At 54.6% G+C, this 68,302-nt stretch overlaps 4 protein-coding genes across 9 annotated transcripts; all 4 read right to left on the bottom strand.

The window, feature by feature from the left end:
- Positions 1-4,640: 4,640 nt before the first annotated feature.
- KRT14 (keratin 14) lies at positions 4,641-9,019 on the bottom strand. 2 transcript variants are annotated; one of them, XM_032396507.1, is made up of 8 exons: positions 8,429-9,019; positions 7,150-7,232; positions 6,452-6,608; positions 6,138-6,299; positions 5,928-6,053; positions 5,615-5,835; positions 5,470-5,516; positions 4,641-4,897 (listed from the first exon to the last, which is right to left on the bottom strand). In XM_032396507.1, exons 1-8 carry the CDS (start codon positions 8,969-8,971, stop codon positions 4,800-4,802), a joined length of 1,437 nt encoding a protein of 478 aa, XP_032252398.1. In that variant the 5' UTR covers positions 8,972-9,019; the 3' UTR covers positions 4,641-4,799. The 2 variants fall into 2 exon arrangements, with proteins under 2 accessions (XP_032252398.1, XP_032252399.1); XM_032396508.1 differs by lacking the exons at positions 4,641-4,897; positions 5,470-5,516 and having other exon boundaries at positions 5,611-5,835; positions 8,429-8,676; positions 8,713-9,019.
- A 20,152-nt stretch (positions 9,020-29,171) lies between these two features.
- Positions 29,172-31,562, bottom strand: KRT16 (keratin 16). Of its 4 annotated transcripts, none has more exons than XM_032396535.1 (7): positions 31,381-31,514; positions 31,005-31,296; positions 30,453-30,535; positions 30,172-30,328; positions 29,915-30,076; positions 29,698-29,823; positions 29,172-29,396 (listed from the first exon to the last, which is right to left on the bottom strand). In XM_032396535.1, the coding sequence occupies exons 1-7, from the start codon at positions 31,512-31,514 to the stop codon at positions 29,172-29,174; spliced, it is 1,179 nt and encodes a 392-aa protein (XP_032252426.1). The 4 variants fall into 4 exon arrangements, with proteins under 4 accessions (XP_032252426.1, XP_032252425.1, XP_032252424.1 ...); XM_032396534.1 differs by having other exon boundaries at positions 31,005-31,305; XM_032396533.1 differs by having other exon boundaries at positions 31,005-31,308.
- A 6,405-nt stretch (positions 31,563-37,967) lies between these two features.
- On the bottom strand, positions 37,968-42,936 carry KRT17 (keratin 17). Its single transcript, XM_032396512.1, has 8 exons — positions 42,505-42,936; positions 41,363-41,445; positions 40,799-40,955; positions 40,014-40,175; positions 39,269-39,394; positions 38,956-39,176; positions 38,820-38,845; positions 37,968-38,062 (listed from the first exon to the last, which is right to left on the bottom strand). Exons 1-8 carry the CDS (start codon positions 42,934-42,936, stop codon positions 37,968-37,970), a joined length of 1,302 nt encoding a protein of 433 aa, XP_032252403.1.
- A 2,186-nt stretch (positions 42,937-45,122) lies between these two features.
- LOC116626943 (keratin, type I cytoskeletal 42) lies at positions 45,123-52,782 on the bottom strand. 2 transcript variants are annotated; one of them, XM_032396537.1, is made up of 8 exons: positions 52,381-52,782; positions 49,262-49,344; positions 48,978-49,134; positions 47,662-47,823; positions 46,940-47,065; positions 46,458-46,678; positions 45,316-45,365; positions 45,123-45,187 (listed from the first exon to the last, which is right to left on the bottom strand). In XM_032396537.1, exons 1-8 carry the CDS (start codon positions 52,780-52,782, stop codon positions 45,123-45,125), a joined length of 1,266 nt encoding a protein of 421 aa, XP_032252428.1. The 2 variants fall into 2 exon arrangements, with proteins under 2 accessions (XP_032252428.1, XP_032252427.1); XM_032396536.1 differs by having other exon boundaries at positions 45,123-45,193.
- Positions 52,783-68,302: the final 15,520 nt, after the last annotated feature.

Raw genomic sequence — 68,302 nt, forward strand, 5'->3', positions numbered from 1 at the left:
AGTCCAAAGCCAAGTTCTTCCACTCATTTGGGGAAAGTTGCTTCCCCTCGCTGACTCTCGATTTCCTCACTGTACGTTGGGATTCATCTTTTCTTGAGTACTTACTACATTCCAGGCATTGTCCTGAGGACTTGGGATAAAGCGGTGAGCAAGCCAGACATTGGCCCCTACCTTCTTGGACACTTACGGGATAAAACAGACCCTCAAGAATAAATGTATAACTCAAAACAAGGGTGAGGGCTATTGGTGGGGAAATGGGGAGCACATAAGGAAGGTGTGGCCCCATCTGAGAGATCAGGCCCCCCCTGAGAAAGAGACACTTCAGTGAAGGGTGAGTAGGAGCGAGCCAGGAGAGGAGCATCCTCGGGAAAGCATAGACAGCATGTGCAAATGGCCTGAGGTGGGAAGGAGCATCAAGACTGCAAAGGCAGAAGACCAATGTGGCTAAAGGGTTGATGGTGAGGCTTAAAAGAGCTAATGTAAAGCTACTTGTGTGGGTCCAGCACCTAGTGAGACATTTTCCTGTCGGTGGCATTGTGCCTCCCCCCTAACTTCCCCTGGAACCCTGTGGACAACTTGGGTTCTCAGCCATCTCTCTTGTTATCAGTCTGCCCCTCTGGTCTATTGAGCCCCTAGTAAGATCAAGAACCTATGCTCAGTGGGGGCAGGGGAGGAGGGCACACAAAGGTTGGAGGACCATAATTTCTTCCATCAAGGAACCTCCAGGGCTCCAGACAAGACCCCCATTGCTTTGCCTGCCCTGTTGTATTTAATCATCACAATTGTTTAATGAGGTACATACCAATTCTTAGATCATTTTACCACTGACTAAATTGAGGCTCAGAGAGCCTAAGTGTCTTGGCCACAGCCTAGGAGCTAAATGAACAGAAGGTAGAACAGGGCTTGTCCTGCAGTGAGAAGGAGCTAAGACGGGCACAAGGCTCCAGGCTCCCTCTCTCCACTCCTAGCCTCACACACCTTCTGGGGTCCCCTCTGCCTTCCTCCTCACTTTGCCGCTCTCCTTGTTTCAGTCTGTCTCAATGTACCCCCATATTCCTCCACACATGAAAGAGCAAATTTCAACAAATATGTGTGAGTGAGTGAATGAATGAACGAATGAATGGTCCTCACTGCCTAGTCCTAGCCCAAGGCCTTCACTCTCATCTCCCTCTGACTCTGTTTCTGACCCTCTCTCTGTCTCTGACTCTGTCTATATGCATTTGTTTCTATCTCTGTGTCTCTTTTTACCCTTTCTCCCATGCCAAGATGCCCCAAAGTTTGTAAGGGTACCTCAAAGGAAAAAGCTTCCTTTCCCAGGCCTGGCCCTACAGCTCATGGTGCCCCACAGGGAAGCCCCAGCAGGAAAGTGCTGGCCCAGCAAAAGGCAAAGGAAGAACTGCTGGTGCATGTCCTGTCTGTCCGAGGCAAGGCCCTTGCCTGGGAAGTCCCTAGCATCCCCTTGTCCCCTCTGTGGCAGCATCCAAGCTCAATGAGGTGGGCCATGCCAGGACATCAGGACCTCCGGCCACCTGGGCCTCAGGCGTCCTTGGGGCTGCCCCCTCTGACACTCGGCTGTAGGACTAGTTGGCTACATTACCCAAACCAGATCATCTGTGGCCTTGAGGAAGAGCCTTTCACCAGATCAGGTAACCACAGGACGATATGCCACTTGGGCACATCAAGTTCCCTGGACACAGTTGAGTTCCTCTCACAATAAAAAGGGCCCCCAAAACTAAAGAGGACCCAGTATTTCAAGGCGGGCCCATCCATAAGACAAAAACCTTGGAGTCAGCTAGGAAAAAATTGATACTGGTCCCGTGGGGCTCTCAGCCTCATCCCATCCCTGAGAGAAAACCCAGCAGGAAGGAAGCACAAGCCTGGTCCAGGACCAGAGGCCTGAGCACCTGGTCCGCTTTCAGTCTGTATGACCCAGAAAAGGCCTCCGTCCCCCTAAGTTGACAAGGTTGGAGGAGCCGTCTCCCACTCCTCCGGCGCTGCCCTTCTATGCTCTGAGAGGGCGGGGAGAGAGGATCAATCCTACCAAAATGCATAGGCCAGAAAGGAGCCAGAGAGGCCCTGTGACCTGCCCCAGGCCTCCGAGAGGCAATTCCTTCTGCCTCCGCTAGACTGTGCTGTGGAGTCACTTTCCTGGTTTCCTATCATTCAGACCTGGGGTGGCGGTGGGGGAGGCAGTCTTGCCATGGTCAGAGAGTCTGGCCCGGGTCTTTAGGTGGGTTCTTGTGGTGCCAGGCCTTGTGAACAAGAGCACTGGTCAGCAGCAGGACCCAAAGTGTTGACTCTGCTCTTCCCAGGGGAGTATGGTGGTAGGGGACCCCAGAGAGGGGTGGACTCCAAGTGGGACTCTGGTATGGCAGCTCTGCCTGTTCTTTTCCTCTGGGGCCCAGACAAGGTGGAAGCCCCTCAAGGCCCACTGTTTGAGTTCCTTCCCTCCCCCCGCCCCCCCACTACTGAACCTGCTTTCAGCCAGGTGACCTCCAACCGCTATCTTTACCATGAAGCAAGCCCACTCCCCCTACATTCTCTCCAAACAGTAATGGAAGCCAGTCAAGAGGAGGGGAAGCTCACCACACCACACTCAAGTCTAAAATATCTCACATTCTATATTCTTCTAAGCAGATCTCTTTTGGAGGTAGAAGCTTTAATCTCCCACCACCTCCACAGCAGAGTGATGTCTGGGAATCCTTACAAAGTCTGGAACATTCTAGGCTTCAGTCCTCATGGGTGACTGCTGATAGGTTTGGCTCTTTTTCCAGGTCCATGTGGCCTCCCAAATGTGAGCCACTCCTCAGATTCCTGCCACACATGAGTTCATTGCCCAGCTGAGAACACTAGTCCCTACGGTCCAGTATCCTTAGGGATATCGTGTGGGTCCTATCACTCTTAGGGCCACAAAACCATCCCTTCCCAGGAGCTTCCAAGGAAACTCCTTCAAATGCCCTCCTCTCTGAGTTATCCCCTCATACCTCTGAAATTAATCATTCATCTCCAGAATGGAGCACCTTCCCCCAGACATCACCCCAGATAAACCCTTCTTAATGCCAAAACTCAGGTAAAAAGACATCCCAGAGTTTCAGGAACACAAAGCAGGCCTCTCTTCCCTGGGCTGAAGATGAGGTGAAGAGAAACCAACATCACTTCATTCCAATTCCTAATAACTCACCCTCTTACTCCACCATTTATAGAGCACCAACTACGTGCCAACCACAATGCTAAGCTCTTTGCCTGTATGAGATCATCCAATCTACCATTGGCCTTATGTGGTAAGGGTTTTCATTCCCTATTTTGTAAAATTTCCAAATTCTTCCAGGCTAGTCAGTGTGGGAGCCAGGACTCCAACGCAGAATGTCTAATTTCAAAGCCTAGGCTTTTAGATCCCTTGCTTTCAAGAACTAAGTCTTTCTTTAACCCCAGTCCCATCCTTGGTTCTGCCTAGAAGTTTCATTCACACAGCCAAATGAATGAGCTCTTGAAATTGACACAGTGACTAGTCAACTCTTTCCTACCTTGGGGCGATGAGCCCTACCCACCTCTGGAATCTTCACTACACACACAGGTGAGATCCTCCCCTTCCTCCTCCTTTTGAGCCCCCTACAGAAAGAAAAAGACATTTTTCCACCAGAAAGCTCTCCTACAACCTACAACCTGGTTCTTAATGTGCATTCACTTACTGGATTCCCATATTAACTCTAAGAAGCTGAGTTCACCATGCTTACTAGGTAAATGGGGAAACTGAGACTCTCCGAGATCACAGAGCTAATACAGAATAGAGCCAGGGTTAGAATCCAGTCAATTTGTTCCCAAAGCCTCTAAAACTGCCCTCATCATAGATGGAGAATCACCACATATGAGAGGTAGCTCACCCAGTATTGCTCACAGGCGTGCCCTGAACTTGCACAGTGCCAGGCCCTGTGCTGGTGGCCTTCATGCATTCTTCCAGCAAATCCTCACGAAAATCCCATGAGGTAGGTAGTGTCGTTGTACCCACTTTACTGACATGGAAACTGAGGCTTGGAGATGATAATCAACCTGTGCTATGTCAACTGAGAGCAGGCAGGTTCAGTCCCAGCTCTAGAGGCAAGAGCAGGTGGGATGGAGGGAGACAACTTCTCAGTAAAGCATGAGTTCTTACTGGGTTTGTGGACCTCCACTGATAAGCTTTAGGGGACCCATGAACCTCATGAGTTATGTGCAAATGTGTGTGTGCTTATTGGGCTGGGGGATGAGAGAAGATCTATAGCTTTCAATATATTCTCAAAGAAATCCCTCATGACAAATTGTTAAAAAAAAAAAAAATCTTTAACCTGCCACTGTGCCTGGCACACAAAAGGCATTCAGTAGTATTGGTATATGAATAAACTAATGAATAAATGAGTAAACGAATGAGTGAGTGAGTGAATGAATGTTTCTCCATGATAGGAGACACCACAAATGACCTAGGACACACTTCTATCTGTCTCTTTCGAGATGGTGAAAGCCATCCCAGGACCTGAGCTTAGTCCGCCCTCAGGCCCTTTCTCCCAGTCCCAGAGGCCACAGCCAGATGCTATAAGCTCCAAAAAGATGCTTCCCCCGCTTTCTCCCCACCTCCACTCCTGACAATGACCAGGCAGAGGCGGGAGTTGTGCAACTCAAATAATGAAGCTTTACTGATTGCCAGGAAGGGGCAAGGGTGAGGCAGGACTCAAGTGTGAAGTGCTTGGGGGGCAAGAGGGGTATCCCCCAGCGAGATCTGTGTCCACATGGGGGGGCCTCCTAGGCCTGAGCAATGCTGAGCAGCCTCAGTTCTTGGTGCGAAGAACCTGCTCGTGAGTGGACACCACCTTGCCATCGTGCACATCCATGACCTTGGTGCGGATCTGGCGACTGGAGGAGGTCACTGGGGAAGAGGGGACAGAGGGTGTTACAAGCAGTGGACAGGCAATGGAGAAATCAGGAGCAGGGAGACCAGGAAGTTGATGGGACTTAAATGAACTATCTCCCTGCTGCCCTCTGCCCTGATTATCACTTCGCTCACAGCTCTTATCCCAGCACTGATACCATCAACACATTTTTTTCAGACTAGAGCTCCCTAAGGTCAGGAGCAGAGTCTGTGTCCTCAGACTGGAGGTTCCTAAGAACTCAAACCGGACTGGTTCAGTCCAGATCAACCCAAGTGAACTGGTCTCGGCAGGAAGAGTCACATGGTGGGGAGGGGAGGCCTGTCCTTGGTGCTGACCACCAGAACCATGGGGTCTGCCACAGACACCATGTGACAGAAGTAAAAAGTGGAGGCCACTAGCTCCTAACTCTAAGGAAGATTTAGAAAATGCCTTCTTCTACCCAAGGAGATTTATAAGGGATCCTGGGTGAGAAAATTCTAGCTCAACCCCTCAAAAAGCCAACTCCCTAGACCTGCTGGGAGACAGGAAGTGGTGATGAGTCCAGGCTTGAGGAGGAGGAAGGTCTTACCATCTCTGGAGGACTGAGAGCCAGAGGAGAACTGGGAGGAGGAGAGGCTATGAAGACAGAAAAGGGCAAGATCATTAGACACATGGAGTAGAGCAGGTGAATAATTGTGGGGGGCAGGACTGGGATGGGGGTGCTGGGCACTCACTGGGCATCCTCGCCCTCCAGCAGGCGGCGGTAGGTGGCGATCTCCTGCTCCAGCCGTGTCTTCACGTCCAGCAGGATATTGTATTCGTGGTTCTGCTGCTCCATCTCGCAGCGCAGCTGGGACAGCTGCTCCTCCACGTTGCCAATCAGGTCCTGAATCTGGGCCAGCTGCATGCAATAGCGGCCTTTGGTCTCCTCCAGGCTGTTCTCCAAGGATGCTTTCTGTGAGGGAGGGAAAGATCAGCGATCAATGTGGGTAGTCATTCCCTTTCCTCCTAGTCCTGAGTCCAATCCACGCCTGGCAGCTCCCCTACCATGCTGAGCTGGGACTGCAGCTCGATCTCTAGGTTCTGCACAGAGCGCCGGAGCTCGGAGATCTCGCTCTTGCCACTCTGCACCAGTTCGCTGTTGGTGGCCACCTCACGGTTCAGCTCCTCTGTCTGCAGAAAAGAAAAAAATCATTCACACTAGAAGTTCCTAGAAAGCGGGTCTCCTGGGTCCCTTCCACCCAGGATGACACCCACCTTGCTGAAGAACCAGTCTTCGGCATCCTTGCGGTTCTTCTCCGCCATCTTCTCGTACTGGTCGCGCATCTCATTCAGGATGCGGCTCAGGTCCACACCAGGGGCGGCATCCATCTCCACGTTGACATCTCCGCCCACCTGGCCTCTCAGAGCGTTCATCTCCTGCACAACCAAAGCACAGTCCACAGTCAGGAGCCTCACTGTGGCAGCCAGTTGGGGTTCCCCGGTCAGAGGTGTTCCTGGCCTGAGCATTGCCCTCCCCTATCTCAATTCCATCCCTTCCCTCCCAGCTCATCTTCTAAGCTGGCCCTCACCTCCTCGTGGTTCTTCTTCAGGTAGGCCAGCTCCTCCTTCAGGCTCTCGATCTGCATCTCCAGATCAGCTCTGGACAGGGTCAGCTCGTCCAGCACCCGGCGCAGGCCGTTGGTGTCGGCCTCCACACTCATGCGCAGGTTCAGCTCTGTCTCATACCTGGAATGACCCGAGAGAAAAGGAATGAGACACCCATCCTGGCCACACTGAAGGCTTTGTTCTTTGCCCCCTGCAGCTTCTTCCCTTAGCCGGCACCCTGTGGGTGGTTTAGGGAGTCAGTCTTGAAAATGGCATGGTTGGACACAGCACCCATTGATGGCTCAGATCTGAACATTCCTGGGGGCAGGGAGTAAGGCCGTTCATCATTCTGTAGAATTCAGGGAGGGGAAATGCTTCTGGCCTCACAACCAATAGCACGCAGGCCTCCAAGTATGACTGCCTCCTGCACTTCAAGAGCAGGTGGGGAAGTAAGGAACACCTCTCCCTAAAGCAATGGCACCCAAACCTGGCTGTGGATCAGAATCACTCAGGTAGTCTGTTAAAAATAACTGAATGAGAACTCCAAGGGTAGGGCCCAAGAATCTTGTATTTTTACAAGCACCCCAAGGGGTTTTCACGTGGCCATCCTGGCAACTAGTCCGCTTTGTTTAGGGACCACCCTGGGGAGATTGCACATCCTAAGCCACCACTGCAAACTTACTTGGTACGGAAGTCGTCAGCAGCCAGACGGGCATTGTCAATCTGCAGGAGGACATTAGCATTGTCCACAGTGGCCGTGAGGATCTACAGGTGGAGAGGACAGAGGTCGTTGGTCAAACGGCCATCACTAGCCAGACGTCACTGAAGCCTGCATACATCAGGCCTTTGCTTTCCTGCTCTCACCGGAGTCTCCCCTTCTCCCAAAGCCTTTGCCACAGCAGCCTAAGGATAAGCTGCAGTGGTCCAGCTTTGACCCAGGACTTTGCTGACTCCTGATCAGAAGAATGGACAGAAACAGCCCTGGCCTTGGAACCAAAAGCCCTTGAGTTGTGGTCCTGGTTCTACCACTAATGGGTTGCAGGGCCTCAATTTCCCTATCTACGGAGGAGAGGAGTGACCTAAGGATTCTCCTCTTTCTGCATCAGCCAGCCCTGCCAGTCTTCCACATTCCTTTTCAAGCCTGCAAGAGCATGGGACCTCAGGTGGGGCTCTCCCCAAAGAGGAGACCCAGCTAGCACAGGGGATGAGAAAAGAAGAGGCAGAAGAACAAGAACAAAGATTGAACCCTGGATTGGATGGAGTTCCCTCCCTCATCATCTAATTTACCTAATCCACACAAGGCATCAGAGCCAGACGCCAAGAAGCAGGATCAGTGGAGAGGGCTCCCAGGGTGAGGTTGGAGCAGGGGGTAGGGGTGGGGCTGGAATCAGGTGACACAAGTCCCCCAGGCTCCCTCCTGTGCAGGGCATGTAAGGTGGGTCACCACTGATTGTCTCTGTGGGGTTTTTGTGTGCCCCCCCCAGCTGTGGGGAGGGGCCGGTGCCAGGGCTCATGGGCGGCAGCCGCCACAGCCCAGACTGATGAGCTAATGAGTGGTGTGGGTGTCTAGCCCGGTCCCGTTACAGCCTCGCTCTTCCCCTGTGCTGGGCAACAGGCAGCTGCCTCCTGTGCTACCAAGTGGGCACAAGGGTTCTAGCCTCAGCCCTGCCATTGATTTGCTGGGTGGCCTTGAGCAGGTCCCAGCACCTCTCAAAGCTTTGTCCTCTTCCTCTATAAAATGTAAGGGTAGGAATCCCCAGTCTCACATGGCCTGGGGTCTGGACCTGAGCTAGGCCAGAGAGACATGGACCCGCTCTGCCGGAGGTGTCTGGAGCCAGAAGAAGGGATCTGGGGTTGGAGCCTGCCCTGTCTTGGAATCTAAAGATTTCAGCAGCCTGAGGCATCTATTGCTCCAGAGTGAGGTCGCTGGGACGGCAAGTCCTGCTGCGCAATCCACACACCTTGCTCCGCAGCTCCTCGATGGTCTTGAAGTAGGGGCTGTAGTCCTTGGTCTCAGCTGGCCGCTGCCTCTGGTACCAGTCGCGGATCTTCACCTCCAGGTCGGTGTTGGCCTCCTCCAGGGCGCGCACCTTATCCAGGTAGGAGGCCAGGCGGTCGTTGAGGTTCTGCATGGTCACCTTCTCGCTGCCGGAGAGGAGGCTGCCATCGCCACCGCCGAAGCCCCCGCCGAAGCCCCCGCCGAAGCCACCTCCAAGGCCACCACCAAAGCCAGCCCCGAGGCCACCACCGTATCCTCCACCAAAGCAGCTACCCAGGCCCCCCCCGAAGCTGCTGCTGCTGAAGCCGCCGCCGTAGCCGCCCCCCAGGCCGCAGGCCCCCCCAGAGGAGTAGCGGGAGGTGGAGACCGACAGGCCCCCGTAGGCGCTGGGGGCCCGGCAGGAGCCTCCGGCCAGGACAGAGGACATGCGGCTGGAGCCACCGCCGATGCCACAGGAGCCCTTCATGGAGCTGGAGGAGGTGAACTGGCGGCTGCAGGTGGTCATGGTAGAGGAGGGAGGTGAGTGAGCGAGCGAGCGAGTCAGCAGAGGAGAGAAAGGTGCTCAGGTAAGTTGGAATAGGATGTGGGTGCTTTATACTCCTGAGTAGGGGGCGGGACTGGCATTTTCCATTCCCCTTGGCTTTCATCACCCACAGGCCAGTGCCAACTCCCAGTCAGATCCCTCCCCTCCCCCGCCTCATCACGTCTGTCATATTTTACTGGAAACTCATTGTTTGGGGTGTTTTTGGTTTCTTGTCCCGCCAGGCGTGATTCACACAGGAGGTGTGGGCCTGCAGGCTACACTTTCGCATCTGGCCCTGGGAACTGCGGCCCTCGGGAGCCCGCACGCCGGGCTCGGCCAGGTGGCAGGGAAGAGGGCCTCTGCACCATAAATGTGGTGACCTGTGAGTCTCCCATTAACCAGGTGGGCCTCTGACATCCACCAAGAGGAAGCCCATCACCCCAGGGGGTACCTGGCTGGAGAAGGGCCATCCTGGCAAGGTTGCGTGAGGCTCAGCGATGCCCTCTCAGCATCACCATCTATCAAAAGAGACAAGAAGTTCCTGGGGGTCTTCCCAGATCTGACCTGCTAGGCTGTGCTAAGAAGCCTGTCACATCCAGTCCGGTGGCTCAGGCTTCCACCCTGACACCCCCCTTGAAGGGAAATGCACGCAGCCTTCCCAGCCCTGGGCACAGGCTCCGAGATCCTCCACACACCTGTGGGTGGGCCCATGACATTGGCTGGCCCCGAGCAGGCAGCCAAGGGCAGGTGGCATCTCAGGCACAGCCAGAGCCGGGGTAAAAGAGCATGGAGTCAGACGGCGTCCTGGCTCTGTACCCCGGTGCCACCCAGGACCTGATATTTCTCTGAGCCTCAGTTTGCTCGTCTGTAAAGTGGGGGTAAATATCATCTGCCCTGCCTAATGCAGGGTAAGCCCTGAGAATCCAACGTGGTAGTGTACGCGAATGGGGTTTGGTAAGCCAAGCGTGGTGCAAAGTCTGGTGAGCATTGTTGTAGCCTAGTCTGGGCCCAGAGAGGGTGGAGCCACACCCCTGGAACAGGACAGGAAAGCCTCTTTCCTTCTAGCCCCAGGTGTCTCTCAGCCCCCAGGGCTGCTGCAGTGGGAGAGGCTGGCTCGGGCACCCTTATTGGAGCCCTTTGTGGGGCTGGCCCAAGGGATTTGGGGGTGGGAGGCAATGCAGACTCTGGGAGTGGACTTGAGGGACCCTAACTCCTTAAACCCCTGAGGCTCAGGGGACATTTCCAGGGGTCCATTTGGCTCTGCCTTGGAGGTTCGTAGATGGGGACCTCAGCTGCCCCGCATCTCCCAGACAACTTCCAAAGGCACCCCTCCAGCCACGCCCCGCCCTCCCGCCAGCCCCTCAGCTCCACGGACCCCAGCAGGCATGTTGGGAGGAATGCAGTCGTGTCTGGGGCTGCCTGACGCGTCCCATCTTCCCAGACAGGCCCCAACAGCCCCCGCTGGAGGCTCCAACTCTCTTCCTAGGATCAACTGCTCCCAGAAGGGAAGCAAAACCACCCTCTTCCCCCAATCCCGACTGCCATCAAAGCAGATGCCAGAGAGCACCCTCTCACTGGGGCAGACAATGCTGAGACAGACACTTGAAGCTGTGGGCTCCCCAAATCTGCTGCCCAAGGACTTGCAAGGATGTGAGTAAGTAAGGGCCCCACCTCGCCCCACCCACCCCTGACAGACACTCTAATCTCCTTCCAGGGAATGGTCCCCCACCCTGGCCCAGCCCTACAACTTCCCCAGTGAGAGGCAGCAGGGATTTTGGCTGAGGGACAGATGTATTCGTTAGGAGGCATACTGCTATTGGATGGGGAAGGGGGGCACTTACCAGAGAAAAATGCAGCATCCACAGGGACCTGAGGAGCGAGAGGGGGTGCAGAGCCCAACACCAGCTTTCTCTGTGCTGCCCACCACCCTGTCTCCCTCCACTGCAGGGAACCACAGATAAAATGCCTAGAGCACAGGACACAGGAAAAGCTCTCCTGCCCCACCCTTACACCTGATTCAGTGGAACCCAAAAGAGGCTCCTTCTTTTCCAAGGGAAATCTAAAAGTAAAGAGAGTAGGGAACCAATGACATATAAGCTCATGCACACAATCTAAGAAGAGAACTTTGCCAGCCCTTCTTGCCCCTGCGGACCCTAGAACCCCAGCATGGAGTGTAAGTCTGATCTCCCCTGCCCCCACCCTGCCAGCACCCAGGATGAGAACCTTGGCCCAGATCCTGAGACTAAGCCCTGCAGACATGGAACCAGGTACAAATGGTCTAGTCTGGTGCTCACGGCTTTTAGAGGAGAGGCAGCTTGCTGGAGCAGCAGGGATTCATGGGATGGGGGTTTTCTGCTGAGCCCTGGACTCCTGGACAGGCTTTGTGTGGACAACAGTACCTGACCCTCACTCCAGCTGCCCCAAAAAGGAGGGGGCAAAAGAGGAGCCTAGGGTGGTGTCTCTTGTGGTTGGTGAGTCTCCCTGCCAGCCTGCAGGGGGAACCAATGCCAATCCAAACAGGTGAGGCGGCAGAGCCAGGCAGCCCCCCACAGAGCCCGCATTGTGTACTCAGGATGGGCTGGGCACCTAGGGGATGGGTTCCTAAGGAAGGAGGGGACCTCATGACATCCCAGTCCGAGGAGAGAGGCACGGCCCCTGTCCTCAGAGCCCAGTCTAATGGAAGAGACTGTCCTTGTCATTAGGAAACCCTCAGCCTGCGAAGAAAAAGAGGATACACATCAAAATTACTTAAGATATGGACAAACATAAGAAAAGTGCAATCCGTATGTATTAGTTTCCTGGGACTGCCGTAACAAATCACCACAAATGTTGTGGGTTAAAACAACAGAGGTGTATTCTCTCACTGTTCTGGAGGCCAGAAGTCCAAAATCAAGGTGTCAGCTGGGCCACACTCCCTCTGCAGGAGGGAGTGCCCTTACTTACCTCTTCCAGCTTCTGGTGGCTCCTTGCATTCCTTGGTTTGTGGCAACAAAACCACAATCTCTGCCTCCCCATCTTCACATGACCCTTTATGTCTGTGCCTGTCTCTCTATGTCCTTTTCTGTCTCTTCTAAGGACAGTCACGCAGCTGGTGCCTGGGTGGCTCAGTCAGTTAAGCGTCTGCCTTCGGCTCAGGTCACGATCCCAGGGTCTTGGGATCGAGCTCCACATCGGCTCCCTGCTCGAGGGGAGCCTGCTTCTCTTTCTCCCGCTCCCCCTGCTTGTGCTCTCTGGCTCTCTCTGTCAAATAAATAAATAAAATCTTAAAAAAAAAAAAGGACGCTCATTGGGTTTGGCGTTCACCCTAACCCAGTATGATCTCACCTTAATTCTTACCATAATGACATCAGCAAGGACCCTATTTCTAAATAAGGTCACACATTCCAAGGTTCCGGTGGATGTGACTTTTCAGGGGACACTGTTCAAAGGACCCACTACATGTGTGACAGACCAGGAGCTCTCCATATTTCAGGGGCGGGGGTGAACACTTGGTGGAGGCATGACTGTAATGGGATGTAGGCAGGGCCAGTCTGGAAGGCTTCTGGGGGCAGCTGGGAGCTCAGCATAGAAGGGCACTAGGGAATGGGGCAGCAGAGAGACAGAATTCCCGGGTGTCTGGGCCACACTTCCCACCCCCCAATTTCTCTGGGCCCTTTACACATAGACAACTGCTCTGGGAGAGAGCAGAGGGAGGGACAGAGGACCTGAGCCGAAGGCAGATACTTAACCAACTGAGCCACCCAGGTGTCCCTGTTTCTAAATTTTTATTTTGAAATCATAAAAAGTTGCAAAAATAGTACAAAGAGTTCACGTGCACCCTTCACCCAGCTTCCCCAACAGGGTCATGTTACATAAACATTGCACAATTATCAAAACAAATAAACATCGACCCAATGTTGTTAATTAACTACAGACTTTATTCGAATTCCTGACTTTTCTACTAATGTCCCTTTTCTGTTGCAGGATGGCACATTCCATTGGTTGTCAGATCAGCTTGGTCTCTTCCGGTCTGTGACAGCTCCTCAGTCCATCCTTGTCTTTCATAACCCTGACAGTTTAGAAGAGGCCTAGGCAGTTATTTTGTAGAATATCCCTCAGTTTGGGTTTTCCTGATATTTTTCCCATCACCAGATTGAGGTTATGCGTTTTGGCAAGAAAACCACAGAAATGATGTGTCCTTGTCAGCGCATCACCTCAGGTATAGAAGACATGTATTAAATGGGTTTATTGCTGTCCATTGGCTAAGGTAGTGTTTGCTGGATTTCTCTGTTGTAGCATTACTATTTTTCCCACTGAAATTAATAAATACCTTGAAGAAGATACTTTGAGACTGTGCAACCATACTGTTTCTCCTTCAACTTTTTTTTTTCTCTAATTTTGCATCCATTAGCAGTGGGAAAGAGCTCTTGATACCCAGTGAGCTTGAGAGCCTCATTTGCCCTGGATTCCTTGAGGGACTGTGACTTTTAAGAAACACTTTGGGGGGGGCGCCTGGGTGGCTCAGTCGTTAAGCGTCTGCCTTCGGCTCAGGTCATGATCCCGGGGTCCTGGGATCGAGCCCCGCATCGGGCTCCCTGCTCCGCGGGAAGCCTGCTTCTCCCTCTCCCACTCCCCCTGCTTGTGTTCCCTCTCTCGCTGTGTCTCTCTCTGTCAAATAAATAAATAAAATCTTTAAAAAAAAAAAAAAAGAAACACTTTGGAGAAGGGGGTCCAGGCCCAAAAAAAGTTTCTTCCTCTCTTGTCTAGTCCCAAAGCCAGACTGGGCCTCCCCAAACCCTCTCTGTACCCTAAGACGCTCCCAGGCCACTACCCTTGAAGACATACCAGCTATTTCTGTAGTAATTGATGTCCAGAGTCTTTTCCTAGGTCCCCACCAGCCTGGAGGAAGAAGGGGACAGTCAGGGTCTTCCCGGTGTCACAGGTAGGAAGTATGAGGTCCAGAGAGGCTCATAGTCAAGTGACTAGTTGGAGCCCTCCTTGTGATTCTCAGACATCCGGGCTTCTCCTCTCCTCTTAGCAGAGGTCCATATCCCCTGCCCTTCTTTCCTGTCCACCCCTTTCACTTGGCCTATCCTTTTCCCCACCAAGTCCCAGCCATCTGTCTGCCTATAGCAAGGGTAAAGTCTCCTAGAGCCGAGGGCTGTCACTTCTAAGAATGACATACTGGGACCTGAGCTGACCTGAAGCTCAATTTCTGCCTCCAGAAAGGCTGGACTAGCATGGGGACAGGGAACAGGCTGGTAGGCAGGATCACAGGCACAGGAGGCAACTGGGAGCCTGGAGCATCTCCTCGAGGCCCTGTGTCCCTGTTCCCCTAGAAAGGTCTGCCACCCACTGATTTCCCAGGCCAGCCTGCCCATCTGGGCCTTGTCCTTGTGAGAGTCTGAGCTGACACAACAGATGGACCGAGCCAAGTTTCAGTGTCCATGGCCTTGTCTGTACCTGCCAGCCACTAAAGATGACAGGACAGAAATCGACTGCCCCACATTATAGATGCAGGAGGCTCAGAGATTGAGGTAATTCCCAAGGTCCACAGAGAGGAAGCCGCTCAGCCAAGATTCGGTCCCAGCTCTGCCTGGCTCTGAGCCTCACTTTTCAATGACAGGACCCCCTGATAAAGGGTCCCCGAAAGTCAGAGCCAAAACGGGCCTCAGGGGTCACATAAGCCAGCCTCCTAACTTTACAGATGGGAAAACTGAGGCCCCAAGAGGGAAAGGGTCATGTCCAAAGTCACACAGAGCCTCCTTTGCAAGTGCAAAATGTTTAACAAGGACCTCCCTGAGCTAGGTAGGTTGAGAATATGTGGGGTGAAAAGAGTTGTGTTTGCACCCCAGAATCACATTTAAGTTGTTAAGAATATGAAGGGTTAGGTAGCCAAAGCCCAGCAACAGATGGGCTCAACTAACCATCTATTAGCTACTTATTCAGGGAAAGTAAGACTTACCTTTTCTAGCCAATTACCCATAATGCTCACTGAGAACTAAGCTCCAGCCCCTACAGCCCAGTCCCCTCACCAACCCCTATATCCCTACCCATTTTCCAGCCTCTGCCTGAATTTCCACTTCTGTCCTCTCTTCCTGCCCAAATTCTTCATGATCTTTAAGGCCAAGCTTCAGTTAAACACACAGATTTAAGATATGGTTTCTGAAGATTGTGTGGCATAAAATAGATGAAAGATGAACAAAAGGGAGGGAGGAAAGGAGAGAGAGGGGAACAGGAAGATGGTAAGGGACTGTGAAAGAATGCATGGAATGGATGGATGGATAAATGGATGGGCAGAGAGATGGATGGATAAGTGGATGGATGGATGGATGGATGGATGGATAAGTGGATGGGCAGGTAGATGGGCGGATGGATGGGTGGATGGATGGATGGATGGATGGGCAGATGTATAGATGGATGGATGGGCAGGTAGATGGACAGATGGATGGATGGATGGATGGATGGATAGATGGATGGATGGATAAATAGATGAATTGGCAAGTGAGTGAGAAGATGGATGGATGGATGATTAAAAGGAAGGACAATGGATGGAAATAGAAGAATGGAAGGTGGATAGATAGTGGGTGGGTAGGTGAGTAAAGGATGGATGGAAAACAGAAAAAAGGCAGTCATCCCACCGATCCCAGGGTGGGCAAGCATCCTACAGGAGTTCTCCACTTAGCTGAACCTTGACGATGAATAGATGCTGAGCAAGAGAGAAAGTGAGAAAGGACATCCCATTCGCTCACCTGAGCAAAGACTCAGTGGCATGAAACACTGGTCTGAGGAAAGTGCAACACCTAAGCCTTGCCACAGAGCTGAACTGCCTGACGGAACTGAGAACAGAGGTCGGGGGATACACATGGAGCTGAGGATCGCAGACTTCATACTCACAACACTGGGGGGACCGAAGGTTCTACACACAGGAGTGACACTATCAGGTGTGTTTCACAAAGGCCCTTTCGGGGTCCACATGGAACATACTTTGGGAGAAGGGACAGAAAAGGGAAAACCAGGAGGATGTTGGCCTTGCCATCATCCAGGTAAGGGATGGGGTCGGCTCAGACCTCTCCTCTGGCAGGACGGCCCACACCATCACCTTGGACCACCAGGCTTTCCCCTTCTCAGCCTTCCCACTGCCTCTGGGAGGTGTGCCACCCCCCAGGAGAGCTTACTACAGTGCCTGAGGGGGCCGCGAAGTTTCTCTCACATAGTAGGTGCTTGGCATGTTAATTCACTGTAATTACTCCTGCCTGATGGGGGAGACACAGCCCTTGTCCTTGCGGGTGTCCAGTCTGATGGGGGAGGGCAAATGAGCGGAGAGCTTTCTCTACTCTCTGAGGGTAGCCCGGAGCCGAGGAACCACCAGGTGGGGTGGGTGGTTCATGGAAGACTTCTTGGAAAGGGTGCGTTTGACTTAGGTTTTGAAAGAAGGAAGAGCCCTGCATGGGTGGAGTGGGAAGAGGGCATTCCCAGGCAGGGGTGTGGCTGTGGGAACTCCAGTGCCCGGCGGTGAGTCGAGAGGAACGTCAGCACCTGAGCCGGAATGGCTGTGTCAGGAGTCCTGGGCTACGGGGCCAGCAGAACAAAGGGCAAGGGAGGGAAAGGACAGTGATTCCCCAGGAGTTCCAGCCTCATGAGTAGAAAGAATAGGCCCTCCACCAGACAGAGGCTGGGTAGCAATCTCAGTCTGCTGCTGCCCTCCCCCAGACGGAGCCATCCTGTGGGACTGGGGAAGGCCTGGGGCCTCCCAAATCAGTCAGACCAGGGTTCCAGGCAGGCCTCCCCCACTGACCAGCCATACGACCTTGGACCAGTCACTGCAGCCCTCCCAGCGAGTTTCTTATCCAATGAGCATAGCAGCTCCTACCTCGCAGGATTATTGAGAGGACTAGATTATTCATGGCGAGTGGCCAGCATGGTGCTTGGCACAGAGCAAACATTTGGCAGATAGTTCTCTTAAAGTCAACCCTAGAGTTTGACCAGTGGGGGGCAGGGGCTAAGCTCAAATGGAGAACAGGTGTCGAAACTCAGGCAAAGCCACAAAGAACAAAGAAGGGTCCAGGATAGTGCTGGGCAGTGGAGGGGCAAGAGGTGGGAGGCCTTGGGAGAGCTGCTGAGGCCAGCTGGCCCAGGTGATGAGCTGCTGAGTCTGTGAGGGCCCAGCCAGGGTGGAGTCTATGGGAATGGGCAAGCCCAGAAGCCCTGCCGGGGAAGAGTCAGCAGGACGGTTTAGGTGCGCGGGGAGAAGGTATGGGAGTTGCCGCGAGGCCCACTTCTGAGGATGGAGGCCCAGCACTGCCTCCCCTGCCTGGGAGACAAGGGGACAGAGAAGCAGCAGCTCAGGTGCTCCAATGAGGCCCCGAGGCCAAGGAAGCCCCACCGGCCACTCAACACCACCCAGAGCCTGCTTCTTTTCCTCCCAGCCCTGGCGATTGGTACAGCAGGGGCGCGCACGCGCGCACACACACACACACACACACATACCCCACACCATTTCTGTGTCACTCACTTCCAAAAGAGGGGGCTGGGTCAGCTTATGATAAAAGACACATGTATAATAAAACTGAAAATATCCAGCAAGGGTCGAAGGCAAATCAAAATTAGGTAATAGGGTACACTGATAAGCATGTTTTGGTTGCAAGCACAGGAACTTGAATTCGTTTCAAAAAGAGGCAATTCACGGACTCATTGTTCTCTCCCACTCTCCCCTCCTGCCCCAACACATGCATACAAACACACGCGTACACGCACACCCCCGGCCTTGATCTGCCTCCTGGCTTCCCTTCACAGGCCAGCCACCCCCATGAGGCTGCAACCACAGCTGAGGGGCCTTCAACTCACCCTTCAGCCTCACAGCCAGAGAGGCTCAGCTCAAATGTGACAAACCCCAGGGAGGGCCGGGAGGACTGATATAGCCAGTGGCCAGGATCTTATATGACCAACCCAGCAGGCGACCTGCCCTGTGTCCAGGCCCGAGAAAAAGGGATCTGGCATCAGAAGGAAGGCACACACTTGGCCCCAACTTTTACAAGCTAAGCAGGTACCCCAGTGTGTGTCCACCGCCAAACTGTATGGAAGAGACTGCTATCCCTGACACGTGTCTCTGCGTTTCCTGGCAGCCCAGACAAAAAGGGAAACATAACGGAATATGAAACTTCACTAAGAAGGAGGCATATCTGATTGTCCAGAGACACAAATGTCTTCTGAGTTCTGAGGTCTGAGAAGAATCTATCTTCAGAGATTCTAAGGGATGCGAAGAGGTTCTATTTACTGAGTCCCAATCTGTCAAGCACTATGCTAGACATTGCCACTGATACTTTCATTTAACCTTGCAAACCCCTTTGGGGAAGGTGTTACTGTGTCCATGTTGTAGACATAGAGAGGTAAAGGCAGGGAAGCTCCACTGGGCCTCAGTCCCCAATGTCCAAGCACCTCCCATGAATATGTAGGTGCCCCAAAGGTGCCAATGTGCTCCATAAAGCCAGGTACCCTGACCCTGGCAGCATGGCGACCTGCCTCCTGTAAGCACCAAGCTCTGGCCACTTCTCCTGGACACTTACTGGCCAGACTTTCAACTGTCAGCACCAGAGACCTCTGCCTGAGAGCCTTCTCTGGCCACCAGAGCCCATTCTGCCTGTGCACAGGGTAAGCTATAGTGCCGGAGAGTTAACACCACTCCCCTGCCTGAGAGCCCCCTCAACCTATCAGGACGGGAGGATAAATACCCCAGCTCCCTCGTCCTCTGGGAGGAATTCTGAGGTACTTATTCCTCACTGTCCCTAAGAATGACTCTACAGTGGCCCACAGGGTTCACTTGCTGGATCACACACCTCTTATTAGTTTCCTCTCCTTCCCTGTCCCACCCGCCCACTCCCTAATGGTGTTTCGTGAGACTCCACTCAAAAATACTTCCTGTACTTGAGTTCTTGTTTAAGGATCTGCTTCTGGAACCCAAACCAAGGCACCTGAGAAGGGAAATATATATATTATACAGAATATATTTTACTAATATATAAAATATATTATACACATTCTAATAACACAATAAATATTATAAATTGTACTGATATAAGGGATGTGTAGCACTTAACTTACAAATAAGAAGAAGAGTACTTTTTATTATAAATTCCACATAGTCCACTGATCTTTTTTTTTTTTTTTTTAAGATTTTATTTATTTATTTGAGACAGAGAGAATGAGAGAGAGAGAGCACATGAGAGGGGAGAGGGTCAGAGGGAGAAGCAGGCTCCTTGCTGAGCAGGGAGCCCGATGCGGGACTCGATCCAGGGACTCCAGGATCATGACCTGAGCCGAAGGCAGTCGCTTAACCAACTGAGCCACCCAGGCGCCCAGTCCATTGATCTTCATAGGATGCTTTCATTGATTTGATTTCAAGCTCTTGTGACCTGTAGTGGCAATCAACAAACAAGTAGAGTTCTGACATAAAGACTAGTTGAAATTTTTGTTTATGTTGAGGAGGAAGATCAAAGAGAAACAACATAGACATATGCCCTAACTTGAGCCATTCATCAATGACGTGAGTGACTTCTTTGCTGAACTGGATTGCAGACTTCAAATACAGAAAGCATATTTTCTTATAGTTTTTGCTATTAACAATGCAACAACTAGAGACATGACACACTTTTAAGATTAGTCTGCCTTATTTTTAACATTTTTCCTTAAAATATTTAAGTCTAGATTTTCTTAAGTCTAGACAATCAAGAAAACACAACAAATCTAGCCCTGGTTTGTAGCATTTACCATTTCCATGGTGTAAATACCCCAATGCCTCATCTAGGGGAGGAGAAGGAGAAGGAGGGGGAGGGGAGGGGCTGCAGTGGAAGAGCTTGGCCACCATAGGCGTAGGCACCACCCACCCTGAGCTCAGCACAAATCCTGACCCGGAGTAGCCCCTTGCAGCTGCAGACTGAGTTCACTTGGCTCCTGCAGGAACTCGCTCTCTCTGCAAACTTGATCAAGTCCAGCGAGGCCAGGGGTCTGCTCATCTGGAAGATCAACACAGAGGTGGCAGCCTCCCTGATAGCCTACCTACCAGTCATGCACCCTTAAACAGGTTGCTCAGCCTCCCTGAGCCTCAGTTTCCTCACCTGCAAAAGGGGATGAATATGGTGCAGGGACATAGCAAGGAGTCTTGGCAGAGAGCAGGCAGGAAGGAGACATTTGCTCCAACTCAGCCTTAGGAGGCAGGACACAACTGCCTGTCCCCAGCCTTGCTGCAAAAATCAAATGTAATAACGGGTCCTCTTCAGGTAGATACTAATACCCTAAATTCATAGAAGAAGGAACCGAAATTTAGAGGTGAAAGGATCAGCCAGGACACACTCCAGGTTCAACCCAAGGTTGAGCTCTTGCCTCCTTCCACTATTCCACATTACCTTCTGCGAGGGACTATAGTCTAACTTTAGGGTTTTTTTCCCTTCTGGTTATACTTTTGATTTGTGTAGTCATATTATTATCTAAATACAAAGCTAATTTAAAATATATTAGATGGTATCACAGGCTACAACACAGATGAACCCTAAGGACATTATGCTACGTGAAATAAGGAAAGGATTAATATTATATGATTCCACTCACAAAGTACCTAAACTAGTCAGAAGCATAGAAACAGAAAGTAGAAAGTTTGTTAGCAAAGGCTGGGACAAGGGAGAAAAGGGAATTGGGGTTTAATGAGTATAGAGCTTGGATCTGTTGTACAACATTGTGAATATATTTAACACTACTGAACTCTGTATTTAAAAATTATTAAAATTGTAAAAAAAATTTATTACATGGTAATATAAAATTGACAATCTAGGGTATTGGTCTGTGCAATCTGGTTTTTTTATTCTTTTTTTAAAAGTTATTTTAAGTAATCTCTACACCCAGTGTGGGGCCCAAATTCACAACCCTGAGATCAAGAGTTGCAGGCTCTCCCTACTGAGCCGGCCAGGCGCCCATGTTTTTAACTAGGAAGTTGATATGGTATTCAACAAATGAACTGATTTTATGGTTTTTAAATTTTTTATTTACTTTCTTTGTTCATATACACACAGACACAATTTTATGGATATGTATAAAAGTGAATGCACTCTTTTTTTTCTTTCCTATTTTCTTGGATCTCTTCTTTCCCTCTCCTATCCCCTACACCCACCTCAGCCTCGCACCCTACCCCCAAGGTAACCCATGTTAATAACATATGTACCCCTTAAGCGCTGTGAATTGTGCAAGACTGTTGAATCTCAGATCTGTACCTCTGAAACAAATAATGCAATATATGTTAAGAAAGAAAAAAAGAAGAAGAATGTAGCAGGAGGGGAAGAATGAAGTGGGGGAAATCAGAGGGGGAGAAGAACCATGAGAGACAATGGACTCTGAAAAACAAACTGAGGGTTCTAGAGGGGAGGGGGGTGGGAGGATGGGTTAGCCTGGTGATGGGTATTGAGGAGGGCACGTTCTGCATGGAGCACTGGGTGTTATGCACAAACAATGAATCATGGAACACTATATCTAAAACTAATGATGTAATGTATGGGGATTAACATAACAATAAAAAATTAAAAAAAAAAAGAAAAGAAAAGGCAAAAAGAAGAATATAAAATTTATCTACAAAAAAAAAATAAAAAAAAAAAAAACATATGTACCCTTTCATGTTTTTGATGCTCATATATACACACACACATATGCACTTACATAAATGGGGGGCTGGGTTTGTTTATTCACACAAGTGAGATCAATATACTACCTGTGTTTTTCTGCATCATGTGTTTATTTCCCTTTCCCCAATACCTTGAAGAATCTCTTCTTGCCACCCAACACAGCTCCAATTTATTGACTGTGGTGACTGCTTAATATTCCATAGTATGAGTAGACCCCTATTTCTCAGCTATACACTACTGATGGGTAGTCACTTGGTTTTCCTTTTTTGGTCACTGTAAATAATGCAGCAATAAATAGCCCTACACCTATGTCTTTTTGTTTCTATTTCTTTTTTCATTAAATAATGAAGCCCTTTGATCATTTGAAAATCATCTTGGATGTGTACTCACACATAATGAACCCAGAAAGGAGACTGAGAGAAGAAAAACTCTGGGGACAGAACAATAGATGAATGTGTTTGTTTTTTATATTTCTGTTTACGTTGTCACACTATTCATATGGCAGATAAAGGCTACCTGTTTTATGTGTAACGATCCTATAATCGTAGGACAGAAAGGGACATGGGGCCCCAGTGATGTGTCCACAGGGAGTCAAGCCAGAGATGGACTCTTTTACTAAACAGCTGACATCTTTGCTTTAACAACCCTGGACTGTTAGGGAAAGAGGGGTGCAGAGCTACATCCGCGCATGGCAGTGACCCCACAGCACATCAGGAGAAGGGCCACATAAAGGGCTCTACTGTCTTGGTGCATCAGCTCTTGCAAGACCGGGCTCCCACCCTCCCACAGCTCAGGAAGAAACTTGCTTTCTCTTCCATGCAGCTCATCAACCCCTACCATGGTGGCTGCCTTGTACCAACATGACAAGGGGCACGTGGAATCCAGAGAAGCCTGTCCTCAAGAAACTTGTTTCTGGGGCACCTGGGTGGCTCAGTCAGTTAAGCACCTGCCCTCTGCTCAAGTCATGATCTCAGAGTCCTGGGATCAAGCCCTACACCCCTGGCCCCTCCCCCTGCTCATGCGCATGCGCGCGCGCTCTCTCTAATAAATAAAATCTTAAAAAAAAAGAAAGAAAGAAACTTGTTTCTGATTCCATGGAAACCTGAAAGAGCAGAGGTCTGTAGCCCAAACCCAAGATCAGACTCCACAAATCCTTACTGAGTGTCCCAGAGGCGCTATGTGCTGAGAGTTGTGGGGACCAGCAAAACAAAAAGCTTCATTCGTGTTTATGTCTCAGGGAGCTGTCAGAAGGTCTTAAAACAACAACCCTCAGAGGTGGGAAGGCAAACACAAGAAATCAAATCTCAGACGCTAGGAGGGACACTGTGCTTTTTATAGCCCTCAGAAACAATGGGCCCAAAGAAGGCAAAACCTGACGAGCTTACCACTCATTTATTTACATCAGCAGATACAGTTTATGGGCTATCATTAATTCTCACTCCAGCCATTGTTTTAGTTCTTTATGCAATTATCTAAAACAATATTTCACAAACTTTGACACTAACTCAAGCATAAAGAATCTGAGGGTGTGTTCAAAATAAAGTTACAAGGAACATTCAGGAACACTCAACCTCCTCATCTCAGGTGCCGGGATCTTAGGAAATAGGAAAGGCCAGGCAAGAGCAAAATGCTGTCTGATTTGGGACTTGAATCTTAGCTTGGGGAATCCAAGCAACAAGACATTTCTGAATGGAAAAGCTAGTCCCCCTGATTGAAGGGGAAGCTCACATTTCTGCCTTGATATCATCTTTAAAAGGGGTTCATGTTTTGTTTCCACAGGATATGACAATGAAAGGGAGAAACATGCTTCCTGCTCTCAGGTAGTTTTACTAACTAGCTAGGAGACCCTAAAAAAGTTTTTTTTTTCCCTGAATTAGTTGAGCCCTCAGTTTCCCCATCAGTCAAGTGGAGACCTTTTTTTCCAGAAGATTCACCGATGGGCGATATGCACCTTGAAGATGTGGGCACGGACAGCTTTGTTAGGTAGAGGGCATTCTGCATCCTCTGCTCTGACCTCTTGTTAGTGAACAACTCATAAGCATGTGATCCAGCTCAGGAGTTTTTGCAACCCAGGCCAGGACTCTATCTCTGTGTGAGGGTCCTTCCATAAGGGCAGCTTTAGAAGTGACAGGTGAACTATCACCACTGCTATTCAACATAGTACTAGAAGTCCTAGCCACAGCAACCAGACAACAAAAAGAAATAAAAAGCATCCGAATCAGCAAAGAAGAAGTCAAACTCTCACTCTTTGCAGATGATATGATACTTTACATGGAAAACCCAAAAGACTCCACCCCAAAACTGCTAGAACTCATACAGGAATTCAGTAAAGTGGCAGGATATAAAATTAATGCACAGAAATCAGTTGCATTTCTATACACCAACAACAAGACAGAAGAAAGAGAAATTAAGGAGTCAATCCCATTTACAATTGCACCCAAAACTATAAGATACCTAGGAATAAATCTAACCAAAGAGGCAAAGAATCTGTACTCAGAAAACTATAAAATACTCATGAAAGAAATTGAGGAAGACACAAAGAAATGGAAAAACATTCCATGCTCGTGGATTGGAAGAACAAATATTGTGAAGATGTCAATGCTAACTAGAGCAATCTACACATTTAATGCAATCCCTATCAAAATACCATCAACTTTTTCCAAAGAAATGGAACAAATAATCCTAAAATTTCTATGGAACCAGAAAAGATCCCGAATAGACAGAGGAATGTTGAAAAAGAAGAGCAAAGCTGGTGGCATCACAATTCCGGACTTCAAGCTCTATTACAAAGCTGTAATCATCAAGACAGTATGGTACTGGCACAAAAACAGACACATAGATCAATGGAACAGAATAGAGAGCCCAGAAATGGACCCTCACTCTATGGTCAACTAATCTTCGACAAAGCAGGAAAGAATGTCCAATGGAAAAAAGACAGTCTCTTCAACAAATGGTTTTGGGAAAATAGGAGAGTCACATGCAGAAGAATGAAAGTGGACCATTTTCTTACACCACACACAAAAATAGACTCAAAATGGATGAAAGACCTAAATGTGAGACAGGAGTCCATCAAAATCCTAGAGAACACAGGCAGCAACTTCTTCGACCTCAGCCGCAGCAACTTCTTCCTAGAAACATCACCAAAGGCAAGGGAAGCAAGGGCAACAATGAACTATTGGGACTTCATCAAGATAAAAAGCTTTTGCACAGCAAAGGAAACAGTCAACAAAACCAAAAGACAACCGACAGAATGGGAGAAGATATTTGCAAATGACATATCAGATAAAGGGCTAGTATCCAAAATCTATAAAGAGCTTATCAAACTCAACACCCAAAGAACAAATAATCCAATCAAGAAATGGGCAGAAGACATGAACAGACATTTCTCCAAAGAAGACATCCAAATGGCCAACAGACATATGAAAAAATGCTCAACATCACTCAGCATCCGGGAAATACAAATCAAAACCACAATGAGGTATCACCTCACACCAGTCAGAATGGCTAAAATTAACAGGTCAGGAAACAACAGATGTTGGCAAGGATGTGGAGAAAGGGGAACCCTCCTACACTGTTGGTGGGAATGCAAGCTGGCGCAGCCACTCTGGGAAACAGTATGGAGTTTCCTCAGAAAGTTGAAAATAGAGCTACCATACAACCCAGCAATTGCACTACTGGGTATTTACCCCAAAGATACAAATGTAGTGATCCGAAGGGGTACGTGCACCGCAATGTTTATAGCACCAATGTCCACAATAGCAAAACTATGGAAAGAGCCCAGATGTCCATCAACAGATGAATGGATAAAGAAGATGTGGTATATATATACAATGGAATATTGTGCAGCCATCAAAAAAAACAAGATCTTGCCATTTGCAACGACGTGGATGGAACTAGAGGGTATTATGCTGAGCAAAATAAGTCAATCAGAGAAAGACATGTATCATATGATCTCACTGATATGAGGAATTCTTAATCTCAGGAAACAAACTGAGGGTTGCTGGAGTGGTGGGGGGTGGGAGGGATGGGGTAGCTGGGTGATAGACATTGGGGAGGGTATGTGCTATGGTGAGCGCTGTGAATTGTGTAAGACTGATGAATCACAGACCTGTACCTCTGAAACAAATAATATATTATATGTTAAAAAGAAAAGAAGATAGTAGGAAGGGAAAAATGAAGGGGGGGATATTGGAGGGGAAGATGAACCATGAAAGACTATGGACTCTGAAAAACAAACTGAGGGTTCTAGAGGGGAGGGGATGGGGGATGGGTTAGCCTGGTGTTGGGTATTGAAGAGGGCACATATTGAATGGAGCACTGGGTGTTATACGCAAACAATGAATCATGGAACACTACATCAAAAACTAATGATGTAATGTATGGTGATTAACATAACATAATAAAGTAAAATTTAAAAAATAAAAATAAAAGTGACAGGTGAATTAATTAACAACAGAGATTTTTAAAAGATAATACTCAAAGTTGGTGAGCAGGTTTTGAAATAGGCACTCTCGTTCCCTGCTGGTAAAATATGTAAATTGGTACCACTTCTCTTGAAATCAATTGGACAGTACAAGTCAAGACCCTTAAAACATTCATTATCTTCTCACCTAGTAATTATACTTCTGGGAATCAAGTCTAAGAAAATAATGCAAAATATTTATAAAAGCTTTATGCAGAACGATGTTATTGCTGTAATATTTTAATTGCAACAACAAAAAAAAACAGTGGAAACAGCATTGAAATGTATAACACTTTTAATAACACAAGGAAGTGTTTCTCTTAAAATATTAATAAAAACTGAATGCAAAATGATATAGTGTGATTGTAGATAGGTAGATAGATGATTAGATAGATAGATAGATAGATAGATAGATAGATAGATAGATATAGTTAGTTAGTTAGATAGATAGATGATAGACAGACCTGTAATATATATACATGAAAGAAACTCACCAAAATGTTATTAGTGGTTGCCTTTGGGTATTGGGATTTGGGGTTCAATCTGAATCATAACCTCACTTATGGCCCAGAAGACAGGATCGTTGACCATAAATAAGGAGACATGTTTGCTCAACAACCAAAAATAATCATGCATTACAGAGTGATGAATCAAGCTCAGCAGCCTTGAAAGATGAAAAATATTTTGCCATGTAAAGCAGGGACTTCGGAGGTTAAATGTGTCATTTATCACCACCCCTCTAAGCACCTCTAAAATTAGTGTTAATGGATAAAACCTGTATTGGATGAAGAGAACAGGAGAAGGGATTACAGTGACAAAATCTCGGAATCTAGAAAATAAATAAAAAAGTAATCTTGGTACTTTCCCAGGGAGAAGCCAAGAAGCAAGCAGATTCACACAGCAGGACCCTGGAAGCCTCTGGAATAGGAGCCACCAGGCACCTCTGAAGGTGGAGGGCAGGTGGGCTAGAAACAGGAGGATAAATGGGTCAAAAGTCTGTATAAAAAGCAGGGATACCTCCATAGCCCCTTTCTATCCCAACCTCACTTAATGCCAACCACTCCTCCTTTACCTCAGGAGAAACTGGAGGTGTACCCTGGAGAATTTACCAGAGGGACTAAACCCTGAGGGAGCAAGCACAGCTTGGGTAAGGGTGGGGTAATAAACTGACTTAAGTCAGATTAACAGACTGAAACACTCTCAGTCCCCTTCCTCCACATAGTTTCCTGAAAGTTGGTAGCTTTTCATAGGCCAGGCAGGAAATTAGAGGCATCCTTCCTGAGGAAGACCCTACCCAAGAGAAAAGCCTAAAGATACTGACATTTGAGGTCCCCCAATAAAAACAGCGTATTCACCAGATTATTCTATAGTGAGACTCAGCAGGGGAAAAACCCCCCTGCTGTACACATACACACTCACTTTCCAATCAGCTTCTTAGTGACTTACTCTTAAATATTAACCAAAGATCAAGAACCACAGACATTTGAGGGAAGCCTCTGGCATAAAGGACAGAGATAAGACAAACCAGGAAAAAGGCAGCTGAGAGGAAACAGAAATGATGATGGAAATGGAAGAATTGTTAAAGCCATGAAATATTGTGTCTTGAAACAAGAACAAGAGACTATTCTTTTAAAAAGTATCCAGAGTTACTAAAATGTATCCAATTTTTAAAAAACTAAATAATAAGATTGGATAGCAAAGTTTAGGAAAATCTCAGAAAGTCAAAAAAAAAAAAAGAGAGAGAGACAGAAGTCAGATGAAAAATAGAATGAAATACATAGGAAAAAGAAGAGTTCCAGAAAGAGAGAAAATGGAGGGGAGGAAATCATGAAATAAATAGAAAATTTCCTGGAAATTTTCTGAAGAACATGAATTTCTATGCTGAAAGATGCTGCCACGTGCCCAATCCAACAGATCCAACACAGCCACATGGAGGCAGAACATGTGATATTGTAGCCTGCTAGAGAGCAAGAGAAGAGCCTAAAAGCTCTGGGGGAAGGGGTAGGAATCGGATAGCATCCAATATCTAGAATCAAAACAGCATTAGACTTCTCAGTAGCAACACTGGAAACCAGGAAATAGTGACACAATACCTTCAAAGTGCTGAGGGAAAATTATTTGCAACCTGGAATTCCATACCCAGCCAAATTATCCATCAAGAATGGGAGTAGACTAATGATGTTTTCAGACATGAAAAGTCTACGCATCCTGTCTCAGGAAATTGCCAGAGGATGTGTTTCACTAAAATGAAGAGGGAAGAAAAGAAGAAGGGAGACAGACCCAGTGTGAACCACAGTCACACCTCTTACTATCTTGCATGACCTTTTCCAAGTTACTCAACCTCTGAATGGCAGGGTTGTCTCCATTCCAAAACAGGCCTGACCACACCCACAGGGTGGCTGTCAACACAGGGAAGCTCCTTCCCATCCTGTGTCCCACCTCCCACGCCCTTGCTAGTAGAGGGTTCTTCTAGGAAGACCCTACCAGGGCTTCTGAGCTTTGCTGTTTCCTGGACTCCTCGGCTGTGAGGTCCCAGGAGGTCCCTGGGAGACACCTTCAGCCCCCTCCCATTAGTTCAAGAACAGAGACCACACAGGTTTGCATCAACCAGAAAGTCAGCTTTATTAGCCCACCACCAGCGGAGGGGAAGGGGAGACAGATAGAAACCGCGCTGGGAGAACAGGGCCCTGGCCCAGGCCTTCAGGAGGTTGGGGCCGGCGGGTGGGCAGGAGGCTCTAGAAGAGGCAGCTCAGTGCTTGGAGCTCTGGCCCTGGTTGAAGCTGGATAAGCCCTGCTCCTTGAGGATGGGCCGGGTCTGGTGGCCAGAGGAGGAGGAGGAGGAGAAGACTGTGGGAGAGAGGGGAGGGAGTGAGAAGGGCATTGGGAGCTAAGAGGCCCCACACAGGGAGGGCTGGGGTCTCTGGGGCGCCCAGGACCCTCAGGAGCCTTACCATTGTGGGAAGAATAGGAATGGCTGGACGCTTGCTGGGAGGAAAGGCTGTGGGGAGAAAAGGCAAAGCGGTTAGATGTGCTGGGAGCGCAGAGGGGCTGGAGGGGGGTGGAGGGGGCTGGGCACTCACTGGGCGTCCTCGCCCTCCAGCAGGCGGCGGTAGGTGGCGATCTCCTGCTCCAGCCGTGTCTTCACGTCCAGCAGGATATTGTATTCGTGGTTCTGCTGCTCCATCTCGCAGCGCAGCTGGGACAGCTGCTCCTCCACGTTGCCGATCAGGTCCTGGATCTGGGCCAGCTGCATGCAGTAGCGGCCTTTGGTCTCCTCCAGGCTGCTCTCCAGGGATGCTTTCTGTGAGCGGGAGAAAGAAAGTCAACAGAGGTGGTCACTATTGTCCCCCCAGGCCTCTGGGCATGTTTCCTGAGAGGTATATGGATTGGGACTCCAACTGGGCTACTGGTGGGCCAGACAATGTGGAGGAAAGGTATTCCATTGTTCTGGGCCTTAATTTCTGTGTCTATATAATGGATATAATGATCCCTCCAGTCCCACTCCTGGAATAAGAGAGGCAGAACTGTCTTGTGGCAGTGTTAAGGGCCTGGTGGCCCTTACTGGGGACTTGGGGACTGGGGCTGGGCGGGGTCCTTCATACCATGCTGAGCTGGGACTGCAGGTCAATCTCCAGGCCCTGGAGCACCCTCCGGAGCTCGGTCACCTCACGGCGGCCGCTCTGCACCAGCTCGCTGTTAGAGGCCACTTCTTTGTTCAGTTCCTCGGTCTGCGAGAAGAATGAAGAGCAGGTGTGAGACGCTCCAGAGGTGCTCCCTGGCTGGGCAGTCCTGCAGGAGGGCTGAGGACCTGAGCCCCACCTTGCTCAGGAACCAGGCCTCCGCGTCTCTGCGGTTCTTCTCCGCCATCTGCTCGTACTGGTCGCGCATCTCGTTCAGGATGCGGCTCAGGTCCACGCCAGGGGCAGCGTCCATCTCCACACTGACGTCCCCGCCAGTCTGACCCCGCAGGGCAAGCATCTCCTAGGAAGGGATGGCGGGAGGTGGTCAGCTCAACCTGACCCCTTTCCTGGTTCCTGAACCAGCCTCTCGCAGCCAGGGGTCAGCAGCGGCCTCACCTCCTCGTGGTTCTTCTTCAGGTAGGCCAGCTCCTCCTTCAGGCCCTCGATCTGCATCTCCAGGTCGGTCCTGGCCAAGGTCAGCTCATCCAGCACCCGGCGCAGGCCGTTGATGTCGGCCTCCACGCTCTGGCGCAGGGTCAGCTCATGCTCATACCTGGCAGGACAGAGGTCGGGGCATCAGGCTCCACCTGGGAGGCTTCTGAGGCTCAAGACCAACGGTCCCACTGCTTGCCTCCTGCCCTCTGCCCTGCACGCAGCCCGCCACGGTGGTTGCTCACTTGGTCCTGAAGTCATCAGCTGCCAGCCTGGCATTGTCGATCTGCAGGATGGGCTGAGCGTTCTCGATGGTGGCAGCAATGATCTACAGAGAGGGTGGAAGGACAGGCCTGTTAGCCAAGACTCCACTGCTCAGGGGGGAAGAGCAGAGAGGGGAGAAAGGTAGCTCCCCAAACTTGAGGGTCTCCTAGCTGGCAGGTCAGGCCCTCCGGCCAGCCTGGGTGTCTTTTCCACCCAGCTCAGGGTGTGTGGAGGGATGCCCCCCAGTCTCCTGCTACCCCATCCTCCATCCCAGGCTGAGAGAAGTTGAGGGTACAATGCACACGGGCAGGGAATAAGAGAGTCAGGGCTCCAGTCCCAGCTCAGATACCTCAGTGCTGAAAAGGGACCCTCTGCCACCAATTCTGAGTGGCCTGTGTGGCCTCTCCCCCAAGGTGGGCTCAGTCTCCCTGTTTGTAAAATAAAGATGCTAGAAAGTGGTTTTCTAAGGGCCGCTGCAGCCATGACCTCTCTCAATGCTCTGCCCACCTGCGCCGCCCACCAGGCCCACACACCTTGCTCCGCAGCTCCTCGATGGTCTTGAAGTAGGGGCTGTAGTCCTTGGTCTCACTGGGCTGCTGCCTCTGGTACCAGTCGCGGATCTTCACCTCCAGGTCGGTGTTGGCCTCCTCCAGGGCGCGCACCTTGTCCAGGTAGGAGGCCAGGCGGTCGTTGAGGTTCTGCATGGTGAACTTCTCGTTGCCGGAGAGGAGGCTGCCATCGCCACCGCCGAAGCCCCCGCCGAAGCCAGCACCAAGGCCACCACCGTATCCTCCACCAAAGCAGCTACCCAGGCCCCCCCCGAAGCTGCTGCTGCTGCTGAAGCCGCCGCCATAGCCGCCCCCCAGGCCGCAGGCCCCCCCAGAGGAGTAGCGGGAGGTGGAGACCGACAGGCCCCCGTAGGCGCTGGGGGCCCGGCAGGAGCCTCCGGCCAGGACAGAGGACATGCGGCTGGAACCACCGCCGATGCCACAGGAGCCCTTCATGGAGCTGGAGGAGGTGAACTGGCGGCTGCAGGTGGTCATGGTAGAGGAGGGAGGTGAGTGAGCGAGCGAGCGAGTCAGCAGAGGAGAGAAAGGCGCTCAGGAAGGCTGGGAAGATGCTGGGGCTGCTCAAACCCCAGGAACCTTTTATAGGCACTGGGCAGGCGGGGCCTCCCAACTGCTGACTTGCGGGCTCCCCTGCGGATTTCGTCACTCCAGGTCCCGTCCAACTCCCCACTCCGGATCAGGATTATTCAGCCTGGGGTCGACTCACTTCACTGGGTGCCGCTTGAGTTCCCACCCAGCTCTGGGGGTGTGGGGCCGAGAGAAAAACACACACAAACGCGAGTCGGTCGTGACTCAGGCTGGGCGGCGGGAACCCGGCTCTCCGTTCCTGGAGCCTCAGGGGCCAGCGGGGCCTTGGCACAGGCAGGCTGTGGCAGCCGCGTCCCCAGGCAGTGAGTCAGCCCATGACGGACTCCCTGCCCCACGGGACAGCCTTGGCGGCAAAAGGCCGCAGCAATCGTGCCGGCCCGGGGCTGTCTCGGGCTGTGCGGTGGGGTCCTACGTGCCCGGCGCTGGACAGGAGAGCTGGGGTCGTCGTTTCACTCCGCTTTGTGCGCTCTGTGGCCTGAGAGCCCTTGCCTCCCCTCTCTGGGCCTCAGTTTCCCCTCAGCGAAGTGACAAAGGCTGGACTGGGTGATCTCGGAGTCCTTTCTCATTCTAAAAATTCTCCAACTCTCTTTCCCTTATTGGATCAATCCCAGTTTCAGAGGCTGCCTTTGAGCCCCCAGGGTCCTCAGAAGTGTTGGGTACCACGGACCCAGCATGTACCATTGAGCGTCCCACTCTGCCCCTTACAAGCCATGCAGCATAGGCAGTCAGTCTTGGGCCTCAGTTTTCTCATCTGTAAAAGGGGAGGACACACCACAGAAGAACATGCACACAGGACCACACTGGCAACTCCCCAACGGTGGCCCTGCCCCCAGGTTCCCCATCCTTCCTTTGCAGCCAGCTGCCCCCTCCTGCCTCCTCACACCCACCTCTGCACTCTGGCACCTCCCTCCCACAACCCTGCCCTCTCCTCTGTACCCTAATACTCCCACCTTTTGAGCAGTCCATCCCCAATGCATTGCCCTACTTAATCATGGATGCCCACCATAAACTGCAGTGGGAGGGAGTCCCCCCCCCGCCAGTAGTGCCATGTGTGACCCCTGACCCCACCAGGGACCCCCGAGTTCCCACACTGGATCCAGGGCTCCATTCCCAAGTTTTCTTTTGAGGATCCACAGATTCCAGGCTGGTCGTTCAGTGGACGAGAGGGTCATTGTATACCATGCTGGGGTATTGTCTGAAGTGCTCTATGTGTACCACACAATTCCATGAGGGGCAATATTCCTGCCACAGATTCATAGATGAGGCAGCTGGGAGGTTAAGGGGGCTTCCCAAGACCCCAGTCAAGGGGGAGCTGAGGTTTGGACCCCTGCCTGTCTGCTTGTTCAGTCCGAGCCCTTCCCATCATCCTGAGCCACCTCTCTCTCTATGTGTCGCCAATATGCATGATTGTCCTGAATTAGCCCTGTGAAGTGGGGAGGAGAGAGGGAGAACCAGAGAGAGGGGGTGATTCGCCCAAAGTCATTCGGCTTTAAGAACCCCGGGCTCAGGATATCTCCACTCACCCATGATGCTTTGCAGGCTGGGACCAGGTAAGTCCATTCTCATTTACCTCCCCACAGTGCCTGGAGTGAGCTTTGCCCACGGTGGGCATGACCTTGGCGGGAAGGCTGGAGGCAGGATTGGGGGGTGGGGATCTAAATCCCAAAACAGAAGCGTCCTCAGTCAGGGTGCTCTGGAGGGTGACCCACAGAACTGGCCACTGTCCTTGCTCTAAAGTGCCTCTGTGGGCTTGCCTCAGCCCGGGCGCTGCTGGGTGATACTACGGGAACCGAGGCACAGGAAATTCTGTCTCAGCACATCGCGCCCTGCCAGTCATTCAGCTTGTAGGAACAGGGCCCAGCGGTCTGAGCAGAGCTGGTGCCCCACACACACCTCCAGGGCCAGGTTTGGGACACAGAACCCGATACTCCCCTTCCCAGCCCCCAAAATGGGCCAAATGGGTCCTAGAATCTTGGACAAAACCCCTGCCATCCCAGGTGTCAAGACCTGGAGTTCAGGTCCAACCACAGACTCATCACCCTCAGAACGAAAAATGACCTTTGAGGCCACCAAAGGCAACCAAGCCCCAAGCAGAGAGAGTGAAAGACTTGTCCCAGGTTAAATAGCACAGAAACGGGAGCAGCAACTTGAACCCGACTCCGGCACAGCTCCTGAGGTTCACACGGACTATCCCCGGGGTCTCTGGGAGCTCCTCCCTCTCTGCCTCAGCACGCTCTCCACCTCCCTCCCTTCCGATTGGAGCCCTGCCCCTTCCACCGCTCCTGGAGTCCGGGTGGCATTACGCACAGGCCCAGCACTGATGGCTGGGGATCCACGTGGGCTCAGAAGCTACAGGAAGTTGCCGACCAACCCATCAAACCACTCAGACAACACCGCAGACCCAGCACCCACCGTGTGCCTGGCACCCAGGGCATGGGGGGCGGGGAAGATGATGACACAGTCTCTGACCTTGGAACCCACCATGTGACCCTGGAGAGAAAGCTGAGGCCGGGAATAGAGCACTGTGTGGCAGGAAACCCCGGTGTGCTTGGCCCACGGAACACAGCTGGATAAGCGTTCCCCGACCCTGAGGCTCAACAGGAAAGGAGGGAGACCCTGAGGCTCAGCAGGAAAGGAAGGAGTAATCGGGAGAGGCTCCGGCTGGGCCTCAGAAGATCTGAGCCGGCAGAGAAGGAGCAGGGGGCATTTATTCCATGCCAGAGAGGCGAGCCTGCCCAGGGTTGCTGAGAGCCAGGATCACTAGGTCTGCGGGCACAGGGACTCCCACCAAACTGGCAGCCCTCCGGGCTGTGGGTTCTTTCCCCCACCCGGGCCTCTTTCCTCTCTCCTTCACCCGCCCCATCTCAGATGTGAGGTCATCTCATACCTGAGTTGGCTGGGAACTATTACAGGCAGGCCTCAACATGCAGTGATTCCCCAACCTGACTGATCACCAGGATCCCCATACCGATTCCCGACCTGCTCTGACCCACTGTTTCAGCATTGCCCCGGACAAGCCTAATGGTGGGGACATTTTACAAGCTCCAAGGGAATTCTGCTGACCAGCCAGGCTGGGAAGCAGGAGGCAGCCTGGGGGGAGGAGGGAAAGAGGGGGAGGCCCTAAGGAGACTGAGGGGAGAGAGGGGGCTGCTGCAGGGTCCCCAGCCCATGGGGCTTCGGGGCAGGGTGAAGAAAGAGAAGATCCCCAATGAGCCAGGACAGAGCGGCAAGCAGGAGCCAGATCTGGGCTGGACACTCAGATACAAAAAACCAAGCAGAGAGGCCCTCAGGGCATACTTATGGACAACCCCAGTACTGTGTGGCCAGGCCATGATGGGGCTCAGGGGGCCTGCAGGGAGGGGGCAGGCTCCCTGGGAGTGAACAAGTGTCCCCAGTCCGGGCTCTGGCCCCACGATCGGCCCCAGGATCTGGGTAAATCTGTGAGTGCCAGATGGCAGGTGGTCCTGTCAACTCCCCCCGTGTTTCATGCCCCCCTTCCAAAGGTGGGGGCTATCACAGCCCATCACACTGGTCTGCACAACCAAGGGGCCCTCAGGGGAAACTGTTCCCTCAGGGGGACCCTCAGCGGAACCAGATCGAGCTCGGTCACAGTCCCTCTGTTCTCCTCAACCTCCCACCCACCCTGCATAAGGACAGCAGGAGTATTGTCAGCCCCACCACCTCTAAACTGAGGTCCTCCAGGGTCCCTCCAGGCCAGGGCATGTGTCTCCTTGCGCCCAGGCCCAGTGCGGAAGCACAGAGTGACACCGTGTCCTGGACAGAGTGTTACTGCCACATGGTCTCCTTGCAGAAGGCGCTGCGGGCTCGCACTGTCAGGGTGTGGGCGTGGCAGAGGAAGAGTCACAGGGTCTGGCTGCAGCTGGCCCTGGGCCTGGAAATCAGGTGTGTGTGTCCATCACATGAGAGTGGGTAAGGCCGCACTGAGGGCGGTTACAGACCTCACTGATGGGGGTGAAATATTTCATGCAGGGCGATGGGTGGATGTGGATGAACTGTGGAGTCCCACAGCTGGGTCCCCCAGTCCAGCCACAGGCACACGTCCCCAGCAGCCTGGGTTGGCTCAGGGTGCCTGGACAAAAAAATTCCAGCCACCAAAATTCCCCACACCATCCCCAAGGGTCCCCAAGGGGACTACAGGTCTCAGCCCCCAGTCACTCCTTCCTGTGGCCCTACCTGCCCAGGTGTGGCTGAGCATTCCTAGAAAGAGTGGGGCTTCCACTCTCTGGACCCAGGACCATCCCCTGGGGACCCCCATCGTCCTGAGCCCCACCTTGAGCCACTTTGTGGACAAGGGCTTCTTCCCCAGCAGAATGGCGCAGTCCAGGGCTATCTCTGACCACTCCCCCACTGTGACCCCTCCCCACTCAACCCATCAGTAGGGGTGGGCCCCCAGAATCTGCAGGGAGAGAAGGCCTCTGCCTGGGAGCCTGGGGCAGGGCAGGAGGTGGGGGCTCTCCTCTACTCTTCCCAGCACAACCCAGACAAGGGCTGAGTCACGGATCCTTGGAGCCTCAGTGTCCCTGTCCACACAATGGGGCACTTCTTCCCAGACCCTCCCCGCTTCCTGGGACTGTTGTTCAGATAAATGAGATCACCTCCAAATGAGCCATCCTCAACCCGGGGCTGGTTCTTCTGGTTGGGGCTGGAAGTGCAGTGGGGCCTGGTGGGAACAATACCTCTCCCTGCCTGCCCTCCTTCACTGCTGCGCAGGCAGCTGGGAGACACCGGCCTCTGATGGAGCGGAGTCCACACTCCCAGCCTGCTCTGAGCCCTGCGGTCGCCTCTGCAGACCCGGGCTCCGGACTCTAGCCGGTCACAGCCAGTCGTCCCTGCCACGGCAAGGAACTCGCTGTCCTCGTTGTCCCCGGGATCAGAGCTGGAAGGACCAACAGCTGGGGCTTATCTCTCGCCTCAGTTACTGTAGCCTCTGAGGTACGGAGCAGGCCTGGGACTTGTCCAAAGTCCCACACCTACCTGCTCACCTCACAGACCATGCTCTTATCACCACTAGTCCCCAGCCCTGCACCACCCCGCCCCCCAGGCAGCAGGGGCTCTGGCCGATCCTGCCCAGATCAGTCTCCAGGCAACAGGAGGGTCCTGGTCCGATTCTGCAACAGAAGAGAGCCCTAAGCCTGTCGGTGAATTGGGGTGGGGGCACCCTTCCTCTCATTAACCCCTTCCTCCCACCCCCACTTCCTGAAGAAAACCAGGAAGCCTCGCCCTGCCCAGTGGTTTCCAGATTTACTCAAAGGAAGACTTCCAGGTGTTGGGGCTCCTCCCCAGCTGGCTCATCGCCTGCCACCAGAGTGAAAGGGGCTGGGGCCCAGAGGGTCCTGGGAGGGTCTAGGGCAGGACCGACCCTCCGGTTTTCCCCGGGATGCAGTTTCCCACCCTCCCCCACCTCCAGGCTACCCAGGAGGGTGTGCTGCGCCCCGCCCCACCCTGGCACACCCCCAGTGCCCCCATCCTGAGCAGCGGCTGAGCATTTGAGGAAATATCCCTGAGAGAGGCCCCACCCTTTCTCCCACACCTGCCTGGGGCCAACAACCTTCTCTAGAAGCAAGGTCTGCAGTTCATACTCCCGGGGTGAGGCAATGGGAGTACCCCTGGGGGCCCACAAACCCCTTTGGGGGGGTTTCCTGAGACTCACAAAGGAATGTGGGCCCTAACCACCCAGCCTGCCTCCCCATCTTCCCTGTGCTCATGCCTCTTCCAGAAGGATTCTGACTCCCGTCTTTGCCCACCCCCTGCCCCCTCTTGAAGAAGGGCATGTCCCACAGGACCTCAGAAGCAAGTGACTGGATGTGTCATCCTTTAGGACTCTGGCTCCCACGACATCTCCTTGGCCATTTATGGATGAGAAAATGGAGCTCAGCAAGGCAGAGCCACTGCCCAAGGTCATGGACCTACTTACAGGGCAAGAAAAGGTCACCTGAGACCTTCCCAGGTATGCTGGCCCCACCCAAAGTCTGGCACTGCCTGGACCACCCTCCCAAGGATCACTGACCCTTTGGAGATACAAAATGGCTCCCCAAGCTCTGCCCAGACCTACTTTTTACCATGATCCTAGATGACCCTTGACCTCCAAGTCAACAATAGTTGGTGTCTGCAGACTCCTCCCCCACTCTCAGTTTCTCCCCAGTTCACCCATTGCTCACTAGGGCCCACCTCAGTGGCCACAAGCAGGACACATTCCATATCTGAATCAACAAGCTTTATTGGTCAGGCAGAGGGGTATGGGAAAGGGACTGAAGCCAGGAGCTGAGGGTGCAGGGCCAATGGGGAACTCTGGGGCGCTGGCCAGGGGGAGCAGAGTTCTCAGCGGGTGGTCTGGTGGACCTGCTCGCGGGAGGAGATGACCTTGCCATCCTGGACCTCTTCCACAATGGTGCGCACCTGGCGGGTGGTCACAGCTGCAGGAGACAGACCATCGGAGGTGGGCAGGGGCCCAGAGACCCTGGCTCAGCCCCCAGCCCCCTGAGTGGAGCCAGCTCTCTTTCCCACAGCCACTTGCTGTCCACGTTTCTGCTCACCTCTCAATATCACATCCAGACATGTGTCCCTCCTGCTCTTGCCACTCCCTCTTCCATCCCATCCCTGTGCCCCTGGATGAGTCTGGCCTCCCAGGTGGCTGGTTTGATCCTGACCCACTGTGTCCTTCTGCAAGACTGGGCACTGCCCAGTGGAGTCTGTCTCCTGTCTCCCCCACCCCCAGACTGGGATCTCCAGGTATGCATCACCCCCGTTAGACTAGATACCCAGGGCCAGGATCTTATCTTCCCCATCAGACTGAGATCTGGAGGACAAGGACCATGTCCTTTCTCCCATCAGACTAGAGATCCCAGGGACAAGACTGCTTTTGCTCATCTGTAGGGTCTCAAGAACAAAGACCATGAGACTGTTTCCCTAATCTCCCCATCAGAAGAGGGTCTCCAGAGCTAGCACCGTGTGTCCCCATTAGACTAGGATCTCTAGGATAAGGACCATCTCTCTGCCCTGCCCCCTCATCCAATTCCCCTGAGCATCAACCCTGAGCCCTAACAGGTCCTTTCCCCCACCCCTGCTGAGGATCAGCCATCATTTCCTGGAGCTCCTGGGGACCCTCCCCAGCAATACGCAGATGGGTTGCCTGCCCCGTGCACCCCCAACCTCAGCTACCGAGATCCTTACGTTCTTTGGGCTTGTACTGAGTCAGGCTAGAAAAAAAAAAAAGAAAAAGACAGAGAAGAGATTAGATTTGGGTCTGAGAGCTCCCCCCCCACCCCAGGCCCCCAGCCCTGGCCCCCGGCCCTGGCCCCCAACTCACTGGGCATCCTCGCCCTCCAGCAGGCGGCGGTAGGTGGCGATCTCTTGTTCCAGCCGCGTCTTCACATCCAGCAGGATCTTGTATTCCTGGTTCTGCTGCTCCATCTCGCAGCGCAGCTGGGCCAGCTGCTCCTCCACGTTGCCGATCAGCCCCTGGATCTGGGCCAGCTGCAGGCAGTAGCGGTTCTCTGTCTCAGCCAGGCTACCCTCCAGGGATGCTTTCTGCAAGGAGGAAGGAGGATCAGGGGTCAGCGAGAGTGGTCAGTGTCCCCTCCAGGGTCCCAGGTGCACCCCGAGCCTGGCAGCCCCCCTACCATGCTGAGCTGGGACTGCAGCTCGATCTCCAAGGCCTGCACAGTGCGCCGGAGCTCGGAGATCTCGCTCTTGCCACTCTGCACCAGTTCGCTGTTGGTGGCCACCTCACGGTTCAGCTCCTCCGTCTGCAGACAGGATGCAGGATACTGCAGCGTTAGCTTGGGATCCCTTCTCCAAGTCAAACGACCCCATGGCCTCCATACGGTCAGCCCAGGGCCCATTCTGTGCCCAGACAGGCACCTGGGGCTCTCCTCACTCCCCACAACCCCCCTGGACGTGGTCACCTTCCTGACCTCCCCTGAGCCTCTCAGGCCTCCTCCCAAACCTGACTGTGGGAGCAGTGCCTTCTCACCAGCATCCCACTTCCCAAAGCTCAGAAATCTTTGAAATGATGTGAAGCTTTATCTTTAGTTCCTCTAAGTAGAAGGCATTAGAACAGGCAACTTGAGGACCAGCCAGGATATCAACCAGTCCCTTGGTGCCAGTTCATAACCTCTTAGAGAGGTGGAAGCTCTTGGGGTCTTTACCCTCTGGCTTTATTCCTTTAGTCCTTTACTCTCCACCCACCCCCAGATCCCAGCTTTGGCCAAGCTCCTGGCCTGTTAATGCAATAGGTGATCCTGTGAGGTCCATGTGGCTCACTGAGATAGGGCACCCCAAGATGCCAGGTACTAGGCATCAGTCGGGACTCAGTCCTTGCCCCCTATACCCTGGGAGAGGCCTCTGGCCTGCAGCAGCCCCCACCTTGCTGAAGAACCAGTCCTCGGCATCCTTGCGGTTCTTCTCCGCCATCTTCTCGTACTGGTCACGCATCTCAGACAGGATGCGGCTCAGGTCCACGCCGGGGGCAGCGTCCATCTCCACGTTGATCTCACCACCCATCTGGCCTCGCAGGGCATTCATCTCCTATGGGGGAGGGGGTTGTGGATGTGGGCATTCAGGCCCGTCCTGATCTCTTACTTCCAACCCTTCCCAGGCAAGCTCTCCAGACCCCTCCCAAGGAGCCCTCCTTCGCTCTGCCTATCCTCTGCCCTCTGCCCCTCTTGTTGACTCTTGTTCATTTGCTCTGTATGGGCTCTGCCTCCACCATCAGTCTGGGGGTTCCCTGAGGAGAGGTTCATGTCTCCCCCATTAGACCAAGGGCTCTCCAAAGATAAAATCTAATTCTTAGGCCTGTACCCCTAAAATATCCCCTCTAATTCCCAAACATCCACATAGGGTCCAGGTCCAAAGGTTTGACCTGGAACAGAGACCTCCTCACTTATCCCTTGTCCTCATGAGGGAGGCCAGGATGGGCAGAAGAGGTCTCTGTGGACCCTGGGAGGGTCCCCAGAGGCAGGGCAGCAAGGTGGTACATGGAGGAGGCTACCCTGCATGGGGACCAAGGCTCCGCAGACAGGGTAGCCCTGTAAGGCAACCAACCCTGGAGCACCTGCTCTGTGCTCTTCCCACGGTCTCAGCCTTGGTGCAGCCCCAGAGCCCTGCCACCCCCTCCGCAGCCTCTTTGACCTACTGCCCCACCGCCTCACCTCCTCATGGTTCTTCTTCAGGTAGGCCAGCTCTTCCTTGAGGTTCTCAATCTGCATCTCCAGGTCGGCTCTGGCCAGGGTCAGCTCATCCAGCACCCTGCGCAGGCCATTAGTGTCGGCTTCCACGCTCACCCGCAGGGCCTGCTCTGTCTCAAACCTGCAAAAGGAACCAGAGACTTCGTCTTGATGCTAGGACGTGCAGGTCCATGTCCTGGCCAGCACCTGGCCTCTGCCAGGGCTCTAAGAGCTTGGGAGGGTTGATGGGGGGTGGAGAGGGGGGTTGTGGAGTGGAAGCAGATTGCAGCCCCATGGCCCTGGGACCACGCAGGGCAAGGCCCCACCCCCACCCAGCTTCCTGCATCTCTCCTCTGCCTCCTGCCTCCCATCCGCCTCCCATCCACCTCCCTGCCTAAGCCCATGACCTTCAGAATCTGCTGCATTTGCCACATGCATGACTAAGAGGTGGACTCCCCCACCCCTAGCTCCTAGCCCTTGCCACAGCAACTGTGGTCCTGGGGTGGGGAGGGGTGCCCCAGTTCCTCCCAGCCCGCTGGCTAGGCTCACTTGGTCCGGAAGTCATCAGCGGCCAGGCGGGCATTGTCAATCTGCAGGAGGATGTTGGCGTTGTCCACAGTGGCCGTGAGGATCTGGGGAGATGTGAAAGCGGTAAGGTCACTGGTAGGGAGTAGCTCAGCCCAGACCAGGGATATGAGATGGAGCTTCCTGCCAGGAGGCCAGGATGTGGCTGCCTTCTCCAGGAGGACTCCTTTCCTGCCCAGCCTCTCACTTTTACCAGGAGTTAATCATTGGCAGAGGTGGAGCCAACCCGAGTCTGATGGGCCGAAATTTGCCTTTTCTCCCCCCAGGACCTGCCTCCCCCCAACACGGACCCCTCAACTAGAGCAGGCAACCGGCTGGGGTGCCCAGCTAGGAAGAGAAGAAAGGCCCCCGGGGGCAGAAGTTGTCCCAGAATCCCAGACAGAGATGGGGAGGTGAACAACCCCCTCATTTTACAGCTGGGGAGATGGTGCCCAAGAGACTCCTCCAGAAGGGACCCTACAGGACCCCTCACCAAAGAATAGTTCCAAATCAGAAGTCATGACCCCTGCTAGGCCCTAACCCCAGACTCCAGCAAGCAGCTCTGCCCTTGGAGGTTTGCTGAGCCCCATTCTTGAGGGGGCAGTGGGAGGGATGGGGAAGCCACAAAAATCCCTAAATAAGGCACACACAGGCCTTCCTGAGTTCCCGCCCCCTCTCTCCACCTCCTCCTCCCAGCAGGTCCCATCAGGAACTCACTAGACGCCTCACCCCACCATCCCTCTCTTGCTTCAAGAAGAGAGGTACCCACAAATCTGGCCGCCCCATGGGCCCAGCCTCTACGTGCATCCACTCGTCTTATCCTACAATTACATGAGGGGGTGGCAACAAGCCCCACAATGAGGAAATTGAGGCTCAAAGGAGATCCATGAGGCCTGCTTGTCCCTGGCCCAGCTGCTGCACCCCAAAAAGAGGAATGTGGACCACACGGTGGCTCCAATGTGGGCTCCCAGCGGCCAAACCAGCCAGAGCCATGCTGTCTTCGGCTCCCTGAGACCCTGTGGCAGCCCTCCCCCCCGGGGCTGACTCCAGGCCGTGGTCAAGGGCCCGCGATGGGAGAGGAGAAGGCGTGCTCCCCCCACAGGCCCTGTCCCACCAGCAGGCCCTACCTTGTTCTTCAGGTCCTCGATAGTCTGGTAGTAGGGGCTGTAGTCACGGGCAGGCCCCGGGGCCTGCTTCTGGTACCAGTCGCGGATCTTCACCTCCAGCTCGGTGTTGGCCTCCTCCAGGGCACGCACTTTGTCCAGGTAGGAGGCCAGGCGGTCGTTGAGGTTCTGCATGGTGGCCTTCTCCCCGCCCCCCAGCAGCCCGTCGACAGCCCCGAAGCCGCCCGCAAAGCCACTGCCAGAGCCGAAGTTGTAGCAGCTGGAATAGCTGCCTCCCCCGAAGCCGCCGCCCAGGCCCCCCGCGGACCCCAGCCTGCAGGAGCCGGCCCCCAGGCCGCCCGACAGCCGGCAGGAGGTGCGGGACGAGCCGCCCCCCAGGCCGGAGGAGCCCTTGATGGAGCTGGAGGAGGTGAACTGGCGGCTGGTAGTGGTCATGGTGGTGGTCATGGTGGCGGCAGCTGGCACGGAGCAGGAGGGCTAGAGAGGAGCGAGGCCTGAGGTGCGAGTTGTAGCTGGCGCCCGCCCGGCTCCTTTATAGGCCGCCAGGTGGGCGTAGCGATTACAACAGGCTCGCTCCTCTGTTTCCATTCCCCTGAGCTTTCATCACCCCTGGCTGCCCGCCAGCTCCCGGGTGGCTGTGGGCCCCCTCCCCTCCCACCATCGGGCCTTTGCCTCACTTCTCCGAGCCCTGGTGCTGGGTGTCTGCATGTGAGGCTGCGTGTCTCTGGTCTCAGGCCTGTCACTTGTGATTCAGGTAGGCCCTCCAGCTATGCTTTCCCATGACCTAATACGGAGAAGAGGAGAGGCAGGACGTCACCGTCACCAGGCCCTCCCAGGCAGCTGCCACCCTAGCCCGGCCCACCTGGCCCCTGTGTCTGGTGGGGAAACCGGTTTGGGAACCAGGCAGCCCCCAGCCTGAGGCCGCTCTCCTCCACCACGCACCACACCACGCAGTCCTGGCCCTGGGCAGGCGGCTGGGGAGGCAGTGAGGACTGAGACCCTGTCCCGCCTTGGAAACTGGACCTAAACCCACTGGGCTCACCACACAATACAGTGCCTCTCAGGTTACCACCCCATTTTACAGATAAGGAAACTGGGGCTTAGAGACGGATAGGGCCCCACTGCCCCCACCTAACTGCAGAACGGGGCTGGTGGGCTACTGCCTCCTTCATCCCCCACTCTGCCCCAGCACCTGGCACTCCCCCGGGGCCCGGCACACTGCCCCCGCCCTCTGCAGAGCCCTGACCCCAGCGAAACACGCCAGGAGTTAGGATTCCATCCGCCCAGTTTTCTGACACTGCCCCTATCCCCGGAAAGCCCGGTGACCCAGCCTCGCCTCTAACCTTTCCCCACCACCCTACTGTAGGGGAGTGTCCTGGGCCACGGCGGGCAAAGAAGAGTGTGGCTGTAGTTGGAGACCCGGCAGGCTGGGAAGAGAGCATCCTGGTAAAAGGGGACTGGAAAAACGGTGAGGGCCATGTCACGGGCCACCCTCCTTACCCCTCCTGTGCCCGAAGAGGCCTCAGGGTGAGGTGAGGGGCATATACCTCAAGTCCCGGCCACCTGGAAATGCAAAGGACACAGACTAAGGGTCTTCCTGAGAACCCCCAGCCGGTCTCCTCCCCCGAAGCCTCCCCCAGAGGCCCGCCCAGGCCCCTAATGGGGCCCCTCAATATGGGCCCTGCATCACCCACAGCCCCGCGCTGCCCTGCCCACCACTCCCAGCCTGGCCCTGGGTCCCAGGGTCCCCGCAGGCCTGCTGGGTGGAATGTGGTCATGTCTCAGACTGCTGATGGCTTCCACGTCCCGGACAGGCCCAGACAGCCCCGGCCAGCCGCTGAGAGAGGTCCCCCCACAGCCCAGCCGCTGCCAAGCCACCAAAGCAAACAGGACGCCCCCCACACTCACACACAGAGTGGCCACCCCGCCCCACATACACCGCGAGTGGGGCCGAGCTGGTTTCCGGGGCTGGCTCAGCCCCTGCCACCCCCTCTCGTCCATCAGCACCTTGGACCACACCTTGGGAAAAACCCCTGCCCGGCCCCCCTCCCTCTGATCTTGAACCCACACCTGCCCCAGGCTGAGGCAGGGAGTTCCCTGTAACAGGCATGGCTCCCCAGAAAGTCTGTGGGACCCTCCTAGGGACCAGCCCATGGGTACCCACAGGGACCCACGGGGTGATTCTTAGAAACTTTCCCAGCTTGATGGGCTGTCCCATCCCTCTGCCCTCACTCTGCTGCCTTCTCTCTGGCCCTCCCAGGAGCCCCAGGCCTGGAGGAGGTGGGCAGAACAGATTGGCAGGTGACAAGGGCGTCCAACCACTCCACAAACCATCCTCCCTCCCCAGTCCCTCAGCACACACTGCCCTACGCCAATGACCAGACCAGATCACACGAGGCATTGAAATTCAGGCAAAGCTTTAATAGCAGTCACTGGGGCAATTTCAGGAGGCCCCCTCGGGGAGGGGCTGTAGAAAGCAGATACAGAAAGGCAACTGCATTTGGGTGGTGGCCCAGATGGGCACTCGGGGTGTGGCAGTAGCATGCTGGGAGCCCGAGGCGATGGATACCCCATGTCACAGGTGGAAAGGGGCCTTAGCGGGTGGAGCGGTGGACCTGCTCTCAGGAGGAGACCACCTTGCCGTCCTGGACTTCTTCCATTATGGTGCGCACCTGGCGGGTGGTCACTGTGGCTGTGGGCCATAGAGGAGGGAACACAGGGAACCTCAGGCCGGAGCCCCTCCCCCAGTCTCCCGCATAGAAGGGTCCTTGGCATCTCCCCACTCCCTCCAGGCCAGATGGGGCAGGCTCTTACCTTCCCGGGTGGGCTGTGAGGTCAGGGAAGAGGAGTACTGGGTAGCCAGGCTGCAGAGAGGGAGAGGGGGGCCTGTCAGGGCAGGGGTGCCGGCACAGAGCCCAGCCCCCTGAAGGAGGAGCAACTGGGGAGGTGTGGAGCAAGGGGAGAGAGGTCCCGGCAAACCAGAGAGAAATCACAGCTGAGAATACACAGAAAAGATTAGCAACCACAAGGGTCAAAGGGCACAGGCCTCGTAGGCAGGACAAAAGAAAGGGGACACCCCAAAAGAGGACCCAGGGACATTTTGTGGCTAACCACAGAGTTACAAGGAGAAGCTGAGCAAGAGGTTTTTCCATATCCCAAAGGGCCCAACAAATAGACTCTATTAAAGCTTGAGAGACTGTGGTTAGACTATAGGTGGACCTCACTATCATCAGGAAGCAAAAAGCTGGAATGCGTGACTTAGCGCGGAGGCTCCAGGACATTCTCAGCCACTTCACAGTAGGGCCCTGATCTACCCTCCCAGCTCCAAACCAGATCACCACCCACCCTGCTCTTTCTCCCATGCCGGGTAATGGCGTCACCAACCACACAGTCATCAGAACCAGAAACCCAGGGTCATCGTTCTCCACTCCTGTGTGTCACTCACGTGGTCACTCACCACGTATTGCATCCCGCCAGCGAGCCATGCTCGCCCCCACATTCAGGCAACTAGCCCTGCTGTTTTTAACTACAACATATCCTCTTCACACATCGCCTTCCTCTCCCTGCCCTCCACCGCCGCCTTGCAGTGGGGCTGCTCTGGATGGACTCCCCGCTCCAGCCTCCTGGCAGGTCTCCCTAACCCCATCGGGGCCCCTCTGATGCATTTCTCCCTATGCAGCCGGAGTGAATATCCTAAGACATCTTGATGATAGTACCACTCCTCTGCAAAATCCCTCCATGGCTCCCCACTTCCCACACGACCTAGTCCAGATGCTTTCATTTGGTCTTCAATGCTCCTCAACAGTGAATGCTCCCAGCCAGCATTCTCGGTTTCACCTCCTGCAAACCTCTGCGCCTCCTGGCCTTTGCCAGGGCTGTCCCCTCCCCACAAATGTCCCTGCCTGGATGCAGCGGCCCCCGCCAAAGCAAGCGCGTGCCCCAGGGCCCCCGCTCACTGGGCAGCCTCACCCTCCAGCAGGCGGCGGTAGGTGGCAATCTCCTGCTCCAGCCGCGTCTTCACGTCCAGCAGCACCTGGTACTCCTGGTTCTGGCGCTCCAGGTCACAGCGCAGCTCACACAGCTGCTGCTCGATGCCGCCGATGAGCCCCTGCAACTGGGCCAGCCGGGCCCCGTAGCGGGCCTCGGTCTCCGCCAGGCTGCCCTCCAGCGAGGCTTTCTGTGGGCCAAAGTAGAGGTGGCCGGGTGAGACCAAGTGCGACCCTTCTCCAGGGCGAGGGCCCAGAAGGGGGACCCCCTGTGTGGGGTTGTGGGTGCGGCCAGCGCCCCGGGGCAGTAACGGGGGCAGAGAGGGGCCCATGTCTCTGAATGTGAAGGGACAGGCTGGGTGGGGAATTCGGGTTCTCCGAGTGGAAGTCTGCGAGGCTGGGCCCACCCTGGGGTGACGTGTACAAGCCAGGGAGGGGGTCAGGGGCCCTACCATGCTGAGCCGGGACTGCAGCTCAATCTCCAGATTCTGCACGGAGTGGCGGAGCTCCGTGATCTCCGTCTGGCTGCTCTGCAGGGCCTCGGTGTTGGTGGCCACCTCCCGGTTCAGCTCCTCCGTCTGAAAGGCAGGGCGGGTGACGGGGGCTGGAGAAGGCTTGCAGAGGTGAGGCAGAGGCCAGGGTCCACCCCCGAGCCCTGACCTCCCAGACCCACTCACCCACCCCCCCACCTCTCCCAGGCCTCTGTGGGGCTGCAGACACACTTGCACACAGACACCCTCTGTGCCCACCTGGCACTTAGCAGATGCACCTTGCTTTGCATTCGATACTCCCACTGGGCGCTGCTCAAAGACAGGAACTAGGTTTTACTCTTTGTGCCTGTTACTGTCCTGGGCACTGTAGCTGCTCAGTGTGTGTCTACTACGGGCATGAGTTACTCATCCAAACGCACACACACCTACAAATGTGCTGGGAGAAGTCCTAGACGGGGATGACGAGATCTGGATCCGTTCCCCAAGCCACCGTGTGGCTTGTGTGAGCTTGAGGCCTCTCTGAGCCTCCCATTCTGCATCTAGACATGAGCAGTGGGTCCAGCTGGTTTCCAAAGGTCCTTCCAGCTGGGACGGCCTGTGGATCTACAAGTTTTCCAGCCCGTACCCGACACCCAGCACACGTATGCACACGTGTGCACACTTGCTCACGCACGCCCACCCACCTTGCTGAAGAACCAGTCCTCTGCGTCCTTGCGGTTCTTCTCCGCCATCTTCTCGTACTGGTCACGCATCTCGTTCAGGATGCGGCTCAGGTCCACACCAGGGACGGCATCCATCTCCACACTGACATCCCCGCCAGTCTGACCCCGCAGGGCATTCATTTCCTGGGCAAGAGGAGAGCAGGAGCTCAACCAGGGCCATTGCAGAGAGAGCCCGGGGCCTACTTTCTCTGCCTCCGGGAGGCAGGTACAGATGGCAGACAGACAGACACAGACAGCCCAATGGTTCCTCCCCTTGAAGACAGAGGCAGATGTGACTTGTCCCAAACACGCAGGGCTGTGAATATGGACCATCTTCCCCAACACGCACTCGGGGATGGACTTTACCCAGTTCCGATGTATGCTGGGCAAGGAGAGATGCTAACTCCCCAACATGTCAGGGGATAAGCCAGGACAGCCTCACTCACCACCCTGACTGCCTGCCTTACCCCCACGACCAACCACACAGTACGGGCACAGAGAAAGCAGCCCCATGTTGGTATCAGCGCGAAGCCAGCCCTCATTAGGAAATGTTACTCTGCTGGGGGGATGCAATCCCTATGACCAGCCTCAAAGCCAAGCGGAAACACTCTCTGGGCTCCTGCTACTCTAAGGTTAGGCTCCCCTAGCGCAGGCCAGCCCAGAGGTCAGCTGAGAAGGAAGCAGCGGGTTAATCAGTCCTCCTACAGGGTCTGGGATCCCCATCCTTGGGTTGAGCCTTAAGGTCCCTATGACCCCAAGACTCTCTGAAAAAGGGAGCTGGGAGAGGTGGCAAAGTGGTGGCGTCAGACCTGGGTGTGGATATGGGTCAGATAGACCTGTGTGGCTTTGGATAAATCCTTTAACCTCTCTGAGCTTGTTTCTTTACCAGTAAAAGGAGGAAAGAGCACCCTACCCCCAGCACCACTGTGGGTATCAGCTGAGATAATTGCCATGAATCACTTGTAATGTGCTGAGCAGATTCTGGTTGTTGTTATGACTATCACTATTACAATTAATTAAAGTAATTAGCATACATGGTCTTAGGCTGATTTGCTCATTAGATAATTAACTGCCACCACTCAATAGACTGTGCCTTGAGGGACAAGGGCAGTATCTTTGCAGGGAGAGGGCCCTCCAGGCTTCATGCAGGGCCCTCCAAGGGTCTCCCAGGGTCAGGGCCAGGAACCCACCAGAGATGGGCGCTGGACTGAGGGCGTGGCCCTTGCCCAGGAGGATTTGGGGGCCCCGGCCTTGCTCCTTGGGGGAGTTTGTCCTGCATTCCCCAGGGCCCAACTCACCTCCTCGTGGTTCTTCTTCAGGTAGGCCAGCTCCTCCTTCAGGGTCTCGATCTGCATCTCCAGGTCGGCTCTGGCCAGGGTCAGCTCGTCCAGCACCCGGCACAGGCCGTTGGTGTCGGCCTCCACGCTCATGCGCAGGGTCAGCTCCGTCTCGTACCTGAGAAGGGTGGAGGCATAAGCCAAGGAGCGCCCCGGGACAGCCCCTTGGACACACAGAGAGCTCTGGCGTGCTGCGCCCGACCCACCACCAGCCCCCGGGGGGCAGTCCCGAAGCCCAGACTCACTTGGAGCGGAAGTCATCGGCTGCCAGGCGGGCATTGCCAATCTGCAGCACCAAGCTGGCGTTGTCGATGGTAGCCGCCAGGATCTGGGGGCATAGTGGGCTAGGTGAGCAAGCATCGTGGCAAGGCCCTGCAACACCCTCCTTGCAGCCCTTTGGAGAATGGGCCAAATAGAGGAGATCTCCCCCTCTGTGCACCCTGCCGGGGGGGGCTCCCAGAATAGTGGGAGCACAATGCCCAGGCACAGGTAGCCATGAGGCCAGGAGAGAGACCCATGCGATATTCACCCCTCTCCTGCCCAAGCTGCATGGACTCACGGTCTCCTCCCCAACTAAACTGACCTCTAGGCTCAGTTGCCACCTCCTCCAGGAAGCCCTCCTTGACTCCCCATCTGGGTCCCTCCTTCCGGTCACACCTCCTCCTTGCCCATCTCTTTCATGGCACTTCTCCCAACTGTGATTTTTCCATGATTTCTTTGGTTATTTCCTCCAATGGACTCTGCACTCCAGGGGGACAAGGCCTCATCCGTGACCATTCTCTTCGGAATCCCTAGCCCTGGGCAAAGTACCTGGCCCACAGTCAGCCCCCAGGAAACATTAGTTTAATTAAGAAACCAATTAATTAATTAATAAGATTATGACCAGCCCCACCTGAAACCTGGAGCAAAGTTTTCTTTCACCACAGGGTCATCTGAGAGGTTTAAACGAGAACAGGGAAGGGGCTCTGGAGGGAGCAGAGGGCCGGTTATTACGACTACTGCTGTCATTGTGTGAGAAATGCCAAGAGGCTCCACTCAAGAGCCGTTGGGTGGCGGGGGGAGGGGAGAGGGAGGCCCCTAAACGCTGCCCAGAGGGAGGAGAGAGATCTCGGTGGAGGTGGCAGATGCGCTAGGAAGAATCAGGACATTTTTAAGGCTCCGGGCTGACGTGCAGAAAGAAGTAAGAGGAGGCAGCCCCAGCAGGCAAAAGTTGCCCCAATAGCCTCATTCTGGGCATCTGAGCCCCCTTGACCTGGGTCAGGTCCTGTTTCCAGAGCGAGCCCAAGGGCCAGTTTGTTACCCATCCCTGGCCTCAGTGGCCTACAGACCCGCCTCCCACCCACTTCCCTGCTCAGGAGGCTGATTGGGCCTAGCAGGGGCCCTTGTGAAAACCCCCACGCATGCGGTGACTCAGAGGGGCGGAGGCCTGATGCTCCGTGCACTGGGGGTTGGTGGTGAGCAGCTGGTTGACCCCAAAGCTCGGAACGCTGACTCACCAGGGCTCCCCTGGGTTCCCGACTGCTCAGACCAAGCCCGGTATCTGATCTGGCACTCCCGGGAGCTCTGCTTCCAGGGGGCAATTGCAGGAATTCCCTTCCTGGCTGAGGTCCCGGGCAGGAGCAGGCAAAGCCCCTCACAGGGCAGCACCAGACCTGGTTCCTCCACCAGGAAAGAGCAGGCCCCAGCCTGGCCTCCCCTAAACATCTCCACATTTCTTCGAACGCTCCCCTGCCTCTGGGGCTATGGCACCAGGGGACCCTCTAAGGGCAAAGCTTGTGCAGAAGACCCAGATGCCACGTTCACAGAATGCCAAGGCCCTGTGCTTAGAGGTCATGAGCATGTGGGTGCATGTTGTGTTCTTCAGACTAACTGAGAGAAATGCCTTCCCGTGGAAGCTTCCAGTCTGAGTAGGAAGACATAGCTCCTTCCCTCAGGGACCCCCAGAGTGACCATTATGGAGAGAGTGAGGAGGACCCACAATGAAACCACCGGCGAGAATATGCCAGACTCTGTGAAATCAGCGCAGTGAACAGGGCATAGACTGAACCACAAAGTGTTGAAGGGACCCCAAGATCTGGGGATAAAAGGCAAGTGCCACCCATTCAGGAGGGCTGCCTGGAGGAGGTGAGACAGGCAGAGAGCCAGAATGGAATAGTAAGAAGGAAATATCCAGCCCCCTCAGCCACGCCAAACTCACCCACCTCTGTGCCTGAGCCCACACTGTTCTCTGTACCGGGATTGCCCTCTGCGGCCTTCAAGGTTCTGAAGCCTCCCCACCCACTCCTCCATCACTGACCCCAAATACACCCCCCCCACACAAAGGGAGAACTCCAGTCTCCCTGCATATGGGATGCTCTCCAGGCCTGGGACCTGGGACTGGCACAGGACTGGGTTCCCCAGCGAGTGAGAGAAGAGTGACAGAATGAATGAACAAATGAATGATGGAGACCCGGGGCAGAGAAGAAATGTTCCAAAAGGTTCAAAGTTGGGACGGATCCCCAGCAATTGCACTACTGGGTATTTACCCCAAAGATACAAAAGTAGGGACCCGAAAGGCTACGTGCACCCCGATGTTTATAGCAGCAATGTCCACAATAGCCAAACTGTGGAAAGAGCCAAGATGTCCATCAACAGATGAATGGATAAAGAAGATGTGGTATATATATACAATGGAATATTATGCAGCCATCAAAAGGAATGAGATCTTGCCATTTGCAACGACGTGGATAGAACTGGAGGGTATTATGCTGAGCGAAATAAGTCAAACAGAGAAAGACATGTATCATATGACCTCACTGATATGAGGAATTCTTAATCTCAGGAAACAAACTGAGGGTTGCTGGAGTGGGGGGTGGGGTGGGAGGGATGGGGTGACTGGGTGATGGACACTGGGGAGGGTATGTGTTCTGGTAAGCGCTGTGAATTGTGCAAGACTGTTGAATCTCAGATCTGTACCTCTGAAACAAATAATGCAATATATGTTAAGAAAGAAAAAAAGAAGAAGAAGAATGTAGCAGGAGGGGAAGAATGAAGGGGGGGAAATCGGAGGGGGAGAAGAACCATGAGAGACAATGGACTCTGAAAAACAAACTGAGGGTTCTAGAGGGGAGGGGGGTGGGAGGATGGGTTAGCCTGGTGATGGGTATTGAGGAGGGCACGTTCTGCATGGAGCACTGGGTGTTATGCACAAACAATGAATCATGGAACACTATATCTAAAACTAATGATGTAATGTATGGGGATTAACATAACAATAAAAAAATTTAAATATAAAAAAAAAAAAAAAAAGTTGGGACGGATCCCAACTCTGAAGCAGATACTAAGGACAGAGGGCAGAGGGCAGGGAGCTGCCTGACCCACACACCTTGTCCCGCAGCTCCTCGATGGTCTTGAAGAAGTGGCTGTAGTCGCGGGCGGGCCCGGGCCCCTGCTTCTTGTACCAGTCACGGATCTTCACCTCCAGGTCGGCGTTGGCCTCCTCCAGGGCGCGCACCTTGTCCAGGTAGGAGGCCAGGCGGTCGTTGAGGTTCTGCATGGTGAGCTTCTCGCTGCCCCCCAGCAGGACGTCCGAGGCGCCAAAGCCGGAGCCGAAGCCCGTGCCGAAACTGGAGCCGAAGCCCCCACCCAGGCTGCAGGTGTAGCCCCCGCCGTAGCCGCCCCCCAAGCCCACCGAGAAGCGGGACGAGGCAACCGACATGTTGCCACAGCTGCCGCTTCCCAGGAGGCTGGGGGCCCGGCAGGCGCCCCCAACACGAATGGAGGACATCCGAGAGAAGCCCCCACCGGGCACACACAGGCCCTTGACGGAGCCGGAGGTGGAGAACTGGCGGATGCTGGGGGGGGTGGCAGCCAGGGTGTCCACAGGTCAGGAGCAGGGTCTGGTCTGGACAGAGACCCCAGGCAGCCCTTTATAGCCAGGCTAAAGGGGGGCTCAGCCCCCGGCCCTTGAAGTCAGAGCCAAAACCCCAGCCATGTAATTTGCTTCTATACCAGCTGCCCAGGGCCTGGGGCTCAGGCCGGACTTGCCGAGTGCATCCCCCGGGGCCCCCTCCCCTGCCTGTTCCTGGCCTGGGCAGGTGGCCTCTTAGCAGCCCATTGTCCGTTCAGAAACAAAGGTGGTGTTGGAGCCACAGCCCCGGGGTAGGGTGAACCTCCTCCTCAGCCACAATTAGGCAGCTGAGCTCATTCTTGAGGGCAGTCCGGAGAACCCAGCCCTGGGAGCCAGACGGGGCCTGGAACAAGGTTCCACAGGCCTGGAGCCCAGAGGCTGGTCTGACCCCCCAACCAGCATTCCTGGGCCCCAGGGAGAGGGTGGAGAGATTCGGAGTGACACCCTCTCCCAGGTACAATGTGGCCCTGAGAGAGCACCCCCAGGCCGAGGGGGGGTGGCGGAAATCCACCTCTACCCCCCAGCTGATGAGTCCACATCTGTGGGAGGGGACACAGCCCCTGGCCTGGGGGATCGGGATCTGAGGGCAACGGACACTGCCGCGGGCCTGAGGGAGCTCTGGATCCAAGCCTTGCAGGAAGTCAGTTCACAAGCCTCAGTTTCCTCATTTGTAAAATGGGGGTAATTCCTGCCTCCCGTGGTCTTTGAGGGAATCTGGAGAGGTGGGGGCATCGGGGAAGCTGGGGCCAGGGGTCTGAGACCAGAGGGGAAAGAATGAAGCAGAGAAGGAAAGCCACTCTCCAGGGGCCCCCTGGAGGAGGTGAAGCAGGATCCGTGCAGCGCGGTACCTCGGCTTGCCTGCTGCGCCCCGGGGAAGGGCCGCCCCAGCGAGGGAGCAGCGCCACCCCACATCCTGGCAACTGGCACCTGCCCACGCCCAACAAGAGATTACAGCCTAATCTCCTCGGCGCTAACGATTTAGGTGCTGCCAGGCCACTGGCGCTGGCACCAGGCCTGTCTGAATGGGGAGCTCCCAGGGGTGGCCAGGGCCTGAGGGACAGCAGGGGAGGGCGAACCTGCCTCCTGTGCGGGTGGCCTAGGCTCTCAGCCCACACACGGGGACAGGGAGGGAGGGAGGCTTTCCGTGCGGGCCTGAGCACCTGTGCTGAGGCTAGCCTGCGAGAAGGACTTCCTGCTTAGAAAGTGGGGGGCCTCTCAGGCGAAGATGTCTCCTCGCTTGGGAAGTGGGGACAGCGCAAGCTATCTGGGAGAGAGGGGATGAACCCCAACCTAACCCTGCTCCAGCCCTGCCTGTGAATTCTGGGGGTCCCCAGGGTTGCTAGGGTGGGAGGATGGAGAGGGGGCTCGAAGCCAAGGTGAGGGAGCAAGGTCAGACCACCAGGGTTCTCTCATGAGGTGAGACATCAGGGAGGACTTCCTGGCCATCCAGGATGGTCTCCGGGGAGGACCCAGGGTCACCAGAGTGGGCCAGAGACAGGCCGTGTACCAGCTTATCAGCCTGTCACAGAACAACACCCAATGCACACCCTCCCCATCCCTGCTGGAGCCACACTCCCGGGGACCCCCTCCCCCAGGAGCTGACTGACCTGCTCCCCTGAGGCAAGCCTCACTGGGTGTCTGCCTTCCACATTGAACCTGGAGCACAGCCAGGGGCACCGCGGTGCCTCTTCCTAGAGCCCACAGCTCAGGCCTCACCCTACCTCCAAAGCTCCCAGACCTTAGTCTTGAGCCCCAGTTTCAGGAAGCTTCCTTCCTCCCTCCAAAATCACCAAGGCCTCACCTACCATCACCACCATCTATCTGGCCCCCTCAAGCTCCCTCCCCCCGACGTCAGACTGCACGCCACGGTCTGGGCTTGTTCCCCCACAATGGCGACTCCCAGGCCCTTTGTCTCTGCTCTTTGGAGAGAGATCCCCGAGGGCACCCCAACCCAGAAAGGCCTCCCATGCTGAGTGAAAGGGCAGAGTTAGACCCCAGAAGGCCTCCCTGGCCCTCTAGAGCGCATGACTATATCTGGCCTAAGAAGACCTGGATATTTCTCCTACACAGCTCAGGGACAGCCCTCACCACGTCTTCCCAGCAGTGTGGAGAGGAAACTGAGGCACACGGCACTTGAGTGGCGAGCAGGCAGGTGAGGCGGCTGGGCTTTAACAGCAGAGCCAGGGCCCCAGCAGCTCCCACTCTCCCTGCAAAGGGGGGGGGAAGGTCTGACAGGAGCCCGCCGGAGCTGCACAGAGGTCCTCTAGGCCATGACGCCTCCTGCCCAGGCTTGTCCTCCACCCCCGGCAGGGAGAGGCCCCTGGCAGCCAAGCACCAGACCCACAGCCCCCGCAATCGTCAGCTGCTTGGCCCACACAGAGGATGAGAAGAAAAGGAGGAAGAGCTCCAGCCCCAGACGCTGCTGAGAGTCGAGCACAGTGGTGGAGGGAACCAGAGGAGGAAGTTAGGGCGTGGCTGGGATAACCCCCAGAATCCCCCAGAGTGCCTTCATGCCAGCCAAGACTTGGCTAACCCCAGAGACAGGCCTTGCCTCAGATTTGAGCAGAACCAGGGTGTGGGGAGAGGATTCTGTGATGTTGTTGGAAGCCTCAGAGTGTAGAGTAACTTGGGGGCCCTGGTATACAGTTGATGTTCAATAAATGCATGTTAAGGGGCACCTGACTGGCTCAGTCGGAAGAGCATTTGACTCTCGATATCCAGGTCATGAGTTCGAGCTTCACATTGGGTGTAAAGATTACCTAAATAAATAAATAAACTTAAAAAAAATAGATGCATATTAATACTGACAAAGGTCATACCACATCAGCCCAGCTGTCCTTGGCTCCTAGAGCTCCCCCCGCAAGCATTAACTGTCACCCCCTTGGACAGTGCCCACCCCCCACCCCATCCAGAACCCAGGGCACTGCCTGGTCGCAGCAGGTGCTCTAAAGTGCTTGTTGAATCGTTCGGAAGATGGAGGCTGGGCGGTGGTGACTAGGGTGGAGACAGGGACCCGAATAGGAAACATGGCCACCTCCCCTCTCCACCAAGGAAAAGGATCCACATCAGGTGAGGTCAGGAAAGTGAGAGGCCCAGGAGTCCGGGGGTAGGGTCCCCGCTGGGACCTTGGCTTAGCTGATGAGGAGAGTGATGAGACCCCAAATCCTTCAGGGGTCCCGAAGACCTTCACTCTACCCGCAGACCCCTGCCATTAGGATACCTGTCCGCTCCTCTCCACGTACTACAGACTCGGAGACCTTCTCACCTCTCCTCTGTGGGAACCTGGCCTGGGATGGGAGAGGGGTCATCGAGGAGCCCACAGGCCCCTGTCTGGCCAGCATGGCCTCAGCCACACCTGCCCTCAGGTGGAATCCTCTTCTTCCTCTAGCCTTTCCTCAGCCTCTGTCCCAGGACCCGAGGCCCCAGTACCACCCCACCCAGATCCACCCACGGAGGGTTTTTGTCTAGCTCCAAAGAGAGCCCCACCCTCCACTCCAGGGGCTGTGGGAGATGGGGAACATTCTCGGGGCTCCTGAGAGTCTCTTCCCAGTTAGGAGAGTCAGAGGTGGGGGGCCCCCAGTGTCCCCTTACACACCAGGGGTCTCTGGGTGCTCTCTCCTCAGGGACAAGCAGACTCAGCCACCTCCTTCTGACTGGTTTCCAGGAACCTCCAGCCTGGGATGGACCCAGCACAGCACCCAGAACACCTCCCCTTTCCCGGAAGAGCCACATGAGCTGTCCGGGGCCCCTCCCCAAAAAGGACCCAGAGGCCTGAGTGGCCCAGATGGGACCCAGGCAGGAAGACAGGGCAAGGGAGGAGGGAATGGGCGGAGAGGAAGTCTGGGGAGGGGAACCCTGGGCCTGAGAGAGGCATGTGTGGGGACTCTTGCTGCTTCCCACAGGCTAGAAGGCTCCAGCCTGACAGGACCGACTTCTCCCCTCTGCCCTTCTCTCCCTCCTTCCCTCTTCCTCTCTCCCTGTCCTTCCCTCCTCTTCTCCCTCACTCTTTCCACTCCCCCTTCCCTGGCCTGAAGGCAGCAGCCTGGGGCTCACTCCCCTCCCTACTTTACCTTGCAAACTGGCTGAGGGGGCCCTAGAGCCTGAGGGAACAGAAGTCAGATCCTGAAAGGGCTCCAGGCTCCTTCCCGCCTTCCAGACCCACCTTCCAGGGCCCTCAGGCCCTGCCCCACCTCACCACTCTGTTCTTTACCTGAGAGGCCAGTCACTCCCTATTAATCCACACCCGTTTGTACCTAATCTTTAATGCTCTAGAGTGATCTCCTCCAGGGGTGAGTGTGGCCCAGTCTCCCAGGGAGAGGCTTTGTCTCTCCCCTCAGATTGGACACTTCCTCACAGAAGCAGCTGTGTCTCCCCCGTGAGACTGGGAGCTCGCCTGGGCTGGGGGTTGTGTCCCCTCTGTGTGAGCCCAGGGATGCTCTGAGCATGGCCTGCCCCCTTCTTCCTTCACTTAACACGACCAGCGGGGTGGGGGGGGGGGTCTCTTGGCTCTTTGTCTTGGTGCTGACCACCCAGTCCACCACACTATGACCCTGACCAACAAGGGAAGAGGAACAGTGGGGGGAGGGGGGTAGAAGATGACCTGGGTGGGAGGACCAGGGAAGGGAGGCTCATAGGAAAAGGAACAGGGGAAGAAAATAAGAAGAGAATGGGGAGGATCAGGGAGGAGGATTAGGGGAGAGAGGATCAGGGAGGAGGACCAGTGGAGGGAGGATCGCAGAGATGGATGTTGAGGACCAGGGGAGAGAGAATGAGGGGAGGAGGACCACAGAGGAAGATCAGGGAGAAAAGACAGGGCGGAGGAGGACCAGAGGAGGATGAGGAGGACCAGGGGAGAGAGGAGGAGGGGAAGAGGATCAGGGGGGAGGAGGACGAGGGGAAGGAGAATGAGGGGAGGAGGACCAGGGAGGAGGATGAGGAGGACCAGGGGAGCGAGGATGAAGGAAGGAGGACTAAGGGAGAGAAAAGCAGGAGAGGAGCAGAGGAGAGAGAATCATGGAATGGCGGATAAAAGGCAGGCGGGAGGAGGCAGAGGGGGCCTTCAATCCCAGTGTTCCCAACTGAGGAGGTCCACACTGGGAAGGGAGGTTATCTGTCCTTCCCAAGGGCAAAACAGGAGGACAGAGCAGGAGCACAGCTGTGCAGAGGCCTGGGCTCCATGGAATACTCTACCCCGCCCCCCATGTCCCACCAACTCCTCCCCATCAAGGCCTGCCTGTCCCAGAGCTGCCCCAACCTGCTGGCCAGAAGCCAGCTCCCTCTGCTAAACCTCACAGCCCCCTTGTCCTGCTGCCTTGCCTCGGGACCTGGGGCCCTGGAGGCTTGTTATTTAACATTTCAGGGGTGACACGCTTTCCCCAGCAAGGCTCTGTCAGGGAGGAACTGCAGCTCCTAATCATCAGACCCAGGGTCTGATCACACACATTATCTGTGATCAGAAACCCAAGTCCATGGGACACCAAGTCCATGAGGTCACTCAGTTGGGTGTCTGCCTTCGGCTCAGGTCATGATCTCAGGGTCCTGGGATCGAGTCCCGCATCGGTCTCCCTGCTCAGCAGGGAGCCCGCTTCTCCCCCTCTCTCTGCCTGCCGCTCCCCCTGCTTGTGCTCTCTCTCTCTCTGACAAATAAATAAATAAAATCTTTAAAAAAAAAAAAAAAGAAGAAGAAGAAGAAGCCCAAGTCCAAGGGCCTAAGGTCATTGGAGACTCTGTGTAGCCTCGGGCAACTCACGTCTCTTCTCCCAACCTCAGCTGCCTCCCTCATCTATAAAATGAGGCCACAAGGCTTCCATGACAAACTCGTGAGGCTGAGATGAGATGAGGTAGTATGTCACAGCAGTTGGCACTGTGCCTCGGTCGTACCGGGGACTCAGTAAGGGTTCAATGACTCCAAAGCTGGCTAGTGAAGCCTCCCAGCAGTGGAATGTAACCCTCCCCTCCCTGTGCCAGGCAGAACAACGTACCCCAAACATGCCCACATCCTAATCCCCAGAACCTGGGAATATGTACGGAACATGGCAAAAGGGACTTGGCAGATGTGGTTAAGAAACTTGCAATGGAGGGTCGCCTGGGTGGCTCAGTCGGTTAAGCATCTGCCTTCGGCTCAGGTCATGATCCCAGGGTCCTGGGAGTGAGCCCCGCATCAGGCTCCCTGCTCAGCGAAGAGCCTGCCTCTCCCTCTCCCTCTGCTCCTGCTCGATCTTTCTCTCTCTCTCTCTCATGTGGATGCTCTCTCTCTCTAATAATAAATAAATAAAATCTTTTAAAAAAATAGATAATATGTGCATGTAAAGGTTTTAAAGAAATTGCAACAGGAAGATCATTCTAGATTATCCGGTTGAGCCCACTATCATCACGAGGGCCATTCTAAGAGGGAGGCAGGAGGGTCGGAGTCAGAGCGGACGTGACAACAGTAGCACGTGGCCATGAGCCAGGGAACGTGGGCAGACACTAACAGCGGGAGAAGGCAAGGAACAAATTCTCCCCTGGAGCCTCCAGAAGGAGCACAGCCCTACTGACACCCCGTAGGACCCATTTCGGATCTCCGACTTCCAGAATTGTAAGCTAACAAATTCGTGTTGCTTTAAGCCCCTAAGTCTGTGGTAATTTGTTATAGCAGCACCAGGCAACTAATACACTCCCCTAGCCCATGCGAGCACCAACGGGCCCTAACCACTCTCACTTGTGTTAGAATTATTTGGAGGTGGACTTGTTCCCTTTCTAGAATTATAATCCTTCATGGCCAAAAGATGGCTCTCTGTTCATCTCCAGGCCCAATACGAGGCCTAACTCAGCACTTTGTATACACAGCAGGTGCCCGGTTGCTGCTTGCTGAATGTGTGCAGGCAGTAAGAGCCCAAACTTGGACTTCATTCAGCACCATTGACTGCATTCATTGTGTGGCAGTCACCGGGCTGGGTGCTGAGAATTCCGCACTGAGTCAGCCAAGCCCTGCCCTTAATGAGCACAGGCCGCTGATGGAGAGACAGACGCACAAACAGCCCATCTCCGCGCAGTGCTTTTTGTGTGGTGATAAAGGTATGTATGTTCAAGCACCTTGGGAGGAGCGGGAGGAAACGACTCATCCAGACCAGGCCGCTCAAGACAGTTTCACAGGGAGGGACAACAAAGCTGGGTTTCGAAGCCAGGGAAGGGCTTTGCAGGCGGAGAGGACAAGGGGAGAAATCGTCCAGGCACAGGTGGGAATGCAGCTAGTGGGCTGGGGATCTGGGGATCCCCGGGAGGCCACGGCTGCATCCGCACTTCCAGGAAGGTGCCATAGGAACCAGAAGGAAGATGCATCTTTTAAGGAAATGCCTTTGTTCGGCTGCTCTTAGTTGAGCACCTACTGTGTGCTGGCCATTGTTCCAGGCTCCGGGGTATGGCGATCAGCACAACGGACAACATCTTTGCTCTCTCGTGGAGCAGACATTCTCGCGAGAGACATGGGCCATCATCAAACCAGAGAATGATATGTTCTCCAGGGAAGCACAAAGGGATAGGAGAGTTTCGGGGGGCCAAGGAGGGTCTCTTCTGGGTGACATTCAAGCAGGAAACTGAATTAAGGAAGGAGCCAGCCATGTACAGGAAAGGCATTCTAGGCCGAGGGAAGGGCTAGATTATCTGATCTAGTGGTTGAGCCCACTATCATCAAGGTACACCTCTTTGGGGACTGGAAAGAAAGACCAGGGTGGCTGGGGTGGGGTGGGCAAGCGAGAATGGAGCTACCTAATGCCAGAAAGGGGCAGAGCCAATCCCACAGAGCAGTGGTTCTCATCCCTGGCGCACCGGAGCTGGGCCTGGCTGGTGCTCATGAGAGATATGTGGGCTGAGAACCCGGTAGGCCAGGGCAGGGCACATCCTTGTCAGTTTTTTGTTTGTTTGTTTTACGGCAGACTTCCCAGAGTCCTTAACAAGCTAATGTGCATTGGTGCATTGTGACTGTCCAAGGAGGGGGAGCGGCGGGGGGGGGGGGGGGGGGGGGGGGGGGGGGGGGTAAAGCGCTAAGTGTTTCTCAAACTTATTCACCCAGGGAGCCACTTCCAGGAAGAGCGGGTGGGGCTGGGGGTTCCGTGGAACCCACTTTGGGAACCCCTGGGCCAGTTCGTAGGGTAATGTCAGTGGGAGAAATGACTCGAACAAAGGTGGAAAGGAAGACCACCATGAAAGGCATACTAAAAAGTTTGGACTTTGTCCTGCAGCTCTAGAGAGTCTCCCAAGCTTTGCTGTGCTCTGCTTTATTTTTCATGTGTCTGTTTATAGAGATTTTAGCCGTATAAAAGGGATATTATCGATCTCGTCAATGCCTCAATTTCCCAGTTAATCATATCTCTTGGAGAGCCATCTCATTCTGTTTAATGCCTCATGACCATGAGCTGTAATTTACTTACTCCTGTCCCTACCAACCACCTCTCTGGTCGCCAGGATTTTTTGCTTTTACACACAACAGTAAAATAAACCTCCTGGAAGATGCAACATGGTGAACTTTGGCAAATACCTCCATGGGGGCAATTTTAGCAGTGGGATTACCCAGTTAAAGGGTAAATCCGTCCCTTACTTTGATAGCCACTGCCAAATTTCCTTCCAATGGGAACCGAAATGACAGAAAGAGTTGGCTTGAAGATACTCTAGCCTCCTCCACACAATATGGTGGCAGGAGAGTGAAGGGACAAGAGAGGCATCATGTGGACAATTATCACACTGGGTCATGGACATATGGTCGCTGGTTTTTGGTTTTTGCTTTGTTTTTTAAAGATTTTATTTATTTATTTGACAGAGAGAGAGTGAGCGCACGAGCAGGGGGAGCAGCAGAGGGAGAGGGAGAAGCAGGCTCCCCACTGAGCAGGGAGCCCGATGCGGGGCTCAATCCTAGGACCCTGGGATCAGGACCTGAGCCGAAGGCAGACACTCAATGGACTGAGCCCCCCCAGGTGCCCCACGGTCATTGGTTTTGCTCTTCTTCCTACTTTTGTGTATATTTCAAATTTTCCACAGGGAAAAAAAAAAAATCTCCTTGTGAAAGTTCTACAAATTCTCACTCCCGCCATCCATGTTGAGAGCATTTCCCCACACGTCCACCAGCACTGGGTCTCATCAAGTTTCGAAGCTTTGTCTGTTGCTGTTGTTTTTCTGATTTTTGTCTTTTTGATGGTTGAAGTCCTCTCTTGCTCCAGTTTCCATTTCTTTTTTTTTTTTTTAAGATTTTATTTATTTATTTATTTGAGAGAGAGAGAGAAAGCACAAGATGGGGGAGGGCCAGAGGGAAGCAGACTCCCCGCTGAGCAGGGAGGCTGACTCGGGGCTCAATCCCGGGACTCCAGGACCATGACCTGAGCCAAAGGGAGACGCTTAACCCAGTGTCTTTTTCCAGATAGATGATTTCCCTCAGATCACATTCGATCGTTGTTTTTGGATGCTTCTAGGCATCAGGTAGTTTGAAGAAGGGACTCACTTTGGGGGCAGTGTGAAAGCTGGATGGGGGCAAGGGCCAGCCCTGGGGCTGAAGCGATGGCCCCGGGAGAGAGATGGTGAGCATGAGGACAGGACACCGTGGCCAAAAGGGAGACAGGCCTAAGCGGGGGAGGCAGCAGGATGACTCCGCACTTTCCGGGTTGAGCAGGTGGGAGGGTGATGATGCTACTGACTGGGATAGTCAGAGGGAAAAGCAAGGTTCAGAGGAAGAAAACAATTCACTGCTCTCTAAGCATTTACCACCCCATGTGGTCACACCTGTTTACCTGTCTCCTCCTCTAGACACAGGCAGGGACCCTCCCCTGCCTCCTTTTCTCTGTCTCCAGAAACGGAAACAGCAGGTGGTGCTTGATAACTATAGAAGTTAATGAATAAATGAATGACCTGAGTGGGAGGTGCCTCTGCGTGAGCAGAGATGTCAGGAAGTGGAAGGAGGCATTCACAACCCAAGGGACTTTCTCTTCCATCATGCACCCCGCCCCAGGGAGTTGATGGGGCTGGCCACACCTCATCTGAGCCAGCCAGACCTGGCTGTGCCCACCAGCCCATGCCCACCAGCCCGTGCCAAAAGACAAGTGGCTGCATCTGGTCCTGAGGACTCTAGACTCCACCGGCTACTTGGATACAACCAGCTGAGAGACCTGGCTGGACCCCAGGCCAGGAAGTCCTCCACCTGGAGGTGAACCAGGGAAGCAGGAAACCAGTGAGGTCACCAGGGAGACTGCAGAGGCAGAGCCTCTAGAACCTTCTGGAAAGACCTCTGGTTCTCCTTCTGGAGAACCTTCTAGAAAGACTGGCTGCCCTGGCAGACCAAAATGGCCCAGAGGAAGACCTCCAGGGCAGATTAGGCGGGCCAGTCACATTTCTGGGGCTGGTTTCAAGCTCACCACCAGGAGACACTGGTCAGGGGCTGGAGACACAGTGCCTGACCAGGGAGCAGGGGGAAGGAAGAAAGAGGACACTATGGGGCTCCCACCTCATGAGGCCGTCTCTTCTCGCCCCTATGCTTGGTTGCTCCCAAAGGAGAAGCCAGAATTCTTCTATCAGGACTCCAGGCCTGGGGCTTTCCAAGAACCATCCCCGATTAAACCCCGAACCGTCTGGAGCCTCAAATCTGTACCGGGAGCGCCCTCTACTGGCCGTCCTGGGTCGCGCACCTCTGCTCCGCAGTCCTGGGAGGTGCGGCGCGGCAGGAGGACAGACTGGAGACGTCCTCCACATGCGCTTCACACCCGCGCCTACTCACCATCTTCGGCTCCTCCCTTTCTAGTCCCCTGACCCATAGCACCAGGTGCCCAGGCTGGGCCACTGAGTCCACCCCCTGCTCTAGGCCAATGGACACGAAATTCCTTTCTAAAGCTGACCTGTACGTTACGTCCTGCCCCTCCCTCCATTCTCCATCTCAAAAAACTTCCCTGCATCTGGCCCAAAGCCCTCCTCCCTACCCCCAGCTCAGGTCCCTCTATTAAACCACTTACCCCAAAGTCAACATTCCTACCCAGCCTCCCCCAGCCCCGAGTGTGAGGTTCTCTAGGCCATGCTCCACTCGGTGGGGACCCCCCCCTTCCTGCAGCCAACTCCCTAGGGACAGCAGCTGCCATTGGCTGGCTGTCATCGGAATACCCCACTCAATGTGGCACCCATGCCCTTCACAACAGGTGGAATGCGTCTATATGCAATACTTTGTGAGTGCCCCGTGTGCGCATCCGTGTCCAGGCGCGCCCTACGCGTGTGGCACAATGAGTGCCCCCCCCGTGGGGTCTCTGCAGGGGACCTGGGTGGGGCTGCTCGCGAGGCTGCCCGCTGGTTCCGAGCAGGAAGAAGCTGGCGTCTCGCACCCCCAGAGGGCAGCACTGAGCTGCTCTGGCCCCGCCGGGTACTGGATCTGGACACCGGCCTCGCTGGCCCCGGAGCCCTAAGGACTGGCGAGCGGAGACTGGTTTCAGATCTACGAAGAAAGCAACGAAAGACTGCTGGGCGAAGGGATGGCATGGGAAGGGGCACTCGGCAACGTTTCCAAACTTGAGTGGTGGTTTCACAGGTGTTTGTTGTACCTGAATTCTTAAACCCTACCCGTATTTTGTAGATATTATTTTGAATCTATTCAGAAGTACTTTTTTTTTTTAAATAATCATCTCCGGGCTTTCTCTAGGCGGGGAAAGACCCCTCCTCTGAGTAAATAAACCCCCAAGGGCAAAATTGAGCCTTCCAGCTCCCTGGGGGGACTCCCCAGATCTCCTATGGAGGCTCTGAGTTTCCCTGGGGTTGACCATGGCCTTGGGGGAGGGGAGAACCAAGCTTCTCCTACTGCCCTGGGTCTCCCTCCAGGATAAGCATTTACACACAGCTCACACACACATTCACACACTCAGCAGACTCACACACACTCTCAGCTAACACACACATGGTCACATGCTCACAGACTGGCATATCCACTCAGGCTCTTGCACACTCACACATTCACACTCACATTTACACACAGCTCACACATATTCACTTTCCTTCTCACACAAATCGCACTCACAAGCTCACACTTACACACTCATGCATTCACATACATGCACCCAGACTCCCACATTCACACACTTACCCACAGCTTTAACATAATCACACTCACATACGCTCATAGACTCACATATTCATAATCACAGACATACACACACACACATAGATTCATACACACACACCTTATATACACACTTACAGACTCCCACACTCACACTTCCAGTCAGCTTACACACACATCACCCAGACTCACATGCATTCCCACCCACAGACACACATGCACACACACACTCACTCATATCCACGCTCACACATCCAGGCGGACTTTCACAGCCTTACACACTCACACACATTCACAGACTCCCACACTCACATTGTCACACACTCAAGGCACGCCTGTGCGCTTTCACACTTGGGTACACTCACACAGCCTCTCCCTGCTTTGCTTTACACACTCTTTCACACACTCACACAAGGCAGCCGGTTGCCGCTCACACTCTGGCCCATTAACCTTGAGTCGTCACAGGCAGGGAGAAGGAGCTTAGACCCTCTTTGCTCTCAAGAGAGATTTCTGGGATCTTTCCAGGAGACCCAATCCCTAGGTAGAGAGATGTTTCTCCTCGGACTGAACGAAGTAGTTCAAGTGACAGCCCTTTGCAAGTCCACACACCTCAGAGGGAGTCCCCAAACTTCCTGCACCCGTTCTTAGTTCATTGTCTCACTCCCTGACCTACATGAGGGAGGGCGTGGGGACATGACAGAGGACACACAATGGGCCCTGATCTTGGGGAGCTCTGTCTCCAGGGGAGATGCCTGGACCTCATGAGCTGACTGAGCAAGGGCATTACGGAGGCCTGGGCAGGTGGAGCTGTGGAAGCAACTGGAGGGGCCCCTGTCACAGCTCAAGGGGCAGGACAGCTGGAGAAGGCATCTGAGCAGGACCTGTACACATAGGGGTGACAGGTAGACACTGGCTTCCCAGGCAGGGGCCTGGCGCCGTCGGGAAAGAGTGAGACATTCCGGACGAGGGGAGTTAGCCAGGGAGACAGAGACGGGGGGCTGGGCCTGGAGAGTCGGGCAGGGGCCCACGTGTGGAAGGCCCTGGGTGCCATGCGAAGGAGCGTGGCCTTTCTCTTAAAGGCCACAGGGAGCCCTGACCAGCTGTGCAGAACAGGAGAGGACCAAGTGCTCTGCAGAAGCTGACGGTGTGTCCAGAAACTCCAGGATGGGCAGGAGCTCTCAGCCCCCATCCCAGAAACAGAGCTGGCCCCCACACCACGTCCACTGGTCCATGGAACCCCCACAGATGCTTCCCTAACTTGTGAGTGACAGAGGGTCTGTCTATACAAAGGGTCACAAACAAACACACAGCACCAAGAACCTGGCAATCTTCAGGAAAAGTCACCCATTTCTCCCAAATAGCCTGCCCCAGCCAAGCCACTGGCTCTAGCCCAGCCAGAAGTGAGGGGGTGTGGGGGCATCCCACAGCAGGGAGTGGGGGCTGGGGGGCCTGGCAGAGCGGAGCAGGGGACAGCTCGGGGAGGGCCCTGTGTCGATTCCCCAGCCAGGACCCATTCCTGGATGAGCGAGGGTGGGGCTGCTCCAGTCCACACATTCCGGCGGCTGCCACACCCTTCCAGCCTGTTCTCACCGGTTCCCACGATTTCCCAGGCTGCCCTGGGCCCGGCTCTCAGTGCCAACTCCCAGAATCCTTCAGGGTTCAGGATCCAACTACAGGGATTCTGGTGCAAATGCCCAGAAGCCCACTTCCACTGGGACAACTGCCTCCCCTCAACATATACACATGCATGCACACATGCGCACACGCACACACACACGCACACACACTGAACCATCCTCAGCCCCAGGACACAGACGGGGCTTTCAGGGAGCTGAGGCCCCCCTTTCCACTGCAAACAGCACCACCCCCGGGACAAAGCGCTGCCCTCTTGCCACAAGGCCCTGGACAGGAGGACAGATGGCAGCCAAAGTCCCTAGAAAGTCCCCGAGAACAAGGTCACCCCACAACACCAGCCCAAGGGCTCAGCCAAAGGAAGCTAGGGAGGGGGGTGGCAAGGGGTCCCTGCCCCAGCCTGACACATCCCAGGCCAGGCCTGCCCACCACTGCTCAGTGGGCTAACTGGAACCACGGCTGCACCTACCCCACCCCCCGCTCCTGACCCAGGTCCCCCCGCTGCCTGGAGCTCAGCCGGCTGCCCTTCACAGGTGCAGGAGTGACATCTTGGCTTATCCCCCGGCCTCTCCTCCCACAGCCCTGGTGTCACCCATCCTGACTTTGCATGCAGGACGGAATTCCCACGCCCCCCTACCCAGGCCCAGGGCCAGGGCCCGTTTGTTCCCACCGAAGCCTGGGAAGTGATTTCTGCAGCCCAAGCTGCCCTAGACCCACCCAAGGAACAGCCAGGCCCTGCCCGCTGCAGGGGCATGACAGAGGAGACCAGCCCAGGTCCCACAGGCCGAGCTCAAAACTGCTGAGGGCTGCAGGACAGGGTGACAGGCAGGCAAGGGGTGACCCTCAGCCATTCACTGGAGGGACTGAAATTCTATCTTCACCAGCAGACCTCAGGGGAAGAGGGGGAACAGTGGGCAGAGTCCCCAAATCTCAGACTTGAAGCTACCCACCCCCCCACCTCCCCATCAGAGGCCTGGCCTGACCTGCAGAGACTAATGGGGAAGCTGCAGAGCTGCGCTGGGTTGGGCTGGGCTGAGCTGGGGGGGGGGCCCTGGTGGGAAAGAGGTGGGATCTCAGCAGAGCCCATCTAGGGTCCCAAAGCACTTCCTTGGTCTCAAGGTCACATTCCGCCCACCAAGAGCCCAAGGGAGCAGAGGGAGTGCGGAGGAAACAGGGCCCCCGTGGGCATGGGACTCCACTCTGAGCCCCTGCCCCAGGCCCCCACCGGGCACCCAGAGTTCCAAGCTGGTGAGGACAAAGGCCTCCCTGAGAAACTGGGGACAACAAACAGAATGTGAGTCTGCTGCTTCCTGGGTTTTGGGGGGCCCCTGGTCACCCCCAGCTCTCAGATGCCCTTCACTGTTCCACCAACATTTGCTGAGCGACCAGCAAGACCAAGGCCCAAACCACAGACGGTCTTAAGCCTTAGCCTCCAACTCTCCAAGTATAGGGGCAAAAGGAAGACATGAGTAGGGGCACCCCAGGAGCCCAGGCCACTGTGGGCTCTGGGCTGTCGCAGGCTGTCCCTGCAGGCCTGCACCCCACCCAGCAAGGACATGCAAGGCAAGCAGTTCCCACACCCCATTCCAAGTGGGGGCCAGATGTGTTCCTTACAAGGCTGTGGAGCTGAGTTGGCTCAGGCAGGCGGGGGCCCCGGGCAGGGCACAGAACACCTGGCTGGCTTGCCCAAGCCCGGACGCACCCCATTTG

This window comes from Phoca vitulina, unplaced genomic scaffold, assembly GCF_004348235.1.
Source record: "Phoca vitulina isolate PV1807 unplaced genomic scaffold, GSC_HSeal_1.0 scaffold92, whole genome shotgun sequence".
In the NCBI taxonomy this organism is placed as follows: Eukaryota; Metazoa; Chordata; class Mammalia; order Carnivora; family Phocidae; genus Phoca; species Phoca vitulina.

Excerpts from the sequence above, each read along its gene's own strand:
- KRT17 (XM_032396512.1), bottom strand. The coding sequence starts at position 42,936 with ATGACCACTACCAGCCGCCAGTTCACCTCCTCCAGCTCCATCAAGGGC. Across the intron at positions 39,395-40,013 it reads AGGACTGGTTCTTCAGCAAG|ACGGAGGAGCTGAACCGTGA; the intron begins GTGGGGGCTGCT and ends TCCTGTCTGCAG. Across the intron at positions 39,177-39,268 it reads TGCAGTCCCAGCTCAGCATG|AAAGCATCCCTGGAGGGTAG; the intron begins GTAGGGGGGCTG and ends TCCTCCTTGCAG.
- KRT16 (XM_032396532.1), bottom strand. The coding sequence starts at position 31,514 with ATGACCACCTGCAGCCGCCAGTTCACCTCCTCCAGCTCCATGAAGGGC. Across the intron at positions 30,077-30,171 it reads TGAAGAAGAACCACGAGGAG|GAGATGCTTGCCCTGCGGGG; the intron begins GTGAGGCCGCTG and ends ATCCCTTCCTAG. Across the intron at positions 29,824-29,914 it reads AGGCCTGGTTCCTGAGCAAG|ACCGAGGAACTGAACAAAGA; the intron begins GTGGGGCTCAGG and ends TTCTTCTCGCAG.
- KRT14 (XM_032396507.1), bottom strand. The coding sequence starts at position 8,971 with ATGACCACCTGCAGCCGCCAGTTCACCTCCTCCAGCTCCATGAAGGGC. Across the intron at positions 6,054-6,137 it reads AAGACTGGTTCTTCAGCAAG|ACAGAGGAGCTGAACCGTGA; the intron begins GTGGGTGTCATC and ends TCTTTTCTGCAG. Across the intron at positions 5,836-5,927 it reads TGCAGTCCCAGCTCAGCATG|AAAGCATCCTTGGAGAACAG; the intron begins GTAGGGGAGCTG and ends CCTCCCTCACAG.
- LOC116626943 (XM_032396536.1), bottom strand. The coding sequence starts at position 52,782 with ATGTCCTCCATTCGTGTTGGGGGCGCCTGCCGGGCCCCCAGCCTCCTG. Across the intron at positions 49,135-49,261 it reads GCCGATGACTTCCGCTCCAA|GTACGAGACGGAGCTGACCC; the intron begins GTGAGTCTGGGC and ends CACCCTTCTCAG. Across the intron at positions 46,679-46,939 it reads TGCAGTCCCGGCTCAGCATG|AAAGCCTCGCTGGAGGGCAG; the intron begins GTAGGGCCCCTG and ends TTTGGCCCACAG.